Below are 70,789 nucleotides of genomic sequence, written 5' to 3'. Positions count from 1 at the left end.
TGTTTACCTTTCTATGCTTCTCCAGGGTCTTGTATTTGAAAGTCAAATTTTCTATTCAGTTCAGGTCTTTTTATAACAAATGCCTGAAAGTCCTCTTTCTCATTGAAAATCTATTTTTCCTTGAAAGATGATGCTTAGTTTTTCTGGGTATGTGATTTTTGGCTGTAGTCCCAGTTCCTTTGCCCTCTGGAATATCATATTCCATGCCTTCCGGTCCTTTAATGTAGAAGCTGCTACATTTTGCTTTATCCTTATTGGAGCTCCACAGTATTTGAATTCCTTTTTTCTAGCTGCTTGCAATATTTTCTCCTTGACCTGTGAGTTCTAGAATTTGGCTATAATATTCCTGGAGGTTTTCCTTTTGGGATCTCTTTCAGTAGGTGATCAGTGGATTCTTTCAATTTCTATTTTAGCTTCTGCTTCTAGAATATCAGGGCAATTTTCCCTCACAATCTCTTGGAGGATGGTGTCTAAGCTATTGTTTTGGTCATGGTTTTCAGGTAGTGCAATGATTCTCAAATTATCTCTCCTAGATTTATTTTCTAGGTCAGCTGTTTTTCCAAGGAGATATTTCACACTACCCTCTATTTTTTCATTCAATTGGATTTGCTTTACTGTGTCTTGGTTTCTCATAAGGTCACTAGCTTCCATTTGTTCAATCCTAATTCTTAGGCAATTATTTTCAGCAGTCAGTTTTTTAATCTCCTTTTCCATTTGTTTTTTCAAACTGTTGACTTTTTTCTCATGACTCTCCTGCATTGCTCTCATTTCTTTCCATTCCTTCCTCTCTTTCTCTACATCTTTGTTCTATCTCTCCTACTTTCTCTTCAAAGTCCCTTTTGAGAGCTTCCATGGCCTGAGACCAGTTCATATTTTTCTTGAGAGCTTTGACCCTGTTATTATCTTCTTCTTCTGAGGTTGTATTGTGGTCTACCTTTCCCCTAAAGAAGTTTTCGATGGTCTGCTTTCTCTGCCTACTCATCCTGGCTTACTATTTCTTGGCTTTTTACTCCTTCTTAAAGTGTAGTGCTGCTTCCAGAACATACTGTTCATGCTACAGCATGGCCCAGGGGGTGATTTGGCTTCTTCTCAGCCTGTCTGGCTTGTGAGTAATCATGGCCGTTATCTCTTTGACCCGGAAACAGAAGTCTGATTGAACTCTGATTCTCTATGGTCAGAAGCTTGGTGTGCTTTTGCCCCTCCCCCACTGGGCCACTACCACTCGATTCAGCCCACTGGTTCAGACCCAGGGTGCTTTGCCCCAACTCCAGTAGATACTGCCTCCACTTCAGCCCAGCCTACCGCTGAACCCCCTCAGCAGTCTGTGATCGGAGCCTCAGAAGCTGCTGGTGCTAAAGACTCCAAATGGTGCTGGAAGCACTCTCCCTGGCTGAGTCCGGACTGCATGCTGAGCTGTTCAGCCTGATAAGTAGGGGATCGGAATTGCCCTCTTTTGCAGAGAAATAGTCTCACTATGTTCTTACGTGTATTAGGCTGTTCTGGGTTGTTGTTGTTTTTTTTTACCACATTATTTGGGTGTGAGTGGATGGCTTTATCTGGAGCTTGTGGGAGTCACAGCCTCTCCTCCGCCATCTTGGCTTTGCCCCCCCCTCCTATTTCTTTCATGGGGGATTTCACCCCATGCTACCTCTGCCCTTCCCCCTCCCCTAGTGCATTCTCCATATCCCTCAATTTAACGTTAAAAATGTCATCATGGGGCAGCTAGGTGACACAGTGGACAAAGCATCCACCCTGGACACAAGGGGATCCCAGCCAAAACCCGGCCTCAGACACAAGACAGTCACCCACTGCACAACCCCAGGTATGCCCCCAAATCCAATTTTTTATGGTTCTCTAGGGTCTTGTATTTGAAAGTCAAATTTGCCATTCAGTTCAGGTCTTTTCATCACAAATACCTGAAAGTCCTCTTTTTCATTGAAGTCTCATTTTTTCCTCTGAAAGATTATAATCAGTTTTGCTGGGTAGGTGATTCTTGGTTGTAATCCCAATTCTTCTGCCTTCTGGTATATCATATTCCATGCTCTCCAGTCCTTTAATGTAGAAGCTGCTATATCCTGTGCTATCCTGATCGGGGCTCCACAGTACTTGAATTCTTTCTTTTTAGCAGCTTGCAATATTTTCTCCTTGACCTGAGAGCTCTGAAATTTGGCTATAATATTCCTAGGAGTTTTCTTTTTGGGATCTCTTTCAGGAGGTGATTGGTGGATTCTTTCAATTTCTATTTTACCTTCTTCTTCTAGAATTTCAGGGCAATTTTCCCTGAGAATATCTTGGAAGATGGTGTCTAAGCTCTTTTCTTGATCATGGTTTTCAGGTAGACCAATAATTTTCAAATTATCTCTCCTGGACCTGCTTTGCTAAATTCTACAGTGAATGTCAGATTATGCCCAGCTTTCTTCTCTATCACAAATTCTAAAGTTGAATGCTGACATTTACCCTCAGGTTCTTATCATTTCTATCATAACAACCAGTTCTTCCTTGGTGATTAGATCCAGAATAGAATTTTCTATTCTGCTATTGGCTGCTGTGCCTTTTGAAGGATGAATCATTAAGGCAAAGCAAGAAATAATTAGCTGCTTTGCTTCTGGCAGAGAGTAAACTTTAGTAGATGGGTTAATGAAAGCTCCCATCACTGCTTTGTCTTGAATGCTGCATCTCTTTTCTTTTTCCAGTGAAGTAGTCTCTAGTATAGTCATGTTGTTTCTTCCCCCATTGCTTTTCATTCAAATGTTCTTCACCATGCTTCTCTCCTCTGGTTTCTAGATCTCCTCATGAATTTTTTTTTTTTTTGGTGGGACAATGAGGGTTAAGTGACTAAGTGACTTGCCCAGGGTCACAAAGATAGTAAGTGTCAAGTGTCTGAAGCCAGATTTGAACTCAGATCCTCCTGAATCCAAGGCCAGTGCTTTATCCACTGCGCCACCTAGCTGCCCCATGAATATATTTTCTTTTCTTTTTTTTTGCAGGGCAATGGGGGTTAAGTGACTTGCCCAGGGTCATATAGCTAGTAAGTGTCAAGTGTCTGAGGCTGTATTTGGACTCAGGTCCTCCTGAATCCAGGGTTGGTGCTTTATCCACTGTGCCACCTAGCTGCCCCTATATATTTTCTTAATATGCTGTGCTACTTCCTTCTTCCTTCCCTTTTCACTTATATATGTATTTCTTTGCAATATAGTGCTGACACAGGACCACCGCATTGTCAGTGGCTCTGATTCAGGGACTGGGGCTGACTGAGGCTTCATATTCCTGCCAGTCTCTGTGCATTTGCATAAACTATGAGGCACGGCTCTCATCCCACCAAGTCTCAGTAATACCCATCAAGTAAAATTTGCCTCCTTGAATTAGGATCTTTTATTACTCATGCTTTGCAATTGTGTGTATACAACTGAGGATTTTATTGCTGGCTCATTACTTGGATTTTTTCTCTTGTGAACCTCTGGGTCTGTGCAAAAAATTTCTATTTTTTTTTTTTTTGGTCCTCTGTGAGATCCCTAAGACTGGTATATGAGTCTGCCTCTGCTTTGGACATGCATCTTCCTCCTGACTGGTACTCTCTCCTTCCCATACTCTGCCACTTTTCCTTTTCTGGAATTCTGAATCTTTTTATCTTGAATCTTATATGCTGTCAACTTCAAGTTTCATGTTGTATTCAACTGGGCTCCTCTAGTTGATCCTTGGGGCATCTTTGCCTATGACATTAGAGGAAGGTGCAAAATCAGACATGCTTCCTAGAGACCTCACTCCTCTCTATAATTTTCTCTACTCCACACCTTGTCACCTGAATTAGAAGTAAAGAGGATATCTTGGTGTTATCTAGGTATATTAATCCAAAGGGCAGCATCTTATACAATTTTTTTTTTTTGTGGGGGTATGGGGGTTAAGTGATTTGCCCAGGGTCACACAGCTAGTGTCAAGTGTCTGAGGCCGGATTTGAACTCAGGTCCTCCTGAATCCAGGGTCGGTGCTCTATCCACTGCGCCACCTAGCTGCCCCCCTTATACAATTCTTAATTCCCTTCCTATGCTTGCTATGGCCTAAAGATCAAAGCATTTGTGACTGTGTGTATTCCACACAACTCACTTTACCTACTGAGACCTGGTTGTATTCTTTGTATGAATTTTTCAATCTTGTATGTGGCTACCTCATTCTGCCCCCACTACCTCCCAGGTGTCTCAAATTATGCCTAAGATCTGACAATAAAAGGTTTATTGCCTTTAGCAGTAGCTAGTCTCCTCTTCTATGAAAACCTCCAAATTCTAAAGCAGCTACAACAGACCTGGACAATGTATACACTACTATTCTTCTTACACAGCAGCTATTCACTATGGTATCTGGCTTGCTAGATATAGTTTCCTTCTTCCCTTTAGGTTGTTAAGACTTCAAAAGCACTTGCTCTGGGGCAGCTAGATGGTGCAGTGGTTAAAGCACTGGCCCTGGATTCAGGAGTACCTGAGTTCAAACCCGGCCTCAGACACTTAACACTTACTAGCTGTGTGACCCTGGGCAAGTCACTTAACTCCCATTGCCCCGCAAAAAAAAAAAAAAAAAAGCACTTGCTCTCTGTTATTACCCTCGTTCAGTCTTCTTGTCTGAACTATGGCAGTGGACTCCTCTCTGGTCTCTGTCTCCAGCCAGTCATTTCCTTCTCTCCTTCATACAGCTGTCATATAATCTTAAAGCACCAGCCAGCTGAGGTCACTCCCCTGCTTTGGCCTTCAGAAGCTTTCCACTGCCTCGAGGATAAAGTACAGACTTGCTAGGCATTTAACGTTTTTAGTTTTGGTTCTAAGCTACCTTTGTGGCTTTATTTCATGATACTACTCTCCTTAATTTTTACTGTTGTTGTTCAGTTGTATCTCACTCTTTGTTGTCCTATTTAGAGTTTTCTTGGCAAAGATAGTGGAGTGATTTGCCATCTCCTTCTCCAGCTCATGTGACAGATGAAGAAACTGAGGCAAACAGGCTTAAGTGACTTGTCCAGGGTCACACAGTAAGTGTCTGAGGCTGGATTTGAACTCAGGAAGATGATCTTCCTGGCTCCAGGCCCACTGTGCCACCTAGTTGCTCCGTCTCCTTCATGCATACTCTATTTTTGGCAAGCTGAATTGTTAAGCTGTTCTTTGCCCTCATGCTGCAATTTCCTGCCTCTGGGAAATTTTGATAAACCATTGCTCATACCTAAAATTGGCTCTTCCCCCTCCTTATTGGACTGTAATGGAAGCCCTTCCTCCTTGGGATGTTAGAGCTTCTGTTCCAATGGAATAACCTTTTAGAACTCAGAGTCATCTCCAAACCATGAAGAGGATCATTGATTTTTAGAATAGGAAGGGAACTTCTTTTTCTCAACCTTCAATATTAGGAAGGGAACTTGTTTGGCAAATCCAGATAAGGAAACTGAGCACGAGGTAAGTGATGTGCCAGTGCTTCAAATGGCTAGTAAGTAATTGAATCTGTTTTTTCAACTCCAAACCCACTGCTCTTTCAGGAATCACAGAATTTTAGAATTGGAAAGGATAACAGTGGCTATTTAGTCCAACTCATACTGAAAAACAAGTAATATCAAACATTAAACAAGTAATCCTCCATTTTCTGCCAGGAGATGCTATCAACTCACAAAGCTAGTCAGTTTTACTTAGGGACACCTCTAATTATCAGGAAGCTTCTTTATTTCAAGTCAAAATTTGCCTCTACAACTTCTTCTTCTTCTTCTTCTTCTTCTTCTCCTTCTCCTTCTCCTTCTTCTTCTTCTTCTTTTTTTGGTGAGGCAATTGGGGTCGTGACTTGCCCAGGGTCACACAGCTAGTAAGTGTCAAGTGTCTGAGGCCGAATTTGAACTCAGGTCCTCCTCACTCCATGGCGAGTGCTCTATCCACTGCACCACCTAGCTGCCCTGCTTCTGCAACTTCTAAGCCATTCTCGTGGATGCAGCCTAGTGCTCTGGACTGTCAAAATCTCTTTGGATCTGGACTGTGTGATCCAATGTGTTAGCTTCACCTTTCAAATTTGTGTCATCTGCAAACTGGATAAGTCAATTCACCGACGAAAATGTGAAACAAATTGTCCATATCTATGACTTAGCATTGCTACTACTAGGCCAAAATCTACATCAGATTGCTTTCTGTCTTGGGGAGGGGGGAGGGAAGGGAGGGTTGGGAGAAAAATTTGGAACTAAAAATCCTATGAAAACAAATGTTGAAAACTATCTTTACATGTAACTGGAAAATAAGAAAATACTTTTATGACTACTACTAGGTCAGAACAATCAAAGAGAGATGAAAAGGACCAATATGTACTGAAATATTTCTAGTAGCTCTTTTTCGTGGTTGCAGAAAATGGAAACAGTACCCATTTATTGGGGAATGGCTAAACACATACTGAAATAATATAGGATAATAATGGAATATTGGTGTACTATAAGAAATGCTGAAAGTTTCAGAGAAAAAAGACCTTTATGAACTTAGGCACAGTGAAGTGAAAAGAACTAGGAGAATAATTCATACAATGATAAAAAGAAGAAAAACAACTTTGAAAGACTTTAGAACTTTCACTGATGCAATGGTAAACCAGGAGTCTGGGGGACTGAAGATGAAACATGCTACTCATCTTCTGATACTGAGGAGAGGGACTTAAAATACAGAATAAAGCATTTTTTTTTCCTGGCAAGGTATACTTTTTGGACATGGCTATTATGGGAATTTGTTTTTGCTGGACTATGCATATTTGTTTTATTTTTATTTTATTTTTATTGTTCATATGGGGGGGCAGGATTTGAGAGGCAACAAATGTGTAAAAAATAAAAAGAGATTAAAAATGTTAAAAAGCAGAAGGCCAAGAACAGATCCCTGGGGCACTCCACTGGAGAATTCATTCCAAGTTGATACTGAACCTCAGGAATTACTCTCTGAATCTACTACTAGTGTATTTAACATCACCCTGCTAGTTTTGTTGTTTTTTTTGCAGGGCAATGAGGGTTAAGTGACTTTCCCAGGGTCACACAGCTAGTAAGTGTCAAGTGTCTGAGGCTGGATTTGAACTCAGGTACTTCTGAATCCAGGGCTGGTACTTTACCACTGCGCCATCTAGCTGCCCCCACCCTGCTAGTTTTAACCTAATTTGGGTTTTTCAGTGTATCAATATTACGTTAAAACTAGCTTTGTGACCTTTAATAAGTCATTTTCCTTCTTTTGGCCTCACCTTCCCCAAATGTAAAATGAGGGAACTAGATCTCTAAGGTCCCTCCCACTTTTGTCCATGATTAGTATTAAAGGCAAGCTTGAAGGGAAAAATCACAATAGAAGATTAACTGCCAGGAGTATGAGGAAAGGGGAGGGATAATCCCACCTTTTTTTTTTTTTTTTTTTGGTGAGGCAATTGGGGTTAAGTGACTTGCCCAGGGTCACACAGCTAGTTAAGTGTCAAGTGTCTGAGGCTGGATTTGAACTCAGGTCCTCCTGAATCCAAGGCCCATGCTCTATCCACTGCGCCACCTAGCTGCCCCATATAATCCCACTCTTTTGCCTTGGTGAATACATTAGGTAAAGCTACAGCAGGCCATAGTCTGGCCTTGTAGGCACTTGGATTTCTTACTTCCCTACTCATAGCTGTAATGCTCAGATAAGCAACTAGGGATGGACTCTGGACTAAATCTTAGATCCACACTTGGGAAGGGTGGGGCCCTCTCTTATTTTATAGAGATGCTCCCTGCACAGAAAGGCAGCAAAATATTGGGAGCTCTTAGGGCATCTTGGGGGCTCAGAAGTGTTTTCCTGGCCAACAGGAGCTCATTAATGTATCTAAGGAAATGGCTGCTTTGGACATCTCACAGGAGAGAGGAACAAGCACAGTTATGAGGAATCTTTAGTTGGGAAAATTCCATTGCTACTCCCATGCCAGTTTTCACAGGGTTTTGGAACAAGCCAGACAAGGGCTGGGGAAACACCTCTCCACAGATCCTGACACAGCAATCCTTCCTCACTAGCCTTGGCCTGTCCCTTGTTAACTCCACCTTCTCTTCACATAGTTCTGAGACAAGTCTAATTTACGTTCTGAAAAACAGCAAAGCCCAGACCTAATTAAATCACAATCTTGAAAATGGGCTGGAAAAGTCGCACTTTACCCACCTAATGGACTTATTTTCTTTCAAGTGAGATTAACATGAAGAGCTATGCTTTTTCAATGACAGCTCTTTGTACTTTCCCCAAACTTCAAAAGACCCACGACAGAATTACTATGAATAGTTTCTTTACCTATGCAGACCACAGTATCACCCTACATTTTAGTCAACCAGTGGTCTACTGGTTGTGGCCAGCCTTCTGGCAGTGAGACTTTCTGAAGTGAGGATCACAGATGCAACATTGATCACTAGACCATGACCTGAAGTCTTTCTGGAATGGTGGGACCTTCTAAAAATTGTACAATATTGGCACCTTCCCAACATGATGGAACAAATGGAGGAAGGAAAAGCAAAGATGAGGCATTATTATTAGAAGTAGGAACATAGGCCTGGTGAAAAATCATATGTGTGCAGCTTACTCTCCTACTCCTTTTAAATCAGCTTTTGTTCTTACCTTTATGGCCTCTCTTATCTATGTCCTCTTTACTCCACTCACACAGCCATCATCGCAGTTCAGCCTCTCATCACCTCTTGCCTGGACTATAGCAACAGGTTTCTAATTGGTCTTCCAGCATCAAGTCTCTCATTACCTCACAAATATATCACCCAATTCATTTTCCACTCAGCTGTCAAAGTGATTTTTGTCTGACTGTTCCATTTTCCTGCTCAAACTCCAGTGACTCCCTATTTCTTCTAGGATCAAATATAAACTTCCCATTGGCATTTCTGTCAGAATGCTTTTTTTTTTGTGGGGCAATGAGGGTTAAGTGACTTGCCCAGGGTCACACACCTAGAAAGTGTCGTCTGAGGCCGGATTTGAGCTCAGGTCCTCCTGAATCCAGGGCCAGTGCTTTATCCACTGCGCCACCCAGCTGCCCCACCATTAGCATTTAATGCACTTCAAATCCTGGCCCTTTCCTATTTTTCCAGTCTTATTACTCCCCTCCAGGCACTCCATACCTAGTCCTACTGGACTATTTGCCATTCCTTATATGCCATGGTACTTTTTGGGTAACTATGCATAGCCAACCAAAACAAATGTCCACATTGGCCACTATATCTAAAATGGCAAGGTATCTCAAAAGGTGTCCCATTCTGCATCTGAAGTCCATCACCCCTCTGCCAAGACGTAGGTAGCATACTTCATTACTGGACCTCTGCTATTGTTGTTATAACCCTAGACTCTTGAAGGCTCTGCTAGTTGATTCTCATCTCTGTCAGATTCTGCCCAGCTTGAATGACTATTATTAGGGACCTGGCCAAAGTGTCTGTTGCCAAGACTCAGTCTAGCTAAATTTATAGTCATTCATTAGCCCAACTAATAAGGGATGATTTCTTTGGTTACAGAAACTTACTAAAAATTTTTGTTTTTGTAGAGAGAATAGTCATCAAGGCTCACTCTATCCAAATATATCACCCAATCCAGATTTGGGTGGCAGTTATCTACCAAAGTTCAGGTCATTCTCCCTCCTTTCCCAAGGACTGATAGGAACTACCTGAAGCCAAGGAGAGCAGAGGAATTCCCTAACAGCCACAGAAAAGTAGCAGTTCAAGCTGTGGATAGAGAGCAGCTAAGGAGAATTGTTGACTCCATGGGAGTAATATATAAATATCAACTATTATTTATGTTACTTGTGGTTCTACTCCTGGTGGGTGAAGTGCCATTACCAATGCAGATCAGCAACTGTTCCACATTTTATGGTCTTTGAGTCCCCAGGGGCCCTCTAAGAGCTTGAATAACTTGCCCAAGGTCACACTGACAGCATATGCAGAAACAGAATTTGAACCTTGGTTTTCAGGACTCCAAGAGGAGTTCTCCACTGCCTTGCCAGGCTTTCTACTATGATTTTACACATAGACTAGGCTTTCCATTCTTCAAAGTGCCTTTTTTTGGGGGGGGCAGGGCAATGAGAGTCAAGTGACTTGCCCAGGGTCACACAGCTAGTGTCAAGTGTCTGAGGCTGGATTTGAACTCAGGTCCTCCTGAATCCAGGGCCGGTGCTTTATCCACTGTGCCACCTAGCTGCCCTTTCAAAGTGCTTTGACCTTTATCTTACTTGATCCTGAAATCATTCCTTTGAATTAGAGGTTAGCAAATAATTAACATTTCTATGGAGCTTTAAAGTTTGAAAAATGCTCTTACTGACCTTCTTTTCCTAGATGAACAAACTAACCCAAGGAGGTTGTCACTTTCTCAGTCATATAGTTGGTGAGGATAATGATGATAACAGCTCTCATTAATTGGTGCAAAATCCATTCATTGTTGCAAAATCCATGCCAATATAATAAAACTAATGACACTGTTTCTATTATCTTACAAATTTCATGCCACACCAAATTAAGGGGTTCTTTACAGAGCAAGACAAAAGTCACAACAAAATCCATCTCTCAGAGGATGATCTCCAGATGTGTACAGCGGCAGGAGGTGTTAGAAGCAGGACTGCAGTCTCAACTCAGTCCAAACCTTCTAGATATCTTGAAATGGACATCTCACAGTTACTTCAAATTCAGCATGTAGAAACTATCCCTTTTTTTCAAGCTTCCCTATTAATATTTTAGGCACTACCATTTTCTTAGTCACTCAGGCTCAAAACCTTGGCTTTATCCTCAACTTCTTACTCTCACTCATTCTACATGTCCAATCTCTTGTCAAATCCTGTTTCTACATTCAAGACCTCTCTCATCTGTGTCCCTTTATTTCCTTTCACACAGCCACTACCATAGTTTGGGCTCTCATCACCTCTTACCTGGATAAAACTGCCTTAAGTCTCCCTACTCTAATCCATACTCCACTCAGCTATGTTACAAAATGCAGTTGCTGTTCTGCATTGAGAATGGTAGTTCACCCACCAGGAGTAAAATCACAGGTAATAGAAATGGTAGTTGATATTTATATATTGTTCCTATGGAGTCAACAACTCTCCTCAGCTGTTTTCCATCCACAGCTTGAACTGCTACTTTTCTAGCTCCTAGGAAATTCCTCTGCTCACCTTGGCCTCAGGTAGTTCCTTTCAGTAATTCCATAATCATTTAATAAGCATTTAACTGTGTGCCAGACACTGTGTAGGGGCTAGGGATGCAAATACAAAGTGACTTTCCTAAAGTCTGCCTATGTTATCCCCCCTATCTGATATACTCTCAAGGCTCCTTATTGCCTCCAGGATCAAATATAAAGTCTTCTGTTTAGCATTTAAAGTGCTTCATAACCTGGCTCCTTTCTGTCTTTCCAGTCTTATATTCTACTTCCCTTTACACACTCTATGATACAGGCATACTGGCCTAGCATAAAACACTCTATCTCCCATCTCTGTGCCTTTGCATCTCTTAGAGCTTAAGCACCATCTTTTGCAGGAAGTTCACATGCTGTTATTGCTTCTCTGCTAGGTAATCTTCGATCTACTCTGTATGCATTCTTTAATGTACCTAGTTATTTTCATATTGTTTCTGCCATGGAATATGAGCTCCTTGAGGGTAGTGATTGTTTCACCTTTCTTTGTATCTGAAACAATTAGCAGAATGTCTGGTATATGGTAACAATAGCCCTTAGTAATTGCTTTTTGACAGATTGACAAAAGATCTAGAATATCGAGTGAAACAATGAAGAAAGTTAGAATGAGAGAGAATAACAAACTGCTCCCTCCAAAGTTACTAACAATCTCTTAATTGCCAAATTTGAAGACCTTTTCTCAATCCTCATTCTCTTTGACCTCTCTGTAGCACTGTGGATCTTCTCTTCTCCTTTTCTCTAGCTTGTCATGATGCTCCTTCTCTCCTGGTTCTCTGCTTACCTATCTGACTGATCCTTCTCATTTTATCCACATCATTCCCACTAATTATGGGTGTCCTACAAGGTTTTGTCCTGAGACTTCTCTTTATATACTTGTTATGGGTTTGGGAATTTGGAACTATTAAAGTTTAAACTGGCTAGCTAAACTCAAGGACAGACACACCTTGAGAAGCAAGAGAGATAAGCCCATTGGGAATGGCTACTGCCTCAGTGGCACCAAGGGGACAGAGTTAGCTCTGGCTGCCCCTCACCCAACTTCTCCCAATAAGGGACATTTCACCCTCAGGTGATCACCCCCATCTACCATCTATAAAAGCTTTTGCCTTTCTCCTGTTTGAGGAGATAGGTATCTCAGAGAACCAAGTCTCTGAAACTATCTCCCCTCAAGAGAAGTTTAACTTCTCTTGGTCAACTTTCTCTAGCACTTAAATAAAAGATTATTTTATTCTAACTGGATTTGTGTTCAGGAAGGTGTAATTCTTTAAAGAGGGATACCTAAGGACCCCCCCCCCCCATTTCCTAGTGACAATACTACTTCACCTGATTTTTGGGACACCCTGTATAGACAACTAAAATACCTAAAATTAAAAAAAAATCCCCCAATAGATAAGTGGTCAAAAGCTATTAATAAACTGTTCTCAAAAGAAGAATTGCAAACCATTAATAGCCATATGAAACAATGTTTCAAATAATTAATAAGAGAAATGCAAATCAAAATAACTCAGGTTTTGTCTCATACTCAGCAAATTGGTAAAGATAGGAAAAGTTAATGTTGAAGGGATTGTGGAAAGACAGGAACACTATAATGTACAGATATTGTACTGCTAGAAGACACTGCGATCAGGTTGTTAAAGTCATCATATATATATAAAACTTATTATATGCTACGTTCTCTACAATTATCTCATTTGATCCACACAACAACCATGGAAAATGGTTGCTATTATTATCCCTATTTTACAGATGAGGACACTGAGGTGAACAAAGATTAAGTGACTTGCTCAGGGTCACACAGCTAGTAAGCATCTGAGGCTGGATTTGAACTCAAGTATTGTTGATTCCAGACTGGCCTTCTATTTACTGCCTTACTTAACTGCTTTCCCCACATCCCTCAATTCTCATAGGCATTGACCAGAGAGGTTGATGACAAAAAGGAAGGTTCCATCTATACCAAAATATTCATAGCAGTACTTTCTGTAGTAGCAATGAACTGGAAATGAAATAGCCATCCATTCACTGGGGAATGGCCAAACAAACTGTGGTTCTGGAATGTAGTGGAATATTATGAGAAATGGTGAATATGATGAATACAAAGAAGCATGTAAAGACTCATGTGAATTGATGTAAAGTAAGTAGAACTAGGAAAAAAATACATATGTTGACTATAACAATAGAAAGGGAACAACAAAATAACTGAAACTAAACACTGGGAAATTATAACAGCCAAATAGAGCCCCAAGAAAGAGATATGGGAAAGCATCTCAGCTTTTCTTTGCAGAGATTCTGGGCTTTGGGCATGGAACACTATACACAATGTTAGACTTTTCAATATGTTAGTTTTGCTGAACTGTTTTTCCCATCTTTTAACATTGGGGGAGGGATTTGTTAAGAAATGTAGGGGGGCAGCTAGGTGGCGCAGTGGATAAAGCACCAGCCTTGGATTCAGGAGGACCTGAGTTCAAACCCGGCCTCAGACACTTGACACTTACTAGCTGTGTGACCCTGGGCAAATCACTTAACCCTCATTGCCCCGCAACCCCCCCCCCCCCCAAAAAAAAAAGAAATGTAGGGGAGGAGGGCAGCTAGGTGGCACAGTGGATAAAGCACCGGCCCTGGATTCTGGAGAACCTGAGTTCAAATATGACCTCAGACACTTGACACTTACTAGCTGTGTGACCCTGGGCGAGTCATTTAACCTTCATTGCCCTGCAAAAAAAAAACCAAACTGTTATCTTTGGGGCAGCTAGGTGACGCAGTGGAAAAAGCACCGGCCCTGGATTCAGGAGTACCTGAGTTCATAGTCATTCTTTTTTTTTTTTTTTTTAAAGTGAGGCAATTGGGGTTAAGTGACTTGCCCAGGGTCATACAGCTAGTAAGTGTTAAGTGTCTGAGGCCGGATTTGAACTCAGGTACTCCTGACTCCAGGGCCGGTGCTCTATCCACTGAGCCACCTAGCTGTCCCGAGTACCTGAGTTCAAATCCAGCCTCAGATGCTTGACACTGGCTGTGTGACCCTGGGCATGTCACTTAACCCTCATTGCCCCACCCAAAAAAATGTAAGGGAAGCAAAACCAAAATATATCAATAAAATTTATTTATTTATTTATTTTGCGGGGCAATGGGGGTTAAGCGACTTGCCTAGGGTTACACAGCCAGTAAGTGTCAAGTGTCTGAGGCCGGATTTGAACTCAGGAACTCCTGAATCCAGGGCTGGTGCTTTATCTACTGCGCCACCTAGCCGCCCCCAATAAAATTTTTAAAAAGCATTAGTACTTATAGCTCTTTCTTTTTTTTTTTTTTAAGTGAGGCAACTGGGGTTAAGTGACTTGCCCAGGGTCACACAGCTAGTGTCAAGTGTCTGAGGTTGGATTTGAACTCAGGTCCTCCTGAATCCAGGGCCGGTGCTCTATCCACTGCGCCACCTAGCTGCCCCAGCTCTTTCTTTAAGACACACCTGTGATGTGGCTAATATATTGTTATTGCCATTCTGCAGATGAGGAAAATGAAGCTGACAGAGGTCAAATGACTTGCCAAAAAAAGTCATGAAGTCAGGGATAGAATGATATTTCTTGACTCCAAATCCTGTGTTCTTTCCACTCTAACACAGAGAAACTGATTTAATATTTCAAATATTCACTAAAATCCTATACCACTGTTTCATCCTGGCATGCAGGTGAATCATGCTGGGTTCTCAAAGCCTTTGTCAGGGAGTCCAAGCTCTGACAGGTCCCACCAAGCTAGAAAGATTCCCTGGTGGATGAATGTCACATGAATGGCCTACCTAAGTTCAGAGATGCTGGGCATTCAGTGATATTTATTTTTTAAAACCATACCAATTCATTAAACCGATTACAAAAACATGGAAGGGTTAGATTAAATTTGATTCAAGAAACACGAAATACCTACTCTGAAACAAACTAAGAGAACTAAAATGTTTTGATAAAACAGGTCCTTACCCTCACATCATTGGAATTGGAGATCTTTTGAAATATTGATGAAAGACACAAGAGAGGGCAGATCGGTGGCACAGTGGATAAAGCACTGGGCCTGTATTCAGGAGGACCCCAGACACTTGATGTGTACTAGTTGTGTGACCCTGGGCAAGTCACTTAACTCTTGCTGTCCCGTGGGCCCCCACCCCCCCCCCAAAAAGTACAGACACAAGAGAAAATTTAGGCTTAGGAAAATTAAATCACATTGCTTCTGGTCAATCTTAATCTAGTGCTTTTTATTCAATAAGGACAGGGATTGGACCTGTGATTTCACTGGTATAGGGAATACCTGGATGAAAAAACTCCTTCTCCTTATGTAGAGTCAACACCTTCTTCCCAACTTATTGTCTTAAGGGAGTTGCTTAGGGCACTAAGTGGTTAAGTGACTTGCTCAGGGTCCCACATCCAGTATATGTCACAGGTAGATCTTGAACTCAGTTCTTCTGGGCTCCAATGCCAGCTTTCTACCCACTACATCACACTACTTGCTTCTTCTTTTGCTTGATATTAATGGCTTTGTGGGATTAGGGCATGACCTCAGAAAACTTATTGGTTCTTTTTCCCTGGCAAATAAGCAAAAGGGTGATAAATTGATATAGGGTATGTAGCTTCCCAATAAGAACAAATTGGAAAGTCACAGTTTTTGGAAGACTAGACCAGGATGACTCACTGACCTGAAATGTGCAGGAAGCTTTTCCAGTTTCCATATAAGTCAGTGGGTTACCTTTGCTGATTCTTGTGTAGGCCTGTGGCTTCAGTCCAGGTCTCAGAGGCTTCTGGTTCCAACAGTCTGACTCTGCTACCAGAAGCTGAGCAGTTCAATGCTGATTGGTAGCTGGACACCTGTCGTTGGGGGAAAGAAAAATGAAAATGGTGAAAAAGTGTGATTCTCTGAAAATACCTTAGGTCAGGCCCCACTTGGCTAAACCTAGAATATCTGGAAAGGACTTTAGAGACCCATCTAATACCATCCAGACATTTTACAGACCAGGAAATGGAGATAAGAAGGTTATACCAAAGACATAAAGTTTTTTTTTTCCGGGGCAATGGGGGTTAAGTGGCTTGCCCAGGGTCACACAGCTGGTAAGTGTCAAGTGTCTGAGGCCAAATTTGAACCTCAGGTATTCCTGAATCCAGGGCTGGTGCTTTATCCACTTTACCATCTAGCTGCCCCACCAAAATCACACAGTTAATAAATAACTGAGATAAGATTTGAATCCAACCCCAATGTAATTCTCTCTGCACTGGATCTTGCCAAATACAATGTGCCAAGAGAAAGGCTCCCTTCTCTGTAGGAGTTACCGATTTCCTATTAACCTTTGGGAACTAAAAGGGTGAGAACCCAGTCTACAGTGGATTTCTAGGATTTAGCACTTAGAAAAGACCTTAAAGGGGCAGCTAGGTGGCACAGTGGATAGATCACTGGCCCTGGATTCAGGAGGACCTGAGTTCAAATCCGACCTCAGACACTTTACACACTTACTAGCTGTGTGACTCTGGCAAGTCACTTAGCCCCAATTGCCTACCCCCCCCCCCCCCAAATCATATAGCACAAAAAGAAAAGACCTTAAAGATTTGGTTCAACACTTCCTCCAAAATTAGATGAGAAAGCTTGAGGCCTAGAAAAAGTGACAAGTTCAAGATCATGTCTTACAGGTAGGCAGTCTGGAACTCAAGTCTTCTGACTGCAAGTTTGGTGTCCTTTCCTTTCAGACCTACCTGTCAGCTACGTCTTAAAAAAAAAAAAAACTGCTACAAAGAGGCCTGCTGGATTGTTTTCTAGTTGGGGCCTGGTTTTGCTCTTATGGCCCAAGGTTGGGCTGTCCAGGTAAGAAAGACCCTAGGCTTCATCCAATCCCGTGCAAAAAAGCATCGCTTAAAGAAATGTCCTCATCTTTATATTTGGCCCTATAATTTTGGATGGTCCAGTACTGTAGTGGGGAATACTGGTAGGCAGGAAGATGGATATATATTTTTAAAATCATATATATGTATATAGAAAGATATACACACACATATACACATATGTAGAGGTAGCTAGGAGGCTCAGTGGACAGAGTAATGGGTCTGGAGTCAGGAAGTCATGTTCCTGAATTAAAATCTGGCCTCAGACACTTAACTAGCTGTGTGACCCTGGGCAAGTCACTTAACCTTGTTTGCCTCAGTTTCCTCAACAGTAAAATGAGCTGGAGGAGGAAATGGTAAAGCATTCCAGCATCTTTGAAAAGAAAAACCCAAATGGGGTCAGGAAGAGTCAGACATGACTGAACAACAAATTATATATATGTATATGACGACCAGCAGGAGACAGGGGCCATGCAGTTTTCCCCTCCACAACCGCCTCGCCTCTCCTCCCTCCTTTTCCTCTTCCTCCGACCCCCACAGCTCGTAGAGATGGGGAGGCCTCAAAGCATCTCCTCACCACCGGCCACCAGGCCCCTTCCCCTGCGGCCTAGTGGGTGTCACACTCCCCGGAGTCCGTCCAGCCCGCCAGGCCAGCCCACCCCTATCCTTTAGGGACAAGTCTCTGGATCAGAAGTACATCCCCGCGACCGAGGTTCGGGGCTCCAGAGATGCCCACCTATTATTTCCGCACTCAGGTTCCCCCACCCGCCATATTTGCTCCTCCTTCGACTCGTCCCACCCTCCTGTCACTCAACCGCTCTTGCCCCCGCCTCCAATAACCGTCGCTACCTTCGGTTTCCATAGGGAAGCGTGGGGGTGAGGCAAGGGTAGAGCTTACTCCCTCTCCTGATTGGCTGAGAGGGCTGCCCTCCTTTCTGGTCCCACCACCCCTCAGCGGCCGCCGGTTCCTCGAGCTTATTGGTCCGCCGCATGGCGCGAGGAGTAGCCGGCCGGGGTACAGCAAAGCCTCTCGCGGGGCTAGGTCAAAGGTGGGAGAGTTTCTCTCCTCCCTTCCCCCATGTCCCCTCCCCCGTCTCTTCCCACTTGGCGCTGATTGGCCGGCGGGGCGCGCGCACGAGGTGGGAGGGGGAGGGGCAGGGGGCTGGTGGGCGGGCGTCGTTGGTCGCCTAGGCCGGGCGCGAGCCGGGGAGTGAGGTGCTCGGCAGTGGTTGTAGCGAGCTGGGAGGCTGCAGCGGCCCGTGGGTGAGAGGGAGCCATGAAGCACTATGAGGTAAGGAGAAACAGACCCATTTGACAGCGCGGGGCGGCTAGGAGACGGGGAGGGGAGCCACAGGTATAATGGGGATCAAGGAAAAGACCCCCCCTCCTATTAAAAAACACAAAACTCAGCGCAAACCTTAAATAGCCCCATGACCCCAAACCCCAAACAGCCTCATGCCCTGAGGCAGACACGCAGGCGCAGTTAGCGCACGAACTACCTCTGGCCACTGCTTGATTTTAATGCGCATGTTCGGGGGGGGGGGGTGTCGGTATTTATGACCTGGAAATCGAGCCTCGGGAGGGGTGGGGTGTCCCTTGCACAGGATGTTTGGTGGCTCTTGGTGTGCAAGTAGCAGCAGGTTTTAGTTCTCAGAACTGGGAGGGTTTCTCCTTGTACAGGAGAAAATGAAGTCCGGAGAAGGGAAATGACTCGGCCCAGGTCACACAGCTAAATGTGACGGGCCTCGGGTTTGGGTCTAGGTATCCTGAACCCACTTTCCTCTGTACTATTTACTTCTCTGGCTCATCTCACGCACCGAGTTGAAATATACGTGTTGATTTGATCGACCATATTCCTGGTTAGAAGGAGGTACCAATCTCTAGAGATCGTGGTGGGGAGTGGGAGGGAGAATTTGCACCCACCTTGCTGCATTGTTTTCTGCTGCAGGAAGGGGCTTTCTTATCAATTTTCACCTGTTTGACCTTTGTACACCTTTTCTTTATTCCCACTCCTGAACTGCGTGTCCATGTGCACCTTGCTTGGTGTAAACTTTTTAGTAGGTGGAAGGTGGTAGCAGAGCCTTGCCAACAGCATCTCCGGACTTGTTCCTGCTGATAAATACAGTTGATAAGCCTTCCTCGTGATCTTAAAATCTCAGGCTGTCAGGCAGGTCAATCGGCCTTTTTCAGAATTGGTAAAAATGAGGCCTGTGATGGGAATTAATTTGTCTTAGGTTACTAGCAAAGTCCTTGTAGGCTAGAACTTGGATCTTATCAAGGAAGATACTGCAGGATTTAGACCTTTACTAGTTCATATGATCAATGGGTATTTTTTTTTTTGTGTGTGTGTGTGTGTGTGTGAGGTAATTGGGGTTAAGTGACTTGCCCAGGGTCACACAGCTACTAAATGTCAAGTGTTTGAGGCTGGATTTGAACTCAGGTCCTCCTGAATGCAGGGCCAGTGCTTTATCCACTGTGCCACCTAGTTGCCCCTATCCTTTCCCTTTTAAAAGAATTTTGTGAGAATTCCTCCTATAGGTACTTAACTGTTTTTCATTCATTACTAAGATTAAGGAGAGCTAGGTGGTGCTTTGGCCTGGAGTCAGGAAGACCTGAGTTCAAATCCAGAGTTAGACACATATTAGACTATGTAACCACTGGGCAAGTCACTGAACCCCATTTCCCTCATTTTGTTCATCTGTAAAATGAGCTGGAGAAGGACATGGTAAAATACTTCAGTATTTCTGCCAAGAAATTCCCAAATGGGGTCACAAAGAGTTGGTCACAACTGAAACAACTGAACAAGATTAAAAGGGTTGGATCTGATCCCAAAATTCACCTCTTAAATAGTCCCCTCTTTTTCTTTGCCCTTGTTGTAACATTGGTAAAAGAAGTAAAGCTTGATTTGACATGTAGAATTCAGGATATGTGCTAAAAGTTAATTAGGATGCTTTATGGGTTTTGTTGTATTTAATACCACTGAAATTAAAATAGTTCCCTTTACACAGGGCATATATCACACAGGAGACATTGTACTCACCTGCAAATACTCTATTTTTGTTTTATAACAATGAGAGATCACTTGGTTCCTTTTAAGAAAGAGACTGCTTTGTACCCATTGTTCAGAATGATTGGACCTTGACAGGACGTGGGGGGTAAATGTATTATTTGTTGATAATTCATCAACATCTGTTCTTGCCTGCTGAGAGTGGATAGCACTCTTAGGTTCTGTCGTTTATAGAGGATCCTCTGAGTCACCAGCCCCCTCAAGTTGGCAACCACAGAACCAGTGTTAGAGCTAGGCTTTCCCAGACAGATTTGGCTGTGGAACAATTTGGGGTCAGCTCTTGATGGAATTCATAAATCCAAAGGATCAAAGTAGAGAAGACAAGCAGCTTTTAAAGCAATTGATAGCTATTAAAGTTGGATGGAATCTTAGAAGCCTCCTTTATTTTATAGTTGAAAAAAATGAAGGCCCTAAGAGGTTAAGTAACTCCTAAGGTCATGCAGCTAGTTAGTAAGAAGCTGAGCTTCAAAGAGCACCCAACTACACTGACTTCTAATCCTTCATTTTGTCTACCATGCCTTCATCCTTGGAATAAAGCAGAGATTGAGGAAATTTTGGAGCAAAGTAGGGGAAAACAAGTTCATTTTCATACAGAAAAATTGCTTCAAAAATAAATTTTTTTTACCCAACTTAATATTTCTAGTGTTTAGCAGACAGTAGGAGCTTAATAAATGCTTGTTGAAGAAATGACAGTTTCTCTGGAGGTAATACTCTTGACAGCTCATTATGGGATGAATATAATGCTATGAAGTGACTGGGAGGATCTTTTGAAGGAACTTAGGGATATTTATCCTGGAGAAGTGAAGACTTAGCCACGCACATGCTTTTTTCAAGTTTTGAAGGGCTGGGGTTTTTGTTGTTGTTGTTGTTTTTTGTTTTTTTTTGCGGGGCAGTGAGGGTTAAGTGACTTGCCCAAGGTTACACAGCTAGTATGTGTCAAGTGTCTGAGATCGGCTTTGAACTCAGGCACTCCTGAATCCAGGGCCGGTGCTTTATCCACTGTGCCACCTAGCTGCCCCTGCAGGGCTGTTGTATGGAAGAGTGATTGGACTTACGATTTTTCTTTACAGAGGGCAAGAACTAGCAGAGATGGAGACCTTTTTGAGAGGTAGATTTCATCTTTCTATAAGGAAAACTTTCTAATAGATTGAAAAATAATATGAATTGCCTTTTGCAGTAGTGGTTAATGTCTGAGCAGTTTGGAAAGTGATCATTCAGGTCAGCCTCTTGATTTTATATATGAAGAAACTGGGGCCCAGAAAGTGACTTGCCCAGGGTCATACGACTAGTTATTAGGAGTGCCAGAACTAGAACCCAAGTTTCCTAATTCCAATGTGCTTTCCATTATATCCATTATATGTGGTGGTTAAAGTAAGAACTAGTATAGACACCTGTTGCTACCTTGAATGTAGTTTATCATGCAGACTATTAATTGGGACAAGGAAGTGTCCTAATTGTTCAGTGGCATAAACCAAATGTTAGAGAGCCAGCCTTGTGTGGTAGAAAGAGTGCTTTATTTGGAGTCAGGAGATCCTATATTTGTGTTGCCCATTTTGATAGTAGCTATGTGATCCTGTGTGTCTCAATATCCTATCTCTAAAATGGGAGGCTAATAATACCTGAACTGGTTTTGAGAAAATGTTTAGTAAACCTTGACGTGCTCTGTAGATGTCTCCCCCCTCCTACTTTTCATTATTATTGTATAATAATGTGGAGTCATCTGGGTCATGTTTTGATCTTTGTGTGTATCTGGTTAAGAGTGAACTCTCTGGGGGGCAGCTAGATGGCGCAGTGGATAGAGCACCGGCCCTGGATTCAGGAATACCTGAGTTCTAATCCGGCCTCAGACATTTAACACTAGCTGTGTGACCCTGGGCAAGTCACTTGACCCCAATTGCCTCACCCCCCCCCCCCCAAAGTGAACTCCCTGGAAGCTAGAGTCACCTTAGTGTCACAGGGGAGAAGTGGGGGTTTTTAGGTATTCCTCAATAAAGAATTACACTTTAGCACATAGTCCAATTAGAATTAAAGTGGTCATTTATTTGGTGCTAGAGAGTACTTTTTTTTTTTTTTGGTGAGGCAATTGGGGTTAAGTGACTTGCCCAGGGTCATACAGCTAGTGTCAAGTGTCTGAGGCTGGATTTGAACTCAGGTCCTCCTGAATCCAGGGCCAGTGCTCTATCCACTGCGCCACCTAGCTGCCCCTTGGAGCTAGAGAAAATGACCAAGTGGGAAGTCCAAGACTTCACCCCTGGAGAGAAGGGCTTAGAAACATCCTCCTTCACCTACAGAGAGAAGGCAAAAGCTTTTATAGAGGATAGATGGGGTGTCCACTTGGAAACTGGAAAGTACCCTTTTGGGATGGGGTGGGGAAAGCTTGGATGCTTTTCATATTCCTTTGATTCTTCGATATGTCTGTTGTGAGAAAATATTAATAATGGATTTCTTGGGGGGACCCCGAGATCAGTTGAGTTTTTCAGTCCTTTCTCCTCAAGGGCCTCTTCCTAGCTTTCCCCCCACCTCCCCAAAATCAGATCTTACCTGGGACTAACCCAACAGAACAATGAAAATGGAGTGAGACTCTTCAGTCTAGCTTTATGAAAGACCACACCTAGATAATGGACTTTGCCTTAAGGAACTTGAGAAGGGTCTTTTACATTTTTTCCCTGTTGTTATCTGTACAGTTCATTTTAATTTAGGCCACCCTCAAGTCATGTCAACCAATGGAATTGAATAATGCCAACCAATTAGCTTTGATCAATGTCTAGCGTTCACTCTCTTGACTCTTTCTTGGCTGGCGCTTGGAGTCTGCTCTTGGGTTGGCCCTCCTTAAGACAGAATAGGTCTGATAGCCTGAGACCATGAGAAGTTAGAGAGACACACAGTCAATCTTTTACTGATATATTCTATTAATAAAATAATAATATGCTTATTGCCAAAACTGGTGCAATAGCGATTAATTAAAAATCACAGTTTTTAGCTTAATTAAAAAACCACACTGTCCTGTTATTTGGTTATCTTTGGTTTTGCTTCTCACAGGAGAAACTTCTGATTTATCCTAAGGATAAAAATAGAGGGTGAAATTGTTTAAGTTTCTCACACTGAGAGAAATTGGCTTTAAAACTTTGCTTTTCGGGGGTAGCTAAGTAGTACAGTGGATAGAGCACCAGCCCAGTATTCAGGAGGACCTGAATTCAAATGTGGCCTCAGACACTTGACACTTACTAGCTGTATGACCCTGGGCAAGCCACTTAACCCTTGTTGTCCCGCACCTCGCCACCCTTCCCCCCCCCAAAAAAAAATTGCTTTTCTCCTTTGATGGGGAATAAAACTTACTAGTTAGTAACTGGAGAAACAGCTTGCCACAACTTGTCAATGAGCCCATGATCATCTCTAAACAATTTTGGGAAGTTCAGCCCCTCTCCTGCTTTCTCCAGCCCAAACTATGGATCTTCATTCCCTGTTACTTTTCATCGCAGTAGGCAGCTAAGTGGTACAGTGGATAGAGTGCCAGGCCTGGGGTCAGGAGGACCTGAGTTCAAATTTTACTTCAGGCACATATTAGCTATGTTACCCTGGGCAAGTCACTTAACTCTGTTTGCTTCAGTTTCTTCATCTATAAAATGAGCTCCAGAAGCAAATGGTAAACCACTCCACTATCTTTGCTAAGAAAACCCCAAATGGGATCACAAAGAGTCAGACATGACTGAAATGACTGGACACACAGGCTCTTATCAACTGAAGTCAATTCTGTTCACGTTTCAGATTTCCACATATTTCATATCCCCAATGCTCCAATCCTTACTAAACTGTAAGGTCTTAAAAGCATTTCTTACATTGTACATTTAGCAGGGGCAGCCCATTTTGTAATACCCCTTCAAGGCTCTTGCTGGGAGGAAGCAGATTCAACCAGAATTTTACTCTGGGTCCTTTTTAATTTTTTTAAATCCAAAGTTTTATTGTTCCTTTTTTTTGGGGGGGCTCAGGGCAGTGAGGGTTAAGTGACTTGCCCAAGGTCACACAGTTAGTAAATGTCAAGTGTCTCAGGGCAGATTTGAACTCAGATCCTTCTTAATCCAGGGCCGGTGCTTTATCCACTGTGCCACTTAGCTGCCCCCTACTTTTTGTTTTTACAAAAATAATTTCTGAGGGAAAAAACCCAGAAACTTCCTCTTCCCTCTCTATTGAACTCCTCCCACCTTCTTTAAGACTATCCAATACAGTGATCTGCCTGATATGTGCAGCATTCTGTTTTAGGAGTTGTACTTCTCTGCGATTAAGGAGGAGTCTTTTTTTTCTGTCTTTAGGATTACTAGTCTTGAAGCTAGAGGTCCAGCACCTCAGCCTTTTCCTTGCTGTAGGTACTTGGAATTCCACTGTTAGAAGCTGGAAGGATACCATTAATATAGGAAGAAACTAAGGCTTAAAGAGGGCAAGTGACATGCTCACCTCACACAGTGAAATACCCTTTGGGGTTTTTGGCAGATGGAAAATTGCAGAGAGGAGTAAGTATATAGGTGGGTCAGGAAGAAGGAGGAATTAGAGTCTTCTCCTTTGTCCTTTCACCTCTTTGGGCCTCAGAGTGCTCTCTCAAAATGAAGGAATTAGTCTCAACATCTAAAGCCCTTCTATTTCTTTTTTTTTTTTTTTTACAGGGCAGTGGGGTTAAGTGACTTGCCCAGGATCACACAGCTAGTAAGTGTCAAGTGTCTGAGGCCAGATTTGAACTCAGGAACTCCTGAATCCAGGGCCGGTGCTTTATCCACTGCACCACCTAGCCCGCCCCCCCCCCCCTTCTATTTCTAAAAATCTCCTTGTTCTGTGAACAATGTGTATGGTGCTAGAGGCCCTTTGGGGTTGGGAAGGTAGTGTGTTCTGGTGTAGGGACAGCCCCAGGGTTGAGAAGGATGTGTCCTGCTGCTTGTACACAGTTCAGGGGATCCAGTAGAAGTGAAGGTCCTGCTTAGAGCAGACACTGCAGGAACATTTGCACCTGTCACCAACTCTGTAAGGAGATACATGCTGGGATATTAATATTGCAATCTCCAGACTTGCTGCACCAGCAAGCTCAGTAGCCCTTCTTAGTAAATAACATTTTTTCAACAACTATCAAAATATCAGAGATAGAAAAAGGTATTTGATATAAGAGTATGGTGCATCTTCAGGGATGAGGATTTTAGCACTGGCAGATTATGTCACAGCCTAAAGAATCTTAGTACTTTTAACACAGAAGTTGGTTACTGCAGGAAGACCTTTGTCAGATCATTGTCAATAGAATGCTAAAACTGGAAAGGAACTTAGAGGTGATCTAGTCCAACCCTCTTATTAAACTCAGATGTGGACTTAACACCTTCTTGTTGGGACTGACACAGGCAGCTGAAAATTTCCCACCAAAGTTATTCTAATACAAAGACTTCTTGTAGTAGGGAAATAGATTGTCATGTGAGTGAGTATGTTTGGAGTACAGTAGCAGGTTCTATGTTAGAGTAAAGTCTTTAGCCAGTAAGTGACTCCTTAAGACAGTTTGCTCAGGTAGATGGAACACTGTGCCTGGAATAGGGCTGGACAAATTAGACAATTAAAAGCATGTCTTTTAATTGTAGTGGAAAGTGAAGAAAAGGTCACTGGATTCGATGACCTTTCAGGTCACTTCCAATTCATATGGCTTTGTGTTAGAGGGTGTTGGTTGATGTCACAACTTTTTCACTTACTAGCTTTGTGGTCCTGGGGAAGTCAGAGAAACAAACTGCACTAGAGAAAGGGCAGCGATCGGCCTGCTTTCTCTTCTCTACATGTAGGCTGTTGTAGTCACTTCTGGGTGCCACATTTTAGGGATGACCCTGGCAAATAGAAGTTTTTACAGAAGAGGGTGACCACAATGGTGAGAGAATTGGAATTATGCCTTGTAGTGTGGAGACTTTTAGTCTGGAAAAGAGAAACTTCCAGAAGACATGATTGCTGTCTTCAGATTTTTAATGAAATTATCCAGTGGACTTTTTCTTTGCTTGGCCTCAAAGGACAGGTCTGGAATTCAGCTTTCAGCTTAACTTGCAGAAAGGCGTATTTCCCCTTGATGTAAAGGTATCCTAACAATTAGAGGTGTCCAGTTGTGCACTATTTGTTGGTTATTTTGTAGAGGGTATTTCCTGCTCATGTCTAGGTTGGATATCTTTCAACTTTGTGATTCTGTGAACTTCTGTATATTTTACTTATCTCATCTGTAAAATGATGTAAGAGCTAAAATTCTAGCTATACTGTCTAAAATATCTAATGAGTAGTCACCAATAAATTATAAGCTTTAGCAAGAGTTAGGCTTTTAAGCATTCATTAAGGAGAATAAGAATTTGGTAAAGAGAGAGAAAAAGGCCTAGATTCATCTATCTATTAAAGGGAGAGAGCATTCCTAGCTCCCTTCTCCACCAGAGTCCTCAGGAAAGAGAGTGAGCCAGCACGCCAGCCTCCCCCTTCCTCCTCCCACAAGCCAACATCACTTCCTGACGCCAAAGAAAGCCGCATGGTCCTGCCCTCAGAGGCCCTCTCTTCACGTTGGAGCTTTCCTACAGTAAGTCTCCAGCAGGTGGCATCATTCCAATCGTTACAATGGGGATCATACAAGTGAGGCAATGAATGTGAAGCTAAGACTTGTTGAGATGCCATGGGTGATTACTATTATCAGTAATTAGGGCTTTACATGCAGTTTTTTTTTTTTTTTGCAGGGCAATGAGGGTTAAGTGACTTGCCCAGGGTCACACGGCTAGTGTCAAGTGTCTGAGGCTGGATTTGAACTCAGGTCCTCCCAAATCCAGGGCCAGTGCTCTTTCCACTGTGCCACCTAGCTGCCCCCTTTACATGCAGTTTTATTTGATTAAGCTTTGATTTGTGAATGAAGTCCAGTTTTTCCCTGCCTTTACTACTTTAAGGCAATGGAAAATTGGTACATGGATAATTGAGTATAAACTTTACACTTTCCCTCAGGTATTTCATTAATTGAGTCCACCTTGGAAGTTTCTCAGATTTGAGACTAGCTTTGTGTAAGACTGGCTATTGATGTTTCTCAGTTCCCTCAATTTTGCCAACTACTTCACTTGGCTTAAAGCATCTATTTTAGGACATTTAGATAGTTTTTTATGGCCTTTGTTCTGCAAACTTTGAGGAAGCTTCCTGTGACTCTAAAGGGAAAGGGGGATGGGGTGGGTGGGGTTGCCAGTGCTTGGAAAGCCACCTTAGCCAGGATCTCCCTAGCATCCTTCTCTCCTCCAGCTTTTAGCCTTTAAATGGATCATTTGTGGATTTCAAGTAATTCACCTTAATGATGAGCATGTTTTTCTGAAGTGATCATAGAACTAATTAGTCACAATAGCCTGAAGGAGCTGGAGCTGGAGGCATCTGAGGTTGCACTATTAATAAATTTTTTTTTTTTTGCAGGGCAATGGGGGTTAAGTGACTTGCCCAGGGTCACACAGCTAGTAAGTGTTAAGTGTCTGAGGCTGGATTTGAACTCAGGTCCTCCTGAATCCAGGGCCTGTGCTTTATCCACTGCTCCACCTAGCTGCCCTGCACTATTAATAATCAGTGAGATACTGGACAGGGGAGGATGAAGGGGTCCTAACACCCTTGATTGGGAAGTTTATTTTGCTAAAGGAAGAAGCAGTGTGGCATAATGAAGGGGTGGATATTGTAGTTGAAAGGACACTGAATTTGGAGTTAGAATACCTGGGTACAAATCTTGACTTTGAAATTTCATTTACCATGCACTATACTAGGCATTGGGAATGCAAAGACACCAATATCCCTGTCTCTTCCTCTATCGGAGGGAAACAACATGGTCACAGAACATTGGGTACAAAATAAATACAGAATGAGGTGAGGAGGACATACCTTTCAGGCATGAGGCATGGAGACAGGAGATGAAATAATATGGATGATATTGAGGATGAGGCAAGCAGGCCAGTTTGGCTGGAATGCACTGTAGGTGGAAAAAGAGTAATGTGCATTAAGTCTACAAACTAAGGCCAGAGTCAGGTTGTGAAGTTTTAAAAGCCAAATAAAGGAATTTTTATTTTATCTTAAAAGTAAGAGGAAGGAACTCTAGGAGCTTCTTGAGCAGTAGTGACACGGTCAGACCTGTACTTTAGGAATATCAGTTTGGCAGCTGTGTGTGCATGGTTTGGAGAGAGGAGAGAGTGGAGGATGTTTATTGCGGGGGGTCAAGATGGGAGCTAACGAAACTTCCAACTAGGGTGAAGGCTATGCGAGTATAGAGAAAGGGGATGATGGATAAAAGCCATATTGTGTAGAAGTAGAATGAACAAGATTTGGCAGTTGTTTGCATGTGAAGGATGAAGGAGAGTGAAGAATAGAGGATCATGCCAAGATTGTGAATCTAGGTGACTGGAAAGATGGTGGTGCCCCCCACAGAAATAGGGAAGTTAGGAAGAGAAGAACGCTTTGTTGGGGAAAGATAACCGAGTTGCTTTGGTCATCTTAAGTTTGCGATATCAAGCCACCACTAACATTATCTTGAGCATTACCTCCCCTTGGACTCCTGGAGAAAGGCCAGGATTTAGAGATCAAGAATGATGGAAATTACATTGCCTCCCACAACCATCATGAGGGGAGTAACTCTAGTGGAGCAGGGATCTAAGCAGTGACCAACAGTGGACAGGCAAGCCCAAGAACCTTGAGAATAGCAGTCTACTTCAAAACAATAACCATACTACCAGCTCAGCCCCCAAAACTATCATCTAGGGCGTAGCTTCTTCTTTTTTTTTTTTAGTGAGGCATTGGGGGTTAAGTGACTTGCCCAGGGTCACACAGCTAGTAAGTGTTAAGTGTCTGAGGCCGGATTTGAACTCAGGTACTCCTGACTCCAGGGCCAGTGCTTTATCCACTGCGCCACCTAGCTGCCCCTAGGGCATAGCCTCTTAAACTGTGGTCATGACCCAATATGAGGTTGTGTAACTGAATTTGGGGGTCACAGAAAATTTGGCAACAGTAAAAGGTTATGTATACTTATTTTATATACCTAGATACCTGGGGGTCACTTAAAAATTTCTTGGGCAAAAAGGGGTTGTGAGTGGAAAAAGTTTAAGAAGCCCTGATCTAGGGGAACAGTTCTTGTGGAGTTGAGTTCTTTCAACTGCCACAGTAACTAAACAAAAGAAAATTCTAGCCACAAAAGTCCTTGACAGTTTGAAATGGTTCAGAAATTGACATTGTTTATCAGTAGACATGATATCAAAGCAGTGCCTTACCAACTTCATTGTTACTACATCTGCATTCATTCATTTGAGATGCCAATAGAATATCCAATAGGAGATGTCCAATAGATAGCTGTCTGTGTGGAGGTCAGAAAAGAGTAGGATTGGGTGTAAAGATCTGGGAATTGTTTGCATAGAGGTGATAGGATGCAAGTTTCATGGGCTATGCCCAGACATAATTGGGTGGGACAAAGATGATAATCTAGCAAAGGAGATTAAGGAGTGGTCAGACATGTAGAAGGAGAACCAGGATAGTATTTAAGAGACATTGTCAAATGCTGCTCAGAGGTCAAGAATGATATGGACCAAAAAAAAAGCCGTTGGATCTGGCAAGTAATTGGCAACCTTGGAGAAAGCCTTCAGTTGAGTGGCCAAAGTCAGAAGTCAAATTGCAAAGAGTTGAGAAGGGAGTTTGAGGTGAAAAAGTGGAGACAGTGTTTATAGACAACTTTGGGAGTGGTTGTTGGCTGCGAAAGGGAGGAGAACTAGAGAAGAGTAGCTTGAAGGGATAGTATGATTATGTTACTTAATAGTTATGTGACCATGGGCAAGTTACTTTACCTCTCTGACCCTTAGTTTCTTCTGCAAAATGAAGATAATCTCATGGAGTTGTGAGAAAATTTCTTTGTAAAATTCAAAGTTCCAGCAAGATGTACATTAATAGTACTGCCAGTAGAGGTCCTACTTTGTATTTTCTGATGGCTGGTTTTTAGTTATTTTGGACCTTAGGTCATTTGAACAGTTGAAGTATTGACTTTTTAAAACAATTTAACTCAGCAGTTAGTGGAAGATGGGAGGGGGAAGACTAAAGCCAGTATCAGTTGTTACAGTTTGATAAAATGGGACTCTGAAAATGTCCGTAGATTTGGAGTAAGAAGACCTAGGTTTTACTTAGTGCTATTTTAGTATTTGTGTGACTGTGGGTAACTAGCTACTCTTTTGATATTAATTTGTTCTTTGGGGAATAGGGTGGGGATTGGCTTAGATTAGAGGTTCTTAACCTTTTTTTGTGTTATGGGGATCCATAACACAGTCTGAAGTCTGAAGAAGACTGTGGATCCCTTTTCAGCAGTTTTTTTTTAAAGTAATAAATATTTTTATTTATAGTTTTGAGTTCCAATTTTTATCCCTCCTTCCCTCCCCCTCTCCTTGAGTTGGTTATACATGTATGATTATGTAAAACATTACCATGTTAGTAATTTTGTACAAGAAAACTTGAATAAAAGAAAAAAATGAAAAAAGGTGAAAAATAGCATGCTTTAGTCTGTGTTTCATCAATATCAGTTCTTTGTTTAGAGGTGAATAGTATGTTTCATCAGTAGTCCTTTGGGATTGTCTTGGATCATTGTATTGTTGAGAATAGTTAAGTCATTCACAGTTCTTCATCAGACAATATTGCTGTCTCTGTGCACGATGTTCTCTTGGTTCTGCTCACTTTGCATCCATCCTTCACTCATCTGCCAAAATAATTTTCATGGTCTGACCGTGTTTATCCCTCTTACCTCTAGGACCAAATATCAAGTCTTATGTTTGCCATTTAAAGCACTTTACAACTTATCCTCTTCCTAGGTTTCTAGTTCATACAAGGTTTTTTTTTGTTTTGTTTTTTTTTGGCAGGGCAGTGAGGGTTAAGTGACTTGCCCAGGGTTACACAGCTGTTAAGTGTCAAGTGTCTGAGGTCAGATTTGAAGTCAGGTCCTCCTGAATCCAGGGTTGGTGCTCTATCCACTGTGTCACCTAGCTGTCCCCTCATAAAAGTCTTTCCAGGCCTTTCTGAAATCATCCTGCTTGTCATTTCTTATACCACAATATTATTCCATAACCATCATATACCACAGCTTGTTTAGCCATTCCTCAATTGATGGGCATTCCTTTGATTTCCAATTCTTAGCTACCACAAAAAGCTCAGCAATGTTTTTTTGTTTTGTTTTGTTTTGTTTTTAAAGTGAGGCAATTGGGGTTAAGTGACTTGCCCAGGGTCACACAGCTAGTAAGTGTTAAGTGTCTGAGGCCGGATTTGAACTCAGGTACTCCTGACTCCAGGGCCGGTGCTCTACCCACTGCGCCACCTAGCTGCCCTGATAGCTCTGATTATTAAGAAATTCTTCCTGAGGTCAAAATTAAATTTGTTTCTTTGTACCTTCTATCCATTGCTCTAGGTTCTGCCCTCTCAGGTCATATAGAGCACATTTAATCTCTATTCTACATGATAGCCTTAGAGATGCTTAAAAACAGGTAAAGACCTTTCTGAGTCTTTTTTTCTCCAGGCCAACCATCCTCAAACTCTTCAACTAAACCTTGTACAGCATGGCCTTAGAAACCTTAACCATGCTGGCTGAGTTCCTCAGGATCCACTCCAGCTTGTCAATATCTTTTGTAAACTGTGGCACCTAGAACTAAATGTAGTACTCCTGATGAGGGCTGACCAGTTATTCATGTCTGACTGTTCTTTCTTAATCTCCTTTGCTCATATCATGCCTACCAAATGTAAGTGGTCCCCCAAGACTCTGTCCTAGGCCCTTTTCTTCTTACTTGGTGATCTCAGTTTCCATCAAGTCAATTACCATCTTTTTGCAGATGATTCTAATATCTATATATGCAGCTGGAGCCCTAGTTTCTCTCCTGAACTCCAGTCTTGCATCACCAACTTTCTTTTGGACATTTATAACCATTAGGCTCTCAAAGTCAACATGTCCACAACAGAACTCATTAACCTCTGTTCCCTCCTCCACCTTTCCTTTTTTCTGAATGTCCCTATTATGAATACTGTGGTGTCATCTCAATTTCTTTCCCCCTCACCCCACATAGCCAATCACTTGCCAAGTCTTGTAGGTAGTTTCTATCTTCACATCTCTTGTATTTGTCTCTTTCATTGTAATCACATATTCATTACTGTAATTCAAGTCTTTGTCACCTCTGGGCTATTGCCTTCGAATAAGTGCCTTGTAATTGGATTCTCTGCCTCAAGTCTCCTCTCCACTCTCATCCATCCTTCACTCATCTGCCAAAATAATTTTCATGGTCTGACCGTGTTTGTCCCTCTTACCTCTAGGACCAAATATCAAGTCTTCTGTTTGCCATTTAAAGCACTTTACAACTTATATCCTCTTCCTAGGTTTCTAGTCTTTTAATGTATTCCTCCCCTCTGTGAACTGTCGATCTAGCTATACTCTCTTACTTGTTATTCCTTCCCCAGTACACTCCATATCCCATCTCTGTGCCTTTGTACTTATGGTCCTTTGTGTATGGAATGCTTTCCTTCCTCCCAGAGTATTAGAGTCACTGAACACTTTGTTTAAATTCTCCGTCCTACAGGAGTTTTTTTCCTGTCTCTCCTTCCACTCTCCACCCCACCAGTACATCTTCCTCTAAGGTTATCTAACACCTACTCTGTATTTATCTTATATGTACTGAGATATGAATATCACATATATTATGCAAATATATGTAAGTGTATATGTATGTATTTATACAAGTATGCATATTGTCTCCACTGAATGTGAACTCTTTGAAGGAAAGACCTGTTCTCAATGTTTTTGGTATCCCTGGGGCTTAGGTTAGTATGTGGCATTTATTAAGTTGTTAATAATGCTTGCTGGTTGATAGTTGACTAAAATTCCTAGATCTTTTTCAAATACACTACTGTCTAGTCATGTTTTCTCCATTTTGTACTTGTAAAATTGATCTTGAACCAGAGTCTAAGATTTTGCATTTATCTCAGTTGAATTTAATTTAGTCTTAGGTTTGCAAAATGCTTTAGCTTGTCAAGATCTTTTTTGGATGCTGATAACAGTCTCTTAGTTATCTCTCCCAACCTTGTGTTGTCTGCAAATATGATATTGTATCTGCTATACTTTATCCAAAGCATTGACAAAAATGTTAAAACACTATCTAATCCTCTCATTTTATAATTAGGGAAACTGAGGCCCAGGACTGAATAGCTAGTTAGTGGCAGAAGCTTCTTGACTGCCAGTCTAATTTTTTCCCATTGCACTCTTAATCCATACCCAGTTTGCTGCCAAAGGTCTATGATTTCTTTGGTGTGGCTCACTGGAGAGGCAGTATGGCTTAGTAGATAAAGAGTGGCCTTAGGTATCAGTTGCCAAAATGGGTTGTTGTGGGCAAAAATACTTTTATCTAGTGGCCAGCCTTCTAGAGCTGAATGTCTGCAAATGTAGCTGGGCTGGTCCTTGGATATGGATAGGCCTGTGGTTTCTTGTGGGACCCATACTCAGTCTTTAATTTGGTAGGATCTACCAGAGCATGTGCTTTACAGCGAGGGATCTCAGAAGAGGACTTTAGTGGAGGAAGGACCACTTGCCATAGCTAAAAACTATACTTAATCGACAAGTCTCGGATGGAAGACAACCTTCCTAAAAAACAGGGGTCCAGGGATCTCTAGCAGAGAGAATAAAATGGATGGATATTGTTTGGAATTTTGCGGTAATTTCCATGCACCAGTGATGCAGATTGGGGTTATACTCCTGCATTAATAAGTAACATTAGTTTGGGTTTGAATCCATTAACCTACATTTTGTAATTTGGGGTCAAATACAAGACTAGACTTGTCCAGAGCCTGGGAATTGGGATTGTTTGTGTGTAGGTGGCTAGAGACTTTCCAAACCTTTCCCTCTAGCCATAGTGACACACCGTTCCCAGTATAGCACCCCTATAATTCTGTTGCAATTGCACTTCAGGCTGTGATGGAGAAATCAAGTGTTTCAGAAAAAGCCATTGAGGGGAAAGTGTGTTTGACTAAGCAGGTGTTCTCATTTCTTTGGTGTCCCTGGCAGGTTCCAGGGCAGAGAGGAAATACTAATGACAAATGGGAAGGGGAACAACTTGAGGGTGAACCCTCTCTTCTGATTCCTCTAGCCAATTTGGACCTTCCCAAAGCTGTTAAGAAGAGGAAACTCCACTTGTGTGTTTTTCCCCAGTTTATTTATTGATTTAAATAAGGGGTAGGCTTTTGTTCTTTGGATGCTGCTCCTACTGACCAAACACAAAAAACCCTGATGAATACTTAAAGAATCATGGAGTGAATCACAGGGTTAGCTGGAAGGGACTTTAGAGGTTATCTGATCTAGCCCCTTCATTTTATGATTGGATGAGGAAACTGCAGTCTAGGAAGGGTGTCTTGCCTTACATCACATGGATGATAAGTTTTAGAAGAAGGATGTGAAGCCAAGCCTTCTGACCCCACAGCCAGTGCTCTTTCTATTGTGCTATGCTGCATTCCTTAATCAGCAGTTGTTTGGGAGTGAGTGAAGGGTGATGCCTAGGTTTTGAAACTAGATGACTGGAAGCCTTGTGATCTTTGATGGAAACAGAGAAGTTAGGAGGTGCAGTGGGTTTGTGGAAAAAGAGAATTCTGTTTTGAACGTGTTGGGTTTGAGATGACTGATATCCAGGTGGAAACATCCAGTAGATAGAGAGGTGGAACTGGATGGAACTCAGGAGAGGGAGGGAGGAAGAGAGAGGGCGGAGAGGGATCTAGGGAGGGAGAGAGACTGAGAGAGATAGAAAGACACTGGTTATCTGAATTTGGAGATGGGCTCTTAAGATTATAGAGTTAGAGGGGCAGCTAGGTGGCGCAGTGGATAGAGCACCGGCCCTGGAGTCAAGAGTACCTGAGTTCAAATCCGGCCTCAGACACTTAACACTTACTAGCTGTGTGACCCTGGGCAAGTCACTTAACCCCAATTGCCTCACTTAAAAAAAAAAAAAGATTATAGAGTGAGAGACCCAGCAGAAGATAGCCAGAGATAGAGCCTGGGGTACACATGCATGGAGGGTGAAGCTTGAATAATGATTCTTCTGTTTGTTAGGAAGAGAATGCAGCTACTGAGCATGTGGCTTACAGTGTGACATTTAGCACTGAACACAGTACTCCATAGGAGGTTTGGCCTGGGCAAGGACTGAGGAGGTAAGACCTCTTTTGGTCGTCATAGGATAGAGTGACCTTAGAGAACATTGGTTCAGCATCTTCACCTGATTAAGGCTTAACAAGGAAATGCATCACTTCAGCTTAGAGAGGTAGCAAGCAAAGAGCAGAAAGGAGAATTCAGATGCAGAATTTTGATTTGGGAGGTAGTTGATGCTGTGACAGTTAAAAATTTCTGAGAGACAGTTTCTGGGTAAATTAAAAATAAATTTTATTGACTACAGTTAACAAAACTTTTATTAACTAGCAGTTAACAAAACCGGCCCATTGTCTCCTTGGTAACCAAAGAGACTGAGCCTGTAGATATTTTGATAAAGGGTTAAGCCTGAGGATAAAAAATCAACTCAGATTGGTCAACAAGTAATAATAGAGAATGACCATTATAATGAGAGGTGGGCCATATTATATTGAGGGTCTTTGGGTCACCCAAGTCTTGGTCAGGGAGATATCAATTCCCACATCACCTGTCTGACAAAAGGGAGAATCCACATTTGCCCAGACCTGTCTGAGTAAACACAATGTGCAGGAATCCACCCATTCACATAAACTTAGAATTTATTTTCCTGTCTTTGATTAGATTTTAGCCATCTTGGCTGGATGAGAAAGATTTCCCACATTGGTTGATTTCTAGATAAGGGAGTAGAAAAAAGGGAAAAGCCTTGGTTTAATTTAATAATTAGTTATTGATACAAGAGAAATAATAATTTCTCATAGTGAAGTAGAAAGGGTGTTGGATTTGGAGTCCATAGATCTGGGTTTGAGTCTTGACTCTCCTGTACTGAATACGTGTAGGACTTTGGGTTAATCACTTAATGCCTCAGTTTCTTCATCTGTAAATTAAGGCCTTTGGACTAGATGATATATCTATCTATGGTCATTTCAGTCATATCTGACTCTGACCCTATTTAGGGTTTCCATGGTAAAGATATTGGAGTGGTTACACTTGAGGAACTAAGGCAAACAGGGTTAAGTGACTTGCCCACGGTTACAGAGCTAGTAAGTGTCAGGCTAGGTTGAAGTAATGACTTCCTTTGTTTAGAGTTTGGTTAGGAAAAGATAGGTGCTAGGACTGAGAGCCTTTTTTTTTTTTTTTTGAGTTTTAGCTGGCTATTTACAATGTAGTTTATTTGCAAAGAACTTTGTATATGGCATGGTGGCCACTTGGGAATTAAACATGTAGTGTAGACTCAGAAGTTAGACTTCTTTTTGGTTGGGTAGGGATGACTATCCATTGAGATTTGGGTGTCTAGAGGTTATGTCAAAGCAGTATTGTAGAGAGAATGTTGGCCTTAGAGTCAGGATACCTGAGTTCAGATCTTAGCAGCAAAGCATACTACCTCTTGGACTCTTGGCAAATAAGCCTCTTTGTAAAGTAGGGATAATTTTGCACTCCTTATTACCTAATGTTGTGAGGATAACTGCTTATAAACATAAAGAGTTCTATGAGAAACAGTTGTATGTATTTTCCAAACAATAGATATTCTTTTATGCTGCATAGTATATGTTATCACCAGATGGGTTCTTGAAAACATTCCTCTTTCAGAGAATTACTCGCCCAGACAATTCAATCAAAATTTAAGTTAAAGTGTACATAGAGGCATGGCTGGGAGAAGAAGCCTAACTTTCACTCCCCAAACAAAGGAGAAGATCACAATTTTATAGAGTCAAGAAGGGGGTGGGGGTAGAGACCTAAGATTGAAAAGTTACAGTAGTTTGAAAACGATGATGTTAGCTATTTGCATATATGAATAATAAAAATTCCACATTTCTAACTTGAGATTATTGTCACTCCCTGGTCCTAATCACATGGCAAACACGACTGGCCCCCAACTAAGCTCATGTAAATTGAAGGAGCCCGGCTTTCTGGGTGGCTGCTTTATTATCTGTCTGACCAACCACTACCTGGTTAATCAAGTACTTTGCTTCTCCAAGGGAAGAGTCATCTCTACTTGACCCCAACAAGCTGATCAACCGCATCTCTCCAGGGTCATAGTGTCCCTTCAGGGCCAGAGCATCCCTGACTAGACCCAGGCCTAGCAGGCTGCTACTGTAGTATAGGATAAAAGAGCTGACCTTGGAGTTGGTGTTTTCCAGATCTGCCTTTTACACTGGTGTGTACGGATCATAGGCATGTCACTTAGCCTCTCAGTGGCCCAATCAACTCTCCAAGACTAAATTATAGATGAGTTACTGATCTGCATTGGTGGAGGGAATTTCCATGATGAAATTAACCCACAGTGATGAAATATCACAGGTTAAGGCTAAAAATAAATCCCCATACAAATGTGTATACAAATGTGACTTCCTCCCCCTTCACTAATAAATAAATGAATGATATTGGTGTTTGTGGAGGGCATTATCTTACATAGAAGGAACTATTTCTCTTGTGCATTTACTGTTACTCTCTTAGTCCTATCTTGACCTCCTACTCTGTTCAAAGTGCATCCTCAGTATATTAAAACTAGAACAAAGTGTCATTTTTCATTTTGAGGTTTAAAACATGCTGTTGTCACATGGAGATTTCAAACCCTTCTGCTTATACAGATCCTAGAATTGAGGGGGAGTCATGAAATTTTTGTTATAGATCTGAGAAAAGGAAAAGAGTTGACTAGTTGTCAGAATGATTTCTGATAGTAGATCTTTTACTTTTGCTTGTTGTTAAGAATCACAGAATTTTAGAGTTGAAAGACACATAGCTGAAGAACTGGCTTTCCTTATTGCTCCAGATTCTGTAGTTAGCCCCCAGCCTGGTGCCATGGTATTTGGGTGGATGGATGCATCACAGGAAGGTCAGAAGGCCTTAGGAAGAACAAAAAAAGAGAAGGTGGACACAAGATTCTTGGTAGTGTCAAGGCTTAGCCTGGACTTTTAAGGCTGTAAGCCAGAGCCTTTGGTTTCTGAGAATATTTGTTACTTGGAACTCTTTCCCAACTCTTCTTAATTTCAATAACCTTCCCTCTGTTAATTATTTCGTGTTTTATCTTGTATATAGCTTGTTTGTACATTTTTGTTTGCTTGTTGTCTTTATCCCTCTTTAGATTGTAAGCTCCTTAAGGCCAGGCAATGTCTTCTGCCTTTTTTTGTATCCCCAGTGCTTGGCAAAGTGCCTGACACATAGTAGATCCTTGATAAATGTTTGTTTATTGACTGACAGATCTTCATCTGGAGGCTGGATAACCACTTGACGGAGACATTGTAGTGGGGATTTGGACTCTAGTGTGGGTTGAATTAAATGACCTTTGAGGTCCCATTCAAATACCATGATTTTCTTATTGCTACCTTCTTTAGCAAAGACTCTATAAATGTTTTGCATTTGCTTGTGTTTTAAAATCCACCTTTCTGTATCATAAAGTCAAGTGCCACAGTGAAGTTATCCCTTAGCTACGTAAAGGGAAAAATTGTCAGGCCAAAGCTACAATAAATCCAGGCCTTGGGAAGGAGTTTCTTATTTGCTTTGCTGCCATTGTGATTGTCTTTTGTCTTATAAGAGACAAAACCTGCTTTTTAAGTCTCATCTCTGAACTGACAGAAGGCTCTATAACCATAGTTTAATGAAAAAAGCACTAATTGAAGAGTCTGAAGACCTGAGTTCCATTTCTACTTTTATGTTTGCTAGCTATGTGACCTTGGGCAAGTCAGTCAAGCTCCTGAGATGCATTTCCCTTATCTGCAAAACTGAGATACAAATATTGACTGGATTATTCTGAGGAGAGCACTTTATAAACTTTTTAAAGTTTTACATATCTATACATCTATACACACATATGTGTCTGTCTATCTATCATATCTATGGTGGTTAGGTGGTACAGTGCATACAACTCTGGGCCTGGAGTCAGGGAGACTTGAGTTCATATCTGGCCTCAGATATTTACCAGCTCTATGACCCTCTTTGTCTCAGTTTCTTCATCTGTAAAATGAGCTGGAGAAGGAAATGGCAAACTACTTCAGGATCTTTGCCAAGAAAACCCCAAATGGGGTTATGAAGAGTCAGACACAATTGAAAAACACTGAATAACAACAAACTTAAAAAAAAAAGTGTGTGTATATATGTATATACATACATACGTGTATACACACATATGCATATATATATACACACCCACATACATGCATATTCACACATATTTGAGATGACATCTCTGACCTGTAATCTCATCTTTTCTTTTTAGTTGGTAACAAAACCTGACTCTGAGCCTAATTCTCCTCAGCTTTTACTTTTGTCTCTAGTTCCTTAAAGGGGGTGTATAGGCTAGTTCAGAACTGTAGATGGCAGCAGAGGGAAAGATAGCTATCCCATGGTGACATAGATCACCTTTGGCCTTCAGAGAGGACTCATTGCTAATTTGGGGCAGCCGGTGGGTTTGGGAAATTGTCATCACCCTCTGAGCAGCTGCTGTGAGCTTTATCCTTTTCCCTGGCCTGGTCTATTTTCCCTTGTATTGTGTCACTCCAGAGTCCAGGGGAGAAGGTCTTGGGGAGGATTGTGTGAACATCTTGCCAAGGATCACAGGGTAATTTGAGTTGGACGTTCATCCTCGCCAGGACCTTCTTGGAGTGCTACAGCTGTTATCAACTATGAATTTCAAGATGGGCCACACCTCTTTGTCTTGCCATGCTCTGTCTGCTGTTTTTCCTCTTTCACCCTCTCTATCCTCCTAGCCCCTTTGGGGGAATGGGGCAGACCAAGGCACAGTTGTGAGATCCAGGTGTATTCAGTCATGACTAGAAGCTACTGTTTATGAAACATCAGTGTGGTGGTGGTGATGGAGGTTTGAATTTTTGACCTTATTAAGCTAATGGGCACAGAAAGCTCAGTCAGAGAGATGCATTTTCTGCTTGGGGTTCATGCAGAGGATCACCTGCTAGCAGTCCTATGAATTTAAAAGCTGCCTGGAGTTCCATGCTAGCACGAGTTCATTTTGGCTACACACTGGAATGTCAGGCCTTTCAAGTGAGAATTCCTCCAAGGCTACTGGAACTGTCATCGAGTAGCCACCCCTTCCCCACTGGCCAGGGCTGCTCCAGGACTGTCCTTGTCTCTTCTGTCTCTCTCTCGTCCTACAATGGGCTAGTTGATGTACCCTCCCAGCAGCCAAAGGGAGACGTGATGGTGTCTCAGCCTTCTCTGCCTGCTTTGTTTATATGGGGTCTTCCCCATGAAAATCCTTTCTTCTGTTATCCTTCCTTCTGGTGATTCTCTCAGCTGACCCCCAGTTCTGTCTGATAAGTTCATTCTTCTGTACAGAACTCATTGGTGGCCAACCTCTTTACCTTCAGCTTTCTCATAGGAAGGCAAAGTCTTTTTAAGTCCCAGAATGACAGCTTACTGGAGCTGGCAGGGACTTCAGGAATTCTCTAGCCCAAGGCCCTTAGCTTAAGAGATGAAAGGTGCTACTAATAATAGACTAACATCAGTTTTCTGGCTCCTGGGCTCTTTCTGCTATCACCTGCCTGCTACCATTTCTTTTGCTTTCTGTTTCTTCGTTTTGGTTGCTTAACTAATTGAGGGAGGCAGAGATGTATGGATTTTCCCCTAGGTTGGCTCTGTCTTACTTAGACCAATCCCTGGGGAGACTGAGAAGGCTTTTATCCTGTCACAGGCACACTGAGGCCTTCAGGGCAGCACAGGGACATTCTCACATTTTTCTGGCACATGGTGGGTCTCTTCCAGAAACCCCAAGAGATTTTCTGTATTGAATCTTTTTCTTTTCTGGAGTGACGTTCCATGGTACCCTCTGTTCTGTTAGATGCTGGCTGGGATTGTAGCAGTGCTTTGTACTTTTCTTGCTCAATGGATTTGGGGACACACCTTTTCACATCTTGTCTTTTAGTCATGGAGCCTGTCTCTCTTCCCCAGGGAGAAAGCATTTACTGAGGGTTTGGCCATGGAAAATGAGGGATCCTGAGAAGTTCTCCTTCCCTGCTCGCTGCCCCAAGAATAAGCAACAACCATATCATTCCCAGTTCTGGTTGGTACATAGCTGAATGGAGATGCTTCTAGGAGGCTTGTAGCTGCTAAATTGCTGGGGCTGGCTTCAGCAGAGGTGTCACAGCCACTTAGAATCATAGGACTTTTTATAGGTAGAAGGGCAAATACTGGCTAACTGTGATTTTGGAAGAGTCTTCCTCTGGCCCTCAGTTTCCTCATCTGACACATGAATAGACTATGTTGGACTATAAAATGAAGGGATTTGACTAGTTGATCTCTGATGTCCTTTCTAACTCTAAATCTTACAACCTTAAGATCTCTTAAATATCATCTAGTTTTCAACCCCTTCATTTTAGAGAGTAAACAGAGGCCCAGAGAAATTGTGTTTTGTCTGAGGTCACATCAATTAATCGAGAAACATTTATTATGAATAATGAGTAGCTGAGTTATAGGAGTAGTAAGTAGCTAAGCCAGAATTTGAACCCAGGTTTTCTGACTCCAAATTCAGTATTTTCCACCATGCCATGATTTCTTCCTTACCTCATGTTGTCATTGAGTTGTTCTGCCGCTCTCAGGGTTCTTGACGTCCTTTTTTGTGAGCCGGGGCTTCCTACAGGACTGCTCCCTTCCTGCTGGATAGCAGACACTATGAGTGAGTGGTTTAGCATCTAGCAAACTCTGTTTCCCGTGTGCTGGACTCCTCCTTACAAGCTTGGGTTTTGGCTGTCCTACGATCTCCCACCTGGCGCCAGGGTACCATGCCAAGGGCATGGGTTGAATTTCACCCCAGCAGCTGGCTGGGCACAGGATCTGATTGTATTTTAAGCCATTGAGTGTCTCAGCAGGAACTCGGAGCCCTCCGTTTTCTGGGGAGAGGTTGTTGTGTCCTGTGGGCACAGCCCCCTCAGGAGCCTATTAATATATCTCCTGGTCAGGGCCGGACTTTTTGCTGAAGGGGGCTGCAAGGGACTTGCACATAGGCTGAACAAGCTGTGTGAAGAAACCTTGATTCCCTGGGCAGGACTTTTCCCCATGAGAATAGGGGCACAGTAGACCCTCCCTTAAGGTTCAGAGTGGCAACAATATCCGGGTATCACATATCTTGTCATGGTGAAGGTGGGAGGAGGAGGAGGAGGAGGAGGGGAATCAGAATTTCTGCTTTGTTTGGCTAAAGGATGTAAGCAGCAGCAAAGTCACTGGCTTTGTTGTTCTTGGACATGGGCTTCAATCTTGGTTTTGCTGCTTATTTGCCTGTGTGAACTTACCCTTTCTGTCTCTTCGTTTCCCCATTTGTAAAATGTGGGGGTTAAACTAGCTGATCTCTAAGACCTTTTCTAGGTCTTAGCCTATGACTCTGTCCAATGAGGGAGTTTTACTAGATAGCTAGTTTCTGAGGTCCTTTAGAACTCTAGATCGATCACCTGAGGTGGAAGAAGGGTCCAGAGGGTAGAAGCAGGAAGAGTAAATGAACATTACAGGGACAGTTTTAAGGTTATTATTATTATTATTTATTTATTTTTTTGGTGAGGCAGTTGGGGTTAAGTGACTTGCCCAGGGTCACACAGCTAATAAGTGTCAAGTGTCCGAGGTCAGATTTGAACTCAGGTCCTCCTGAATCCAAGGCAGGTGCTTTATCCACTGCACCACCTAGCTGCCCCTCATATTTAAGGTTGACATAAAGAAAAACTTCGATTTTAGATTGCCCCAATATGGAAAGGGCCACCTTAGGTAGTAGCATGCTTTTCATCCCTGGAGGTCTTCAGGTAGAGGCTGAATGGTCACTTGTTGGGGATGTTGGAAAGGAGATCCTTATTCTGATGATAGTTGGACTAAGATGCCCTTGGAGCTTCTTTCCACTTCCAAAATTCTGTTGAAAAGTGTGATACTTTTCTCCAGGCCCTCCAGAAGTGGGTCCCAGGCCTAATTGTAGGCACTTGTGGTACCCTCTGTGCTGTTGGGATCTAACAGGGCCTTGTTGAGGCTCTCTTCTTTTTCTTTGTTTTTTTTGTTTTTTTTTGTTTTTTTTTTTTAGGGCCCAGGGTCACATAGCTAGTAAGTATCAAGTGTCTGAAATCAGATTTGAACTCCAGTCCTTCTGAATCCAGGGCTGGTGCTTTATCCACTGTGCCACCTAGCTGCCCCTAGAGGCTCTCTTTTCTGTAGGTTTCACAAATGTTTGCCTTTTGGGAAGGTGTCAGGTTGTAATGAGAAGGCCCTCAGTTAGACCCTCAGCATGGGACCAAGCTGTGTGAGTTTAGATGACTGTTTTTTTTTTGTGAGGCAATTGGGGTAAAGTGACTTGCCCAGGGTCACACAGCTAGTAAGTGTTAAGTGTCTGAGGCCGAATTTGAACTCAGGTACTCCTGACTCCAGGGCCGGTGCTCTATCCACTGCACCACCTAGCTGCCTAGATGACTGTTTTAACCCTCTTTTGCCCTAGCGTCTCAGAGTACTTTGGACCACAGCGAACTCTGATTAAAGAAAAAAAAAGACAGTCAGCTACTTCCCGGGCATCTTATTTGTGCAAGATGGATGCAAAAGTGTGTAAGACATAGAGCTTACCACAGAATTGGGATATTGAGATGTATACGTGTGAAAGCTAGCCATACTAGACCAAAGTTACTTAGGATCTCTTAGTTGCTAAATCCATGGCCTTTTCTCAGTCTTCATTCTCCTTGACCTCTCTGCAGCCTTTAACACTGTTCGTAGTTCTTCCCTCCTTTGTATTCTCTTCTCTCTAGGTTTTTTGGACACTACTCTCTCCTGCTTCTCCCACGTATCTGACCACTTCATCCCTGCCTCCTTTGCTGGATCCTCTTCCAGATCACACCCTCTAACTGTAGGTGTCTCCCATTTTTCTGTGTTGGGTTCTCTTCTTTTCTCCCTCTGCACTACTTACTTCACTTAGTGATCTCATCAGCTCTGTCTCTTATGAGTTCCTTCAGCCCTAGCTATCATTCTCTTCACTAAGACCTTCTCACATAATCAATAAACATTTGATATTGTGAGATTAAAATGAATATTAGATCATAAATCTACCGTACTTAACCTTTCCCTTAATTTATCTCCCAGACTAGTAAATAGAAGAAGCTTCTGGTTTTCTAGATAGAGCCTTTATTGTATGGTAGTCACAAGGTGATGTTGATTAGAAGGATAGGAAAGTAGAAATACAATACAAATCGTCTTAAGTCTAGGCTTAGTCTATATTCTGTATAAAACTCACCAAAACCCAAGGCCACCTTTGGGGAGAGAGACCGAGTCAAGCATGTGCTGTTAACCGAGAGCCGGGCCGAGTCAAACTCCAGTCTGCATCTGTCTGTGTAGCGCAGCCAGGAGACCAGCGGAGCAGGAAAAAAGGCCCCACTTCTGTTCTTTCCTTGCCTTTTAAGTTCGCACCCCGGAAGTCGAGTGCTCAGCAGGCAATCTGGTGTGCGTCGCAGGCGGACGGACTGGTGTGCGTAGCTCATGCTGTTGGTCTCCTCCCCAAAAGGGTGGTCCTAAAAAAAAACCTGGCGTCTCTCCATTATCTAACAGACTGTTAAAACTTTTTACCACATTCCCCCCTTTTGTTCCTCAAGAAACAAGATATTTCCTTGACGGAACAGTAAAAATAATATAACTATTGCTAACTAATAATATGTGAACAACAATATAGAAAAGGAAGAGAGGAAAGTTTTGTCCAGAGGGGCGATTTTTTTGTCCTCATGAACTGACACTTTGACATTAGTCTTGCAAAGGGAGAGCCTCTGCAGAGAGTACATGTTACAGATAGTGTATATTATAACAGAAAGGAGATAGTAAAAACTAACAAAACATATAAAGTCTCTGAGTTCTCTTGTCTTCTTGAAGTGGTAAGATGTCATCAGGAGGAAACTGGATTCTGGACTCTGGTCTGGATTCTAGTCTGGAAAAACTGGATTCTGGACTCTGATCTGGAAAGCTGGATTCTCTTCTTTAACTGTTTGAATTGCTGTATTTTTACTAAACCTTAGCATAGCATTGTCAATGATCAAATTAATAAATTCCATTACAATATCCAATATCCAATCTATTGCCAAGGCCTGTTAATTTCACTTTTTCGACATCTCTTGAAAACACCCCCTTCTCTCCTCTGACACTGCTACCACTCTGGTGCAGGCCCTCATGAACCCATGCCTGGATTATTACAATAACTGGCTAGTGGGTCTGCCTGCTTTGAGTCTCTCCCCATTCCAGTTCATCCTTCATTCAGCCACTAAAGTGATTTTCTTTGAGCACAGGTCCAGTCATGGTCTTCCTCCCCCAAAACACACATCCCCTTCATTCAGTAAACTGTAGGGGCTTCCTGTTACCTTCAAGATCAAATACATAATGCTATTTCCCATTCAGAACCCTTCATAATCTCCCCCCTCCTAATATTCCAGTCTTAAACCTTACTCCCCAAAACGTACTCTTCAATCCTACTTGCTTTCTGGCTGGTCCATGAACATTCTCTTTTTCCCATTCCAGGAATGCTGTCCTTTCTCTGCTCAGACTGCTGGCTTCCTCTCTGGCTTCCTTTAAGTTCCAGCTAAAAATTCTCCTCCTGCTGGAAGCCTTCCCCTACCCTTTTTAATTCCAGTGCTTTCTCTTTCTTAATTACTGCCTTGTAGATATTTGTTTGCTTGTCATCCCCCCCCCCCATTAGATTGTAAGCTCCTTGAGGACAAGGGATTATCTTTTGCCTCTTTTCAGATCCCCAGAGCTAAATACAGCGCCTGGCTTAATCAGTGTTTATCAATTTGATTGCGACAGGTTCTTAATGATTAGAATGATGGTAGCTAGGGCTGGAGGAACTCATAAGAGAGACAGATCACTGTAAACTGAGAGGGGGTCTCCTGGAAGAGGTCAGACTTGCACTTTGTCTTGAAAGACTAATAGGATTTTGAGAGAAGATGGAAGGAAGGGCCTAGTAGATTGAGGAACTGGTGTGAACAAAGGCATGGAGACAGGAAAGTGTAGGGTGATTTTTGAGGGGAGGCAGTGAAGAGACTGGTATGGTTGGAGTGGAGAGAGAGTATAGGAGGAGAACAGTGCAATAGGAGAGAAGTGGAGTCTGGATGATCAGAAGTTGGGGATGTTGTTCTTCAGGGATTCCTACTCAAATATGAATTGAGCTCTGAAATGCCTTTTTAGACCCTGAGATTGGATCATCAGTTAGGAGGCAGGTTAGGTGCTAGGTGGTGCCAAGCCTTGAGTGCCTGCAGAAAGAGTTGGCCTTTTCCCAGAGACACTGGTGACTTGTTGACATTTTCTGATGAAAGTAGTCTTTATGGTAATTATAAGCTCACATTTATGTAGTGCTTGAGGGTTAACAGAAGAGCTAACTTTACCTATGATAGTCCTGTGAGGTTAGGTAGTGCAAATGATTAATTGCCATTTTTTCACATGAGAAAACTGCCTCAGAGAGGTTAAGTGACTTGACCACAGCCCGACAACTGGTAAATGTCAGAGGTAGGATTCAAACTCAAGTCTTTTTTGACTTTTTGCTATACTCGTATAGCCTTTGACTTTAGACTTGCTTGGTGTTCTCTAAGGAAGGAGATAATGTTTGATTTAAACCTTCCTATTTAGGGTTGATCTGTGTATGACATTTCCTAGTTCTTCCTTATATGTGAAAAGAGTGTGTGTCTGACCTGTGATTGCAGGAATCTGTCACCTTCTTGGGAACATAAATGCTCAAGGAAAATACTCCAAAGTGTCTGTTGGAACTGAAGGGGAAATAGATGCTGTCATCTCAAAGATTCCCAGAATAGCTGGGATTTCTCAGCAGCTGGGAGAGGGTTGGCTCATGCTGCAGCTTCCCACCCCTTGTCTTGCCCTGCAATTTGACTGAATCTTGATCCCACAAGGAGCCATGAAAAAGAGAAGAAACTGGGGTACAAGATTGGCAGAGGCCTGGGGGTGGAGAGCAGGGAATGTGTCAAGTTCCAAGAGTGCTCCAGAGATCATAGGTTTAGAGATCTCCTTGTCCAGCCCGTTGTTTTAGGGATGAAGAAACAGAGAAGTTCAGCAGTTTATTTAGGATATGTAGATAGGAAGTGTCCAAGGTGGGAGGTCCTATTTCACATCTAGCTTTCTTTCCACTGGTGCAAGTGTTGTGCTTGTGCTCCTGATTCTTTATTCTCCCATTTAGCTGGGCAAGGATAGTGCTTTATTCTCCCATTGGCAAGGCAAGGATGGATAGTGCTTTCTAAACTGCCTGACAGCTCAGCCTGGACACAATGGGATCTGCCTTGGCCATACAAAAAGGAGTACGCCTATGGCACATTTGGGTCTCTATGGTACACTGTGCCTTTTCCCACCTGCCCCTTCCCCAAGTTCAAAGGCTACTTTCTCTGGTACCCGTGGGAGGCATAGGAACCATCCCATCATGGGTCCTCTTGGGGGTTCCCTCAAAAAGAGGGCCCTGGAACTTATCCGGGCTTCATTTTATATTTAGCTGGAAACAGTAATGGTCCATGTCTAAGCATGATCAGATTACTTCTGGGAGGAGAGTTGGCAGTGCTGGGATCAGGGACCAGCTCTCTTCCCAGCACCGTGGCAGAATTTGATCAGACTCTAGGGGCTGGGTCATACAGGAGGCATTTCCGAGCAGGAAAGATTGGTTTGGGGGGCTGATTTGAAAAGCTGCTCCGTATCTAGGTTTAGTAGCTGGAGCCACGCCTTAACCCCTTCCCCAATACTTTTGGGAGTGGATCTGCCTAAGAGCACTCCCCAGTGGCAGGGAGTGGAGAGGCTGGACAGCATGGATATAAACCTGGTGGCTCGAGAGGCCAGTCAAGTGATGGTCCCCAGCATAAACAGCCTCCCCCTACCTGCCCCACCAAAAGCCACCAAGAAACCCAAGAAAGCTGTTCTCTTCTTTGAGGTGGAGATTCTGGACGCCAAGACACGGGAGAAGCTGTGTTTCCTAGATAAGGTAAAGATTCCTTTTCCTTGAGTGACTGCTGGGACTTATTTGGTGGGTGTCTTGGGTACCCTGGGTCTGCTGGGCCAGCCCCGCTGCCACATGCTCCTCAGCTCCTTTTCTTGTTTCTCCTACACCCTCTCCCTCACACCCTCCATGCCTGGTCCATAGATTGACTCTTGAAAAGTAAGAGGTCAGTCTCTCAAGGCAGTGGGTGGGGCAGGGGGAGAATCTCATAGGGGGTGCAGTTTGAGTAGAAATATCACTGTGTGCATAGTTCTCATTGTGGAAGTCATGCCACACACCCCTAGGCACAGAAGGGAGCCCTTCACTGAGGTGGCTGCATGGCTGTGGGGGCGGGGAGTGGGGTACAGGTAAGAATTTAAAGCTGGAGAATCTCCGAGATCACCCGGGCCAGTCCCTTCATTTTACAGATGAGGCAAATGGGGACCGAGATGAGTTAAGTGATTTTGTATTTTGTAGCAGAGGCAGAATTTGAACCCTAGTCTTCTGACCCACAGACCCATCATCTTTTCCCTATGCCACATGTGCCTCTCCAGACTGACTTTCCTGCTGCCTTCTACTGTGGGCTTTGTACAGTGTGGGTACTTAATGTTGGTTGACTTCAGTATCCATCAGTGTCACTTAGGGAGTATTTGGTAGGCTGGGCCATTCCTAGTGATGGGTAAAGAGGGACCAGCTAATAGGCTCTCTGCCTCCCACTTTCCCATCTGGAAAATGGGACAGGTCTAAACCCCTACATATGATGGTGTATGAATTGCTTCTGGAGCTCTTTTGAACTCTGGGAAAGAGGATGAGCAGAAAATACAGGTGCTCAGTTCCCTCTTGTCCTTTAAGCCTTGCTTTGGTTTGGTTTATACCTGATCCTTGTCAGGAGGAAGAGGAAATGGTTTCAGTATAGCTTATGGGCTCACACAGTGATCTGGATCTCCTCTAGGAAAACCCCAGCTTCTTGAGCCTCAAAACCCACTTTTTACTTTTCTGTCAGATCTAAGGAGGGCCCATGTCTCCTGAGGTGTTTAGCCCTCCCTATCAGCCTTCACCCAGAGCTTTCACACCTTTAAATCCCTTCTGACAGCCGTGACTTGGACAGATTTTTCCCTGTTGGTCCAAGGTTTTGGGGCTTCTTTGCCAGTCTGATTCCTGTGTGTGGCAAGTCTGCCCCCTGCAGGGGTTTGCTTGGCCACTTACTGCCTGTGCCTCATGTCTTTGAGGCAGACTTTTCTCTTTCTCTTCCTGTAGTAGATAGAATAGTGAGTATAACCTTGCCCAAGGCAAGGAAGGTCTGATGGGAATCTCCCCCTGCCTCCCCTTCTCCCCCAGGCTTCCCACCTCCTCTTAGGCCTTTGTGAGAGGAAGCTGAGTGGAGAAAGCTCTAAAATGACTCCAGTGCCAGAGGGGCTGAGGCAGACCCTGGGATGGGCAATTGAAAGACCTGTCCCCGTTTGCTCTCAGGCTCCCACTGGATCATGGTCTTTGCTGACCCTTTTCTTTTCTTTTCTTTTCTTTTTTTTTTTTTTTTTTTTGGTGAGGCAATTGGGGTTAAGTGACTTGCCCAGGGTCACACAGTAAGTGTTAAGTGTCTGAGGCCGGATTTGAACTCAGGTCCTCCTGACTCCAGGGCCGGTGCTCCATCCACTGCGCCACCTAGCTGCCCTTTGCTGACCCTTAATAGACCGATCGCCATCTTAGAAATGCCATTCCTTGTGATTCCTCCCACTGAACCTTTGCCAATGTACTCTTCTACTCTGCAATAGGCCACCTTCCTGGCAGCAAGTCCCTGGCGGGGGGGCTGGGGTGGTGGCACCAGAAGACATTCCCTTTCCCTGGTTCTCTGCTTCCATCCTTCGCTCCTGCGTAGAGAAACCCCCCTATCTCACCCTTCCCCTGTCCCCCCGCCCCCCAACACACCCAAGAAGAGGTGTGAGATCCTGGCTCCCAGGACTGTCCTTATGCCAGAGCTAACGCTTCCCCTGGTGCACTTCTTCCCAGGTGGAACCCAATGCCACCATTGCCGAGATCAAGAACCTCTTCACAAAATCACGTATGTATCTTGGCCCCAGAGGGGGGCGCTGGGCCTCTCAGGAACCTCACAGAGTAACCGTCAGAGTTGGATGGGGCCAACGTGGTCATCTAGTTCAGACTCCTCATTCTATAGTTGAGGAAAACAAGGCCCCCAAGAGACCACTCCTTCCCTTCTGTAGATGGGAGGCAATGAGTTACAGCTTTGTGGTTTGCTGTTCCTCCTTGGCCTTTCTTAAGCTTTCTTTGTTGGTAGTGCTGGGCTAGATGCTGCCTGCCTTTGGAGCATGGAGGCTAGGCTGCAATAGGAACTAAGAACGGGAGTCAGAGTACACCAATGTCATGGAAAAAGAGCAAAGTAATGAAAGAAAAATGCCAAACCAAAGTCCTCTTGCTGTGAAAATGCTTTTTGCTGTTGGTCGGTGAGAGCTCCCTCCTGTGTTGTTAGTGATATTGCAGTATTATTTCTAAGACATTGTGGTGCGGTAGAACGACATTCATTAAGTAAATTCAGAAATGAATGTATGGATCCTCAAAACCCTTGGTGGTTTGACTTGAAATAATCTACATTTAAGCAAAGGGATAAATTGTTGATGAGGAAAGCATCGGGAGTTGCACAAACAAGGAATAACTCCCGTTTTTTCCTGTTAGGGAAGGTTTCCCTGATATGATGTATCTCTGGAGTTTAAACAACAGAGGGGAGAGAGCTGGGCCGGTTGGCTGGGGTGGCACGTGTGGTGCCATGATAAAGTTTGGGGGGCCACCTTAAGGCCGTGTTCCCTGAGGTGAGGGATGACCAGAACAGGGTCTTCTATCTTCTCTGCTTCTTTCTCCCTAGATCCCCAGTGGTACGCTGCCCGGCAGTCCCTGCGGCTGGATCCCAGTGAGTAAACACTTGTGGGAAACCCATCTTCTTCCTCTGCCCTCACACTGAGGACTCAAACTTCCCGACTCAGAAGTACCTTTTGGGCAGACGTCTCATCCAGTAGTCCTGACGAGTCATCCTCCTGGGTCCCCCTCTCCCCTTCTTTACTTTCCCTCTTTTCCCCTTTTTTCATACAGAGGGTAAGTCCTTGAAGGATGAGGACATTCTGCAGAACCTGCCTGTGGGGACCACAGCCACGCTTTACTTCCGGGATCTGGGAGCCCAGATCAGCTGGGTGACGGTGAGATCCATGCTCTTTCCCCTTGGAGGCCCTGCCCCCAATGTGGCCCTCTTCCCTTCCCTCCCTTTACTTCTGTCCCTTACTGCCCAGGTATTCCTGACAGAGTATGCTGGTCCTCTCCTCATTTACCTACTGTTCTACTTCCGGGTACCCTTCATCTATGGTCACAAGTATGACTTCACGTCTAGCCGGCACACTGTGGTTCAGTGAGTATGACTTTTGGGCAGGGGAGTGGACAAACTCAGGCACATGTTCCTAGCCCTGCCACGTCCTCTTTGTCCCTGGTTCCCTTTCCTCCCTGCCCCAATCACTGGAGGGCTGCAGGAAAGGATCTGGATGAGGGCTTGCTGGGGCAGTTGCACGAAGGGATTCCTGTTCAGTAACAAGTTGGTCTGGGTGATGCCACTGGAGAGGCCATGCAGTGGGGTGGGTTTGGAGTTAGGCTTGGCTTCCAGTCCTGGCTCTCCTGCTTACCGCCACGTTGGGTACTTTGGGGCCAGGCCTCAGTTCCTCATCTGTAAAACGAGGGGCTTGGAGTAGCAATCTCTTAAGATTCTGTCCAGCTCTGATCCCATGATTCTTATGCCTTCCAGTTCTGTGATTTCCTTCTTTATTGTGATTAACAGGGTCTGGGGGTGGAGTGGGGTGGGGTGTGGCAGCCCATGTTCCTCTTTCCTCCTCCTCTAGTCTTGCCTGTATTTGTCACTCATTCCACTACATCAAGCGCTTATTAGAGACGCTGTTTGTTCACCGTTTCTCCCATGGAACAATGCCCCTGCGTAACATCTTCAAGGTTAGTCCTTGGTGGGAAGAGGGAAGAGGGATGGGGATGAGCACTGAGACTGTGTGTACCTTGACTCTGTCTGGCACGAGAGGGCTCCACGTTTTCAGGTGGCCAAAGAGCGACTTGCTGGCCCATGTGAAGGGGCCTTTGTTATGGTCCTGCCGTGTTGGAGTATATCCTCTCAATTGGCTGTGGTCTTACTCAATTTGGTGGCCCAGATGTTGCCCTAAAGTTTCCAGAGATTGCCTGGGCTGCTGATCATGTTCATTCAAGGCTGAGGTTTCATTGTGAACCTTGACAGAACTTTAATCTAGGAGGAGCCTGCCCATACCCCTCTCCACACTTGAGGCAGCATTGTTTTACTACCCCTTGGATCCTATTGTTGGAGATGATGAGGCCATCAATTATGCTGCCTGCTTCCTTCTCTTCACACTGTTGTACTGACTTCCCTGGGCTTTGGGCCAGTATGGGATTTATTAGAGGGGCTGCATTAATGCAATATAAGGTAGTTGAGTCAGGAGAGATGTAGTTTTAATCTTGGCTCTGACATACATTAGCTGTGGGACCCTCAGGAAATCACAGTCTCTTTAGCTCTTGGCTTCATCTATAAAATGTCAATAATTCTTGAAACTCTCAACCTCACAGGGATGTTGTAAAGAAAATGTGCTTAAAATCTTAAAATGCCACATAATTGTGAGCATTATTTTAATTTTTTGAGAAAGAAGCAGTATGGTGTAATTAATTTTACAGGTACAAGATGGGGGAGGCATGTTTGGGTAAGAGCCTGTCTGAAATAGAGCAGGGGATTTAGTGCATTTTAAACTCAATAGGAGCCAACAATTTGTTGTCCTTGTTGCTGTTGTTCAGTCATCTGATCATGTCTGACTCTTTGTGACCCCACTTGGGATTTTTTTTGGACAAAGATACAGGAGTGGTTTTCCATGTCCTTTTCCAGCTCATTTTACAGATGAGGAAAACTGAGGCAAATAGTGACTCGCCCAGGGTGAGGCCAGATTTTTTCAACTCAGGAAGATGCATCCTCCTGACTTCAGGCCTGGCTCTCCAGCCACTGTGTCACCTGGCTGCCCTATTGGGCTGATGTGGTAGCCAAAAGCTATCGTAATCTTGGATTGCATTAGCCAAAGCATAACTTTCGAAAATGAGGTGATAGTCCCATTTATACTCCCATTGGTCACCCATCAAGTAGAATATTGTGCAACCAGCACAGACCTGGACCTTGAATATGAAAAATGAGTTGAAGGGATAGGGGCTGTTTAGATTTAGATTGGAGAGAAGACTTAGGGGGTATGTGGTACGTATCTTCACTTATGTGAGGGGTTGTCATGTGGAAGAGGACTCGGACTGGTTTTGTTTAGCTTCATAGGGAAAACCAGGAGTGAGCAATGGGGGAGAAAGCAAAGGGGCATCGTGTCAGAGAATCCTCAGAGAGAGTTGGAGTGAGGGCTGTGCCTGGGTGTGCTAGGGGCACCTTTCCACAGGCTGCATGAGCACATTGTTGTGTACATTGGATCGGGCACTGGGGCTCGTGGAAATAGCCAAGTGGCTCCTGACCTCTGGCAGGCACTAAAAGTCTGGATGCAGAGGGCGGGTGGCAATTCTGGCACTAGCTGCGTGACAAAGCCCTTCTCTAAAGTGTTGACTTTCTCACAACAGATGTGAGGGAGGTAGCATAAGATTTATCAGCCCTATTTTGTAGATGACTTTAGCCTTCTTTATAGAATTGAGGTTCCAAGGGTTCTCACCCATTTCTCTCTGTTTTCAGAACTGTACCTACTACTGGGGCTTTGCTGCCTGGATGGCCTATTATATCAACCACCCTCTCTATACTCCCCCAAGTGAGTGGTTCCATCCCTGCTCTGTCCCCGGGGACCCTTGGGGATCTGCTGGTCCCTTCCGCTGACATTCACTCTCTTTTTCCCTCTTCTCTTCTCCCCCATAGCATATGGGAGTCAACAGGTGAAACTAGCACTTGGCATTTTTGTGGTAAGGGGGCCCCTGGGTGTGTGGAAAATGGTCTGGAGTGTGTTTAGGGTGGGGGTAGGGGGTGTGTGGGACCCATCTGGAGGGGGTTGTTTGGAGGCTGGGACCACGTCTAATTATGTCCCTCTCCCAGCTCTGCCAGCTCGGTAACTTCTCCATTCACATCGCCCTGAGGAATCTGCGCCCAGCAGGTGAGTGCTGGAGGTCACAGCAAACGGGGATGTGCTGGTCATGCCTTAGTAGGTGCTTGCTAAGTTTACCAGGTTGTGTTTGTTGGGGCTGAGCCTAGTTAAGAGAATGTGAGTGGCATCCGTTACTACCTTTGTGATCTTAGACAAATCCTATAACCTCTGTGGGCCTTTTTCCCACATCTATAAAATAAGTGGAGCTAGACTAGATCTCTAAGGGCCCTTCAAGTTCTAAATCTCTAGGACTGAGTATGCATAATGGTGATGTGATTCACCTATTCTCTTATAGGTTCCAAGACCCGGAAGATACCTTATCCAACCAAGAACCCCTTTACATGGCTCTTCCTGCTAGTGTCATGTCCCAATTACACATATGAGGTGAGCGCCGCCCCCCCCCCCCCCCCCCAGCCTGCTAACTCTTTGGAGCCCTAGGCTTTGTACTATAGAATGGGGCATCTCAAAGGTCCCTGGATTGGGGAGGCATGTGAGGTCACTAAATCAGGAACAGTGTCCATTCCCTTTCTCCTGTGTAGCCTTAATTAAGCCAAGATTTTCTGGCTTGTGCTAGAAATCAAGAGCTCCAGGTTATTCGATCATTTTGGAGGGTGGGCAGGTCTGTAAAGGTCACGGTCCTGTTCCAGCTAGCCTACACCTGGAGGGGTTTGTGTTGGGCAGGGATACCAGACCATAACTGTGCCCTGACCTTTTTCTTCCATAGGTGGGGTCCTGGATTGGGTTTGCCATCATGACCCAGTGCCTCCCAGGTGAGACAACCAACTTTGTCTTTGTACCCCTTGGATAAACTCAGGCTGGGCCTGGGAAGCTTTGGCATTTGGGTCTTTGCACTCACTCCAGCAAGGTAGAAAGCACTGGATCTAGGAGTCAAAGGACTTGCTGCTCCTTGGTGTTATTGGTAGCTGCTTCTCTTGGCCAGTTTCCTCATCTATGAAATGAAGGGGCTGACTCTAAGTCCCAAGATAACTAAAGGGCCTTTCGGTAGCACTGGAAGCAGGGAATTCACCCTCTTACCTCTCCTCTTCTTCTCCACAGTGGCTCTCTTCTCCCTTGTGGGCTTCATCCAAATGACCATCTGGGCCAAAGGAAAACATCGAAGCTACCTGAAAGAATTCCGGGATTACCCCCCGCTGCGCTCTCCCATCATCCCCTTCCTTCTCTAAACTGCCCTCTCAGTGGCCTCTCCCCTTTGTGATGATCACTGGGCAGCTTCTCAGCCCCTGCTTTTGGGCCCTCCTCTTCCCCTGCCATTGACCGGGGGCCAGTTCAGCTGTTGCCTGGGCAGAGGGCTTGGCCCTCTCCTTGTTTCCTGACTGAAACAACATGGGCTCTGCAGAAGGGATACCGGCCTTAGGTGGTTGTGTTTTCTGGCTACAGGAATAAAACACATTCTGATTCCAGGAGCGCTGGGTGATTTCTTTGGTGGCATACACTATGGAAGGGGCTGGATAGGAGTCTAAGCAGAAGCCCAAACAAACTTAGTGCATTATACTTTAATAGCTTCATTAATCACTGTGGGTACTTACATACACCTACTCTCGTGTGACTGCAGTCTCTATCATTTACATAAATTGTACACAGAAGCCTCATGCAGCATGCTAAAGGCCCTGGAGAATAATCATCACGTTGCCTACCCAGCTTGAGGAAGTTAAGAGGAGACACATGTGGGTGCTGGCTGGGAAGCTCCTCTAATGGTATAGCTGAGAGCAGAGAAACCTTGTGCAACTGCACTAGGGAGAGTTCAGGCTTCGGGGCCATCCATACCCTCTGAGGCTATCCTCTGCCTCCTCCGAAAAGGTCTTGGGCACCAGAGGGAGCCCGATGGGGAGGAGAGAGGTAAGGGTAGGGGCTAGTCAGGGAAGACCCGGGGAGGCTCCCAGTATTCAGATGGGTGGTGCTTTTGATGGCAAACATAGGCCTTTGAGTGGGCCTGGAAGGTCAAAACTGTTTATTTATCCAGCTGGTACATGGTTATGGGGATAGAGCTGGGTTTTATAACTGTGGCTATTGTGGCTCTGAAGATTCACTCTTGGCCCGCCGCTTCCGTCGTTCCAGCAAACGCCGCTCCCGCTCAAACTCTTTCATGCGGCCCACGTAGCTAGGGGAAAGATGGGAATGGGTCAGGCTTTTCATCATTGGGGCTCCTCCACCTTCAGGCCCAGGAATTGCCAGTGCCCCCAACTGACCTGTTAATACCGCCCCCCACTTCTGACTCCCCGCCCCCTCCCTTTGGGCCTGTTAAGCAGCAGCAACAGGTCTCTATTACGTGGGCTAACTTGGGGATCAGTTCATAGTCTTCAGAGTTGGGTTGGCAGTGTCTTCCTATCCATCTCCGGGCATGTGTTCTGTGTGTTGGGGGGAGGGCAATCAATCATGTCACTTTATAAGCTACATTTGCTAGGAATGGAGAACGATGGATGGGGTTGTACCATTCCCAAGGTTTTCCCAATCTCTTCTGCCTAGCCTTGACTTCCTCATGTTTGGGACCTGTATCTCCAATTATCTCCTGGAAATCTCCTCTAGGACCCTGCCAAGGCTTCAACTTAGCATGGGCAAAGCTGAGTTCTGTTAACCCCATCCTGGGACTCGAAGCATTGGTTATTTCTGATTTATTTGTATTCACTAATTTCCATCCGCACTACCAACCCCTTTAGCTCAGGCCTCACTCTGTTCATCTAAGCTATTGAGAAAGTTTCCACCATAACTGGTCTTCCCACCTCCAGTGCAATGCCTCTTCAACACATACTACCAGTCACCTTCCTAAGTCACAGCAGTGATCCTACTGCTGCTCTGTGCAGGAAGGGCTCCCATTAGTCCTCAAATTCAAATCTATGAGTCTGGCAACTGGGGTCCTTCACAGTCTGGTTCCCACTTCCTTTTTCAGCTTCATCTACTACTCCCTCTGCCTGAACAAGTTGATTTCAATGATTCCCCTCTCCCCCTAAATACATGATTCATGATATTCTTTCTGACGGGAGACAAGAGGTTGTGTAGGGACGGGGGCAGCTAGCCAGGGATTTACTCCTGGTGCTCAGTGTGGACTATCAGGGTTTTTTGAGGGTGGGGAAAGGAAGTAGGAAGGATAGAGGAGCAGTCTGCTTAGTGTATGGTGGGATAGGTAGAAAGAGGCTGTACTCATGGTGCTTGGGGTGTGTGGGAGTGAGTTGGGCCTTTGTTTCCAGCATGTGCAGTGTGGAGGGGTGGGGAGGAACAGTAGATAGGATAGGCTGGACTGAGGGACTTGTGGGAGATCTGGGAGGTGGGCCTGGGGTATAACGGTGATGAAACTTACTCCTGGTGCTCACAGAGGTCCCAGACGTGCTTCTCATGGCCACAGGCCAGGAAATTGGGAAAGCTGTCCCGCTTACACTTGAGGAATCGGATGAGATGGTGTGCGCAGTAATCTCGATGGTGCAGCATCAGCTGTGCATCATTCATTTCCTTCTGTGTGGCCACCATCACTACCCAATGGAGAATCAAAACAAGGGCTTTAGCTTGGGGTCTTGCCCCAATCTCTCATTTCCCCCCTTTTCCTCCAGGGAACCTCCCTGACTATTGCTGCCCATACACCAATCCTCTCCCTTCCTTGGAATAACCAACTGGAATGTGCCCCGCTGCAAAGAAAGTGAGAAGAACTGCTCTATACCTGGTTCTGAGCAACAAGAAGGAATAAGCTGTGGAAGCAGAAATGATGGGAACTTAGTGGGGAAAAGAATCAGTCAGAAGGCAGAAAAACCAGAAATCACTAGATGTTCTCCAGATGTTGCGAAAACAGATTTTAAAAGAGATCTGAGGAAGGACAGAGTATTAAAATATAAACAATTTTGAGGGGGGAAGCAGCTAGGTGGAGCAGTGGATAAAGCACTAGCCCTGGATTCAGGAGGACCTGAGTTCAAGTCCAGCCTCAGACACTTGACACTTACTAGCTGTGTGACCCTGGGCAGGTCACTTAACCCTCATAGCCCTGCAAAAACAAACAAACAAACAAACAAAAAGAAACAAAACACAACAAAAAAGGAATGTACAGAAGACAGAATCAAGGACAGGGAATGGATGAATAAAGAAAATGGTATAGTACCCTAAGAACAGTGTCATTAATGGTAAAGCCCAGAATGTACTAGTTTGTCCTTTCTTATTGAAGAGGACCATGACAGATGTCATGACTTGCAGTGAATTGGATTTAAGTGAGGGAGGGCTGTGCAAGGTCACCAACCTCACTCTCCTGCAGAGCCATCTGGGTCTAGTGGCAAGATAAACATTAGAATGACTGGAGATGGCCCTGGATGTTTTAAAGGCAATTCGGGTTAAGTGACTTGCCCAGTGTCACACAGCTAGTAAAGTGTCTGAGGTAACATTTGAACTCAGGTCCTCATGACTCCAGGGCCAGTGCTTTATCCACTGGGGCCATCTACCTGCCCCATGGAATATACTTGAGGCTGGTAATGGTAAAGATAGCAAAAGAGAGCTTTCAAAAATTTCAAAAATTAGTGGAGAGGAATATTAAAGAAGGTTCATGGGTTGTAGTGGATGGGATGATGACAATTACCATTCCTCAGAACAGACTCAAAATGATTAACAGGGATTTGAAACACGAGACAGAAGAGCAGTAACCAGCTGCCCTCAACGACAAGTTTGTGACACCAGACATAGCCATACTACATCCCAGAATATACAAAACTACCAGCTAAATTCCTGAGCTGTTGTTAGTGAACTTTAAAAGATTCTGGAGGACAGGAGAAGTGCTACAGGATCAAAAGATGTGCAAATGCCATTATTTTCCAAAAAGGAAAAAGGGTAAAACCTGCAAACTTAAGGTGGTAGAAGAATTCTGGAACATATTAAAGGGAATAAAGAATGAAAAGTAACTTCATCTCAAAGGAAAACTTTCAATGCAGTCTACTCAGGTTTGACCTGAGCATTCGACAACACCCTTGTAGAAGAGAGAGACATTAGGTGACACCAGATACTAGGGTTGACTTGGGACTGTATTAAGGGGGTTGATATGAACTTGGAGGGTGGTCTGTAGTGGAATGTTACAAAATACAAGACTGGGAGGGATGGATAATATGTTGGATAACAATCAATGTCCAAAAAGATCCCTACATGTAGGCTGTGTGTGGAAAGACAGAATTGAAAAAAGATCAGTGCAAAAGTTTTATATCTAGATTCAAGACCCCTCAATTTTGTAAGAATATGCCAGAAGAGAATTGCCTAGATAGCATGGGAAAAGTGTGTAGGTTTTAGGAGACTGCAAAATCAATACAAATCAGGAGTGATATAGAAAACAAAAAACAAAACAAAAACCCACACCATACTGCATTAAGAGTAACAGACCCGGTCTCCTATCTGACTGGCTTACTGGGTCTTTTAAACAGGCTACTGTTAAGAGAAGTAAGCAGCTGGCGATATCACAGTAACACTGATTTCTACCCTGGTCAGACCACTTCGGGGTTACTGTGTTCAGTTCTGCTGGCCTTGAAGTCAGGAAGAGCTGACCCATGCCCCTCTTGTGTTCTAGGTCAAGCCACTTAATCCCTATAAATCTAAGTTTCCTTATCTGAAATGAGAACAGTACAAGCCTTTCACCTTTCCTTAAGGTTTGTGTGAGGATCGATCGGATGAGATAATTTATATAAAACACTATATACACGTGAATTATCAAAACCATCCTGGGCAAGTTTTAGGAAAGATAGCGATTAGTCGGAGAGCAACCAGGCCAGGCTGTTTAGTCTGGAAAAGAGAAAGGCGGCTTATACAGAACATTTTAGCTGTCAAATATTTTAATTACTCGCTGGGGGACTCTGGGCAATTCACTTAAAGCTCTGTCTGCCTCAGTTTCCTCAAGTGTAAAATGGGGCTAATAACAGTACTTCCCAGGGTGGTTGTGAGGGGCAAATGAGAGAACTGTAAAAAGCGCTTCGTGAGCACATGGTGCCTGGCACGGAGTTCCCTTCCCCTTCCCCAAGGCCTTCAATAAATAGCCATCCCAGGGAAGATGGGTTGGACCTATTCTTGAGTGTTCTTGAGCAATGGGTGTGGGGTAGCGTACTTCCTAAACACTCTGAACCGTCCAAGAGTGGATCGCAGATTCGGGGCAAGAGACCTTGGAGGTGATGGGGTTCAAGCCCCTCATTTTACAGGGGAAGGCAACTGATCACTAAAGAAGTAAAGAGACTTGCCCAAGGTCACAGAAGTAAGAGCGGCAGAGCCGGGATTTCACGCGGCGGCCTCCCGGCACCCCCTTCCGCCCCCACTATCAGCACCCCCGGCTACTCCAGGACCCCATCTGCACCCCTCCCTCCCCCCTTGCAGGATTCTAGGCCCTTTCTCAGCCGCCCGGCGCCTGCGCACTAGACCACCCCGGTACCCGTCCTCTAGTTTCCCCTAGCTTCAGTCGATGCCCTCACCTCGCTCCTTGCGACCCGAGAAGCCATAATCCGGAGGGAAAGTGGGCATATTCAAAGGGTCGGGCTCCACCTCCGCGTCCCAAAAGTAGCGCCGAGCCAAGTGCGCACCCATTGCTGCTGCCGCTTCTGAGGCCTCAGCCTCAGGTTCAGCCTCAGCTCCCGGGGTCACCTCAGTCTCCCCCCCCCCCCTCCTCCCCGGAAGCAGTAGGCTCCGAAGTACGACTGCTTCCGGGACAGACTGCCCTTGTCCGCCACAGACGATAGAGGCGTGGGGACCAGAGGGCTTTCCGCTTGCGTCCTCTAGCGGACCATTGGGAAGCCTGCAGTTGAGAGTCTCAGGAGAGGCGGGGGCCCAGGACAGGCGTTAGCGCAAGCGCAACAGCAAGGGTTAGTAGTCCCTGCAGGGATGAGGTTTTCTGGCCGGGCGGGGCTGGGCTGCTGAACACAGTATCTTCCTTTTCTTTGGGGGTGGGAGAGACCAGGGCGGGAGAAGCGGGGACTGAGAAAGATTGAGACAGGGAGATTGGCCCTCTAGCCTAGTATTTCAATTAGACAGACATTTATTAAGCCCCTACTGTGTGCGTGGTTTTGGGTAAGCTGCTAGGGATACACTGAAACAGTCCCTGCTTTCCATCAGCTTGCCTCGCTCAGCAAACCCACCAGTACGTAAACAAGGACTCAATAAATCATCAAGCATTTAAAGGCTTATACTATATATACACATATACATATATACACACACATACATACATATATATATATATATATACATATACACACACACACACACACACACACACACACACACATATATATATATATATATATATATATATATATATATATGCTAGGCACTATGCTATCTGTTGAGGGTTGAAACGGTCTCTGCCCTGCTTATGTTCCATCAGGGGACGCCAAATGATAATTATTATCAGGGGTTTTGTGAAACTCAAATGAGATGTAAAGCACTTTACAAACCTTAAAGCAGTATGTAAAGGCCAGTTATTTTCATTAGCCTCCAAGTTCCAGACCTCCAGTCTGGTGATGAATTCATTCCCTGAGCATTCTACTGCACTCCTGGGGAGCTCAAGCAATGTTTATAGAACAATTCAGGGATATGCTAGTAAATGTTTAACACCTGGGCTCTCTAGCTAGTGTGTGTGTGTGTGTGTGTGTGTGTGTGCTCAGCTATTATACTACTGAGATTATAGATGTAGAGCCACTTTTCACGGAGGAAGGGGGTTTGGGGACACTATGTACAAGTGGGGATACTATGTATAAAAGGAAGTATTTACAAAAAAATATAAGTACCTAGAATATTATACAATGACATTTTACATAGATGGTGCCCATGGTGTTTGAAAAAAAAATCTCAGACAACAGGAAAGACAGAGTATGGTAGAAACAGCCTTGGATTTGGGTAACTGTACCAGATTGAAATTTGAATCCCAACTCCAAATTTAGAGGGTTGGATTAGGTGATATTCTTTTTTTTTTTCTGGGCAATGAGGGTTAAGTGACTTTCCCAGGGTCACACAGCTAGTAAGTGTCAAGTGTCTGCAGCTGGATTTGAACTCAGGTCCTCCTGAATCCAGGGCCACCTAGTTACCCCCACCTATGCTTTAATAAAGCATTTGACAAAGTCATGTTATCCTGTAGGAAAAAATTGAGAGGGAATCTTAACCCTGCTCTTGGAGATGCTGAGGTGGGTTTTGAGCTAGGATGTTCTGAGTTGTAGTAGGGATAAAAGCCGATTAGTAATCTCCTTTAAGTCTGGCACCAATATGGTGAGCTCCTTTTGAGCAATGGGAACACTAGAGATGGGTGAACCCGTCCAGGTCAGGAATGGAGCAAGTTAAAGTTCCTGTGTTCTTCAATAGTGGAATAAAGCCCATCATTAGCTGCTGCTACAGTTTTCCAGCTTGGGCAAAATATAGAGAAATAGTCTCCGCCCCCAAAAAAATAGAAGAAAAGAAAAGAAAAGAAAGCATATGGATTAGACACTAGTACATGTCTTTGGGACTGATTGAATGGACAAAAAGTAGACATTAATGGTTCCATGTCGTATGATATGATTATGGATTTGAGTCAGATTAAACTCTGAGGATGGGGTCTGGAAGGTACCCAGCCCTGCCCCAGTATAGTTCGTTTAGACGTTTATTGCTTGTCAAATTCTCACTGTCTCCTTTAAGTTTTATTACCAATTAACAGTATTTTTACTTCTGCTCAGTCTCCCCACTTGTCAGCTACATATTAGTTTTGTCTGCAATCCATCATGTGTCAGAACCCCAGTCAGTGGGTCAGGGAGTTTGCCCACCAATTCAATACTCGGGACTCAAGAAGAAAGGACGGGGCTCGGCACAGGATGCAGCAATTGAGTTGAGACCAGATGTTAAGTGACATGTCTCTTTTTCTCAGAGCAGAATCCCCTTGGCCCTGGGGTCCCCAACAATGGATTATTCTTTTCTTCCCAACATAACCGAAGATAAATTTTAACCCTGTCATCCTTAACAATGCTGAAGCACCTGAGTGACTCTTCCTGTTATTCAGGTTGAATATCTTTAGAGACAGGGGCCGGGAGAGGGGAGTCAGTGGGAACTGTGAGATCTGAAACATCTGACTGTCACTCCCCTGTTTCCTCTTCCTTTGGTTTGACCTTGTTGCCCCTCCCTTTTTCCCCCTTGCTCCTGGAACACGTATGCATGTCTCCATACATTGATCACGAGCTGAACAGGAACCCTGGGTGAGACAGGATTGGATGTTAGATTGTGAGCTCGACCTAGTGTGCGTGGGGACTTCCCCTTTGACAAACATTCCTATATAAGGTCAAGGCATGTATTATCTGGTGTGGCTCGGGCATTGAGCCTGCCCATTCCTATGGGAATGTAATAAATCTGTCTCTGCTTGACTTGGTGGTCTCCTCGAGTTATTTGGGTAAACTGAGGCAGTTTGCTCCATACAATGTCAACTTGGAAGGGAGTCCCTATAGTACCCCAGGGATATGTGCTAGGTTCTGTGGTGTTTAACACTTGTCATTAATAAAATCTCTCCACCCTTCTTGATTCTGTCCTAGGCCATCTCATCTCCCCTGGCTACAATTTCTTTCCTTTCTATTCTACTTGTTCAGTCATTTCAGTTGCATTGACTCTTTGTGACCCCATTTGGGGTTTTCTTTGCAAAGATACTGGTGATTTGTCATTTTCTTCTCCAGCTCATTTTACAGAAGAGGAAACAGAGACCGAGAGGGTTAAGTGACTTGTCCAGGGTCACACAGTGTTTGAGGCCAGATTTGAACTCAGGAAGAGGAGTCTTCCTGACTCTAGGCCTGGCCCTCTATCTATTTCACCACCTAGCTGCCTTGACCATTTAGTGAATCAGTGCAATTGTATTCTAGTCTCCATGCTTTAATTCCTTGCTTTCTTTTTTTTTGTGGGGCCATGGGGGTTAAGTGACTTGCCCAGGGTCATACAGCTAGTAAGTGTAAAGTGTCTGAGGCCAGATTTGAACTCAGGTACTCCTGAATCCAGGGCCGGTGCTCTATCCACTGTGCCACCTAGCTGCCCCCAATCCCTTGCTTTCTTGTGCTAGTATCAGCCATCCATGGCATTGTCAAACACTAGCTCTGAATTATGCTCACCATCTGCTTCATCTATTCCTACTCACAATAGAAGTTGTAGCAACACTTGCCAACTGAGTCCTCAAAAATTTTGTTATCGGTCTCCCCTGGGCCTTCACTACAGCAAAGTATACTCCTCTCTAATTGATTCTCTAGCCTACTACCCAATTATTATTCCAGACCATCTCTTCTCCCTTCAAACCTCCCCAGAGCATCATTTCCCCTCAATTCCCCAGCTGAGGCAAGATTCATATTTCATTAGATCTTCAACTTCTATTCCATACTTCTATAATCTCTTATAGATAAAATCATACTTAAAAATATATTAAGACCCTTTGCCACAAGCTAGGGCAACTAGCTGGGGCAGTGGATAGAGCTCAGGGCTTGGAGTCAAGGACATCTGAGCGTAAATCCAGCCTCAGATACTTACTAGCTACATGACCCTGCACAAGTCATTTAAACAGCATTTACCTCAGTTTCCTCATCTGTAAAATGGGGATAACAATAGCACCTACCTCCCAGGGTTGTTGTGAGGATCAGATGAGATATTTTAAAAGTGCTTAGAACAGTTCCTGGCAAATAGTAAGTGCTATATAAATGTTGACTATTATTAGCTGTTGTTATATTTCCTCTTCATCCCACAATGCACTAATTTTATGCCCCACTATTTCCTTCTTTCCTTGTTTCTTTTTTTTCTTTTTTCTTTTTGTTTGTGTTTTTTTTTTAGTGAGGCAATTGGGGTTAAGTGACTTGCTCAGGGTCACACAGCTAGTAAGTGTTAAGTGTCTGAGGCTGGATTTGAACTCAGGTACTCTTGAATCCAGGGCCGGTGCTCTATCCACTGTGTCACCTATCTACCCCTCTTTTTTTTTTTTTTTTTTGTGTGTGTGTGAGGCAATTGGGGTTAAGTGACTTGCTCAGGGTCACACAGCTAGTAATTGTTAAGTGTCTGAGATCAGATTTGAACTCAGGTCCTCCTGAATCCAGGGCCAGTGCTCTATCCACTGCACCATCTAGCTGCCCCTCTTCCTTGATTCTTTGATGAAGTGGTGGCATTTCCCCTCCTCAAGACCAGCCCCACTACATGTATCCTTCATCCCATCTCCTGTCTTCCACAGTATATTACCCCCACCATCAGCCCCCTTAATCTTCACTTTCTCCCTATTTGCTCCTTCCTTGCTACCTATAAATGTACTAAAGTCTTTCCCATTCTTAAGAAACCTTCATTATCCTTTCAAGCTATTATTTTAGGTTTTTCCTTCTTTTCTCAGCAAAACTCCTTGAGAAATCCATAAGGACATTTGTCACAAACTCTTCTCTCCTATTTCATGTTTCAAATAACCTCAACATCATTCCCCTTTCTCTTTTTACCAAGACCTACCTCCTCTACTTATGTCCTTCATTTTAACTCCTCTTGTATACTCTGGGAATTTCCTTCCTTCATTCTCTTCTCCCTCCCTCTCTCCTTCCTTCTTTCCCTCTCTCCTTCCTCCCTTCCTACTTCCTTCCTTCCTTCCTTCCTTCCTTCCTTCCTTCCTTCCTTCCTTCCTTCCTTCCTTCCTTCCTTCCTTCCTTCCTTCCTTCTTTTCTTCCTTCCTTCATTCCTATCTCCCTTGCTCCTTGTCTCCCTCCCTCCCTCCCTTCCTTCCTTCTTCTTCTCCTCCTCCTCCTCTTCTTCCTCTACCCTTGTTATAACACTGGCCTCCCATAAGGGATCCTTTGGTTATGTGGCTTGAATGCTACCTTCCTTAAGCTTTCAGAAAGGGACCATGTCCTGATTTTAATTATCTAGAAAGGAAGTGCAATATCAGAATTGGACATCAGGTGGTACTGTATTTGAGCTCTGTAAGTTACTTTTTCTGGCACGTGTGGGAGATAGTATTCTCCCAAAATGTTGTAGTACCCTTGCTGGCCACCAGAGGGACCTAAGCATGTAATCACCTAAATTCATCCCTCACCAAAGAATCCTTGCTTTGGTGGAGTTAAGCAGTTTTGATTAATCCCTCATTGTCCAGGTCCAAATTAATCTAAGGTAGTAAATGGAACATAACTCCAAATATTATTTATTTTTTCAGTAAACAAGCATTTATTTTCTCTTTCCCCCACATTCTTCACAATGGGGGAAAAAAGAAAAACAAAACTCTTGTAAGAAATAAGTATATTAAAACAAAACAAATTCCCATATTGACTATGTCCAAAAATGTGTGTCTCATGCTGCATATTTCATCCATCACTTCTCATATTAAATCTGCTGTCTGTAGCTGTCTTAGAGCCCCTATCCCATTTTAGTTTTATTTTCTCAGTGCCCTTCCCATTGCAATCCCAGCCTCAGTGACTTAGCATGCTCTGAGTTTATTGTAGTTATGAAATGTCTTTGGGCTTTTGTGCACAGGATGGGTGCCCCATGTAATCCTTGGGGTACTGCAATAATGTAAGACCCTAAATTGGCTCAAGCATTTTTATTCTTTAAACCTACAGAAAGGCATTATTCTGTAAAAGCACTATAAATTCCAGCAAGGAGATGTAATATCTGGGTTGTTCATCAAGTTGGAGCTATGCTCAATCCAAAACCCAAGTGGTTATCTATCAGTAAATAAGCATTTTTAAGATCTTCCACGAGATAGGCACCATGCTAGGTGATGGAGATAGAATAGTCCTTGTCTTCAAAGAGCTTATATTTGTCAGAGGAAGCAGCATATAAAGAGAGAAGTGAATGAAGATAAATATGTTTCTTTTTTGGGATGGGGAGGGGATGTATTAGCAACTAGGGGGATCAGAAAAGGCCCCATGTAGAAGAAGGTGACTCTTAAGGATTCTAAGAGGTGGATGCAAAAAGGGAGTATATTCCAGGCATGTAGATCAACCTAACAGAAGTAGCCACTAGGCCAATTTTTTTTATTGAATAGAATTTTATTTTCCAAAATAGATGTTAAAAACAAATTTTGACATCAATTTTTTAAAACTTTGTGTTCACTAGGCCAATTTTGATGGACTGAAGTGTGTAGGAAGGGAAGTAATGGGTAATAAATCTAGAAAGGTAGCTTGGAGTCAGCTTGTAGAAGGCTTTTATTGCACAATGCTAAGGTGGAGTTGATATTTGATCCTAGAGGCAATAGGGAGCTTTTGGAATTTATTAAATAATAGAGTGGGGGCAGCTAGATGGCACAGTGGATAGAGCACCGGCTCTGGATTCAGGAGTACCTGAGTTCAAATCTGACCTCAGACACTCAACACTTACTAGCTGTGTGACCCTGGGCAAGTCACTTAACCCTCATTGCCCTAAAAACAAAAACAAAAAAACCCAATAGAGTGATATGTGACCTGTATTTTAAGAATATCAGTTTGGTAGCTGTGTGGAGGATGGTCCATAGTGGAGACAGGTCATGAAGTGAGACTATTTTAATAGTCTAGGTGAGGTAATGAGGCTTGAACCGGGAATGTAGTCATTGAGAGGAGAAGAAGGGATGAACTGAAATGACCCAGCACTTAATTGGATATAGGATGTGGTGAGGGAAAGTGAGGAGTTGAGGATGATATCAAGGCCATAAATCTGGTTGACTGGAAGGATAATGGTATACTTGATAGTCAGTCAACAAACATTTATTAAATTTGTTAAATGCCTACTGTGTGTCAGGCACTGGGATACAAAGAAAGGCAAAATACAGTTTGCTCAAAGTCTAACAGGAGAAGGGGCAGCTAGGTGGCGCAGTGGATAGAGCACTGGCCCTGGAGTCAGGAGTACCTGAGTTCAAATCCGGCCTCAGACACTTAACACTTACTAGCTGTGTGACCCTGGGCAAGTCACTTAACCCCAACTGCCTCACCAAAAACCAAAAACCAAAAACAAAACAAAACGAAACAAAAAAGTCTAATGGGAGAGAGACAACAGGAAAATAACTATGTACAAACAAGACATACTGGATAAAGTGGAGGTCATCAACAGAGGCATGGCATTATAGAAATGTGGAAGTTCAGAAGAAAGGTGGATTGTCGGGGAAATTTGTATTCTATTTTCGGAAGATTGAATTTGAGATGATCGTAGGACATCCAATTTGAAATGTTTAATAGGCACTTGGTACTGGTGGGGTGGTTGGAACTTAGGAAACTTGGAACTAAAACTGTACATAAAAGATCTGCATACAGATGATAATTGAATCCAAAAGGGCTGATGCGATTACTAAGGAGTGTGGAGGAAGAAAGGGAAAAGGGACCAAGACAGAGCACTGGGTGTTATACCTAGGGCCTGGGATATAGATGCTTTTGCTTCAAAGGAGCCTGAGAAGAAATAGCAGATTAATAGAAGAACCAGGGGAAAGCAGTATCACAGAAATGTGATGACTGAAAATATTAGAGACATAGTTTGTGGGTGATTTAATAATTTTATTAATAAGGCCAGCAGGTTACTAATAAAAAGATGGTCATTGACCATTTCTCTCAGACCAAAGACAATCATAGTGGTGGGCACAGAGCTTATATACTGTTGGAACAGTAGGTGGTCAATGGGGCCAAGAGTTGACCCCTGCAAAGAGAGATTATCTCCAGCCTTAGGTTATCAATTCAAAGAATGTCCTCCTCTTCGGGGGTGGGGGGGTGGCGGCAAGTAACCCCTCCTCCCAAGGAAGAAGCCTTTAGCTATCTAGATAAACAGATCTTTCTCCTTCAAAGCTTGAGTAGAACACAATGAGCTTCCTCTGCCCAAGATTCCTTGCAAGCTTGGGATGGGTCTAGCCAAGATGAAGAAGTTCAGTGCAATTTTATTATCAAGGACCTCTAAAGATCAGGGCTTTGGAAGAAGGGGGAAGGTCTGAATCTTCCCAAGATATTGGTTATTCATAGTAATTTTTTTTTCACAGAAACTAGCTGTGAGAAAGTATCTAGGAGGGGATAGTCAAGTGTAAAACACTGTAGAAAGGTCAGAAAGGATGAAGGCTGAGAAAAGGTCATTGGAGCTTGCAAGAAAAAGATAACTGGTAACTTTGGATAGGACAATTTCTGTCCACTGGGTCGGTCTGAAGCTCAACTGCAAGGGACTGAGAAATGAATGGGAGGTAGGGAAGTGAAGGCAGCTTTGGTTGTAAAAGAGAGGAAATAGCTTGAAGACATCATAGGGACAAATGAACATTTTTTAATGATGGGTGAATTTAGGCTTATTTGTAGGGAGCAGGGAGGGATCTAGTGGATAGGGAGAGGTTGAGAATTAGAGAAGTAGAGAAAATGATTGAAGGTGCAAAATCTCAGAGGAGGATGGGGGGATGGGATCTAGAACACAAATACAGGGGTTGGTTTGGCAAGGGGAAGAGGAATCTCTTCCTTTGAGACTTGAGCAAAGGAGGAGAGAATAGGGGATAATGTTGAGAGTATTGGAGGTGTAGAATTGGGAAGAATAGGTAGTTCAAGATAGATTGCCTCATTTTTTCCCCCTAGAAGGTGAGAGATGAGCTTCTCTTCTGAAAAAGGTTGGAGAAGAGGGTGTGGAGGTGACTTGAGGAAAGGAGAGATTTGGAATGGATGCTGTAGTGCATCTAATAGAGAGTCAATCAGAGAAGAGCCTATACCACAGTGAGGGCCCACTTGAGATTAGATAACATAAATTTGCATTGGACCCAGTCAGTACAGTCATGTGACTTTTTTTCCTTTCAGGGAATGAGGGTTAAGTGACTTGCCCAAGGTCACATAGCTAATAAGTATCAGAACTAGGTTTTGAATTCATGTCTCATAACTCACATTCAATACTCTTTAACTGTACCATACCTCCTTCCATTTCTACAAATCTCTTGTTGCTCTGAATTCCTCATATTCATTATTTCTCATGGCACAATAATATTGCATTAAATTCATGATTTGTCTACCATTTCTGGTTTTTGCTACCATGAAAAGTACTACTATGCATATATTGGTATATAAAGGACCTTTCTTCTTATTTTTTATTTCCTCTGAGTACATGCTTGGTATTAGTACATCTGAATCAAGGTAGAAGAATAGTTGAGTGACTTTTCTCCATTAATTCTGAAGTTGCTTTCTTTTTAGAAGAGTTGGACCAATTCACATAGTCTACTATATACACAGTGTGGCTGACTTCATCTAGTCTCTTCACCATTCACAATTTCCATCTTTTATAATTATTGCCAATTTAATGGAAAGAGGTAAAACCCTCCAGTAGTCTTAATTTGCATTGTTCCTATTATTAGTGATTTAGAGAAATTTTCCACAAGGTTATGATTTTTGCATTTCTTTTTTTGAAAATTGTCCCTATACCATGACCATTTATGTTAGGAAATGTCTCTTCATTTTACATAGTTATGTCAATCTCCTACATATCTGGTAAATCCAGTTTTTGTCAGATATGTTTGATGCAATTAATTTTCTCACTCTCAAACCTGCAAAAGCTTTTAAATAATCAAAATTGTATATTTAAAAATTTTGAGTATTACCTCTATCTTATAGTTGAGAAGTCTTCCCCTAGC

The 70,789-nt window shown here is 43.6% G+C and overlaps 2 protein-coding genes and 1 long non-coding RNA gene across 4 annotated transcripts; 1 reads left to right on the top strand and 2 right to left on the bottom strand.

Annotated features, from left to right (window-relative positions):
- Positions 1-15,402: 15,402 nt before the first annotated feature.
- LOC122734964 lies at positions 15,403-17,750 on the bottom strand. The gene is made up of 3 exons (XR_006354088.1): positions 17,715-17,750; positions 15,808-15,976; positions 15,403-15,696 (listed from the first exon to the last, which is right to left on the bottom strand). It is a non-coding gene; the product is annotated as an uncharacterized LOC122734964 (long non-coding RNA).
- A 376-nt stretch (positions 17,751-18,126) lies between these two features.
- On the top strand, positions 18,127-55,706 carry TECR (trans-2,3-enoyl-CoA reductase). Of its 2 annotated transcripts, XM_043976164.1 has the most exons (14): positions 18,250-18,269; positions 24,701-24,740; positions 48,068-48,118; positions 50,120-50,171; positions 50,988-51,032; positions 51,212-51,315; positions 51,406-51,521; positions 52,003-52,108; positions 53,883-53,955; positions 54,060-54,103; positions 54,234-54,291; positions 54,578-54,666; positions 55,007-55,052; positions 55,339-55,706. In XM_043976164.1, the coding sequence occupies exons 1-14, from the start codon at positions 18,265-18,267 to the stop codon at positions 55,464-55,466; spliced, it is 957 nt and encodes a 318-aa protein (XP_043832099.1). In that variant the 5' UTR covers positions 18,250-18,264; the 3' UTR covers positions 55,467-55,706. The 2 variants fall into 2 exon arrangements, with proteins under 2 accessions (XP_043832101.1, XP_043832099.1); XM_043976166.1 differs by lacking the exon at positions 24,701-24,740 and having other exon boundaries at positions 18,127-18,269.
- A 530-nt stretch (positions 55,707-56,236) lies between these two features.
- NDUFB7 (NADH:ubiquinone oxidoreductase subunit B7) lies at positions 56,237-60,921 on the bottom strand. The gene is made up of 3 exons (XM_043976168.1): positions 60,711-60,921; positions 57,596-57,764; positions 56,237-56,401 (listed from the first exon to the last, which is right to left on the bottom strand). Exons 1-3 carry the CDS (start codon positions 60,820-60,822, stop codon positions 56,308-56,310), a joined length of 375 nt encoding a protein of 124 aa, XP_043832103.1. The 5' UTR covers positions 60,823-60,921; the 3' UTR covers positions 56,237-56,307.
- Positions 60,922-70,789: the final 9,868 nt, after the last annotated feature.

The sequence above is a fragment of the Dromiciops gliroides genome, chromosome 1 (assembly GCF_019393635.1).
Source record: "Dromiciops gliroides isolate mDroGli1 chromosome 1, mDroGli1.pri, whole genome shotgun sequence".
Lineage (NCBI taxonomy): Eukaryota > Metazoa > Chordata > Mammalia > Microbiotheria > Microbiotheriidae > Dromiciops > Dromiciops gliroides.
The sequence above is the reverse complement of the archived record's forward strand: the minus strand, read 5'-3'. Positions and strand labels throughout refer to the sequence as shown.

What these genes read in the sequence shown, in the direction of transcription:
- TECR (XM_043976164.1), top strand. An exon ending in GAACCTCTTCACAAAATCAC is followed by an intron (nt 50,172 to 50,987) that starts GTATGTATCTTG and finishes CTTTCTCCCTAG; the next exon opens with ATCCCCAGTGGTACGCTGCC. An exon ending in CCCAGATCAGCTGGGTGACG is followed by an intron (nt 51,316 to 51,405) that starts GTGAGATCCATG and finishes CTTACTGCCCAG; the next exon opens with GTATTCCTGACAGAGTATGC.
- NDUFB7 (XM_043976168.1), bottom strand. Translation starts at nt 60,822, where the DNA reads ATGGGTGCGCACTTGGCTCGGCGCTACTTTTGGGACGCGGAGGTGGAG. An exon ending in CTCGGGTCGCAAGGAGCGAG is followed by an intron (nt 57,765 to 60,710) that starts GTGAGGGCATCG and finishes TCCATTGGGTAG; the next exon opens with TGATGGTGGCCACACAGAAG. An exon ending in GACCTCTGTGAGCACCAGGA is followed by an intron (nt 56,402 to 57,595) that starts GTAAGTTTCATC and finishes TCTTTCCCCTAG; the next exon opens with CTACGTGGGCCGCATGAAAG.